This window comes from Cavia porcellus, unplaced genomic scaffold (genome assembly GCF_034190915.1).
Source record: "Cavia porcellus strain 051 isolate PalLab524CR breed Dunkin Hartley unplaced genomic scaffold, mCavPor4.1 scaffold_61, whole genome shotgun sequence".
Lineage (NCBI taxonomy): Eukaryota > Metazoa > Chordata > Mammalia > Rodentia > Caviidae > Cavia > Cavia porcellus.
The window spans coordinates 644,393-716,481 of NW_026947544.1; the positions used below are offsets into that span (position 1 = coordinate 644,393).

The following is a 72,089-nucleotide window of genomic DNA, read 5'->3' on the forward strand; positions in this document are numbered from 1 at the left end:
AGTAAAGCTTTATTCTTGTTTGTATAATCCAGAAGAAAAAACAGATAAATTCATTATATTCACTCATGACTGCTTTGGATAATCAATTTTACAGATGCCTGCTGTAACTTTTTCTTCCTCAGGTCTTAGGACACTCTGGGAAGCACATACCAACTCATTTATTTGAATTGAACAATTTAGCCTCCCTATTTTGACAGAAAGTAGTTCTGATAAGGCTGAGAGCTTTGAGGAAAACTGATTTGCTGACTAAATTAGAGAATGGAAATTTCCTACCTAATAAGAAAGCCTTATGCAACAGCATCTTAAGGAAAATGAAAGGGTTTTGCCCCAGGCCAGATACTGTAGCCAGTAAAGCCAAGGAGCTTCTATCTCCCCCCACCCTTAGGAATTCCTCTGGTGCCAAACTAAGACCAATGGGCTACCTGTGCATCCCTAATGCCCCCTTGGGTTCCACCCCAAGCCGAGGCTACTTATGTGCCTCACTCCTCGAGTTCCATGGAGAGATCACAGGCCCCAGGGTAGAGATGCCATGCCTCAGGGGGTCAGGGGTGTCTCTCCCCGCATTCCCAAAATAAAGGTTATTTATATTTTATACTTCTTTTCAGCCACTGCCAGTCCTCCTCCTCCTTCCCTTTTACAGTTCTATCAGAAAACTTATGTAATGCAAAACTTTGCTTTTAAATGCAGTACAAAGAAAGGTTTACTAGGGGCTGGGGGTTTAGCTCAGTGGCATAAGCACCTGCCTTGCAAGCAGACAGTTGTGAGTTCAATCCCCAGTACCAATAAAAATGAAAAAGAAAAAAAAAAAGAAAGAAAGAAAAGAAAGGTTTACTGTAACTCACCAGTGTTCTCAATCAGGGGCTTTTTGGATTAAAGCAGAGCCAATTAAGAAAGAAAATAAGAGCTAAAATTAGCACTCATTCCACAGTCCTGTTTTGGTTAATTTTAGTTTGAGAATTTGAGAAAGTGAAGAAATACAGTGGTGGATAATAAATTGTTTTGAAAATCAGCATTTCTATTTCTTTCCAAAGCTGGGCATGGAACCCAGAGCTCAGGGTTTATTAAACACAAGTGCTTTATGTGATAACTTGGACCCTGGAATAAAATCCAAGGCAGCAATTAAAATTTAGAGCACAAAGACTTTATTTTAGGCCAGGCCTGGTGACTCAGCCTCCAGGAGCCAATATGGAGGCTGTGCTCTTCACAGCTAAAGGGCAGGGCTTTTATCTTGTAAAACCACAAATAGCTGCTGGTCTCACAATGCAAGGAGGGGGATGGGAGTTTGTGGTGCACTACAGAACAGGAACAGGGCAATTACATTTCTTGGTAAGAAGCAAGGTTCAGGTTTCCCTGCAAACAAGCAAGTCTACCCTTCAAACAAGCTTAGCTTAGGAAGACATCCTGTTTTCCTCAGCAGAGAATAGAGAAGTCTAGCAGTAATTAACATCCCCTGTTGGGTTATTTTAGCACTACATCTATTATTTGTAGAGGGCAACAATGGTTAACATATCAATTAGGTAAGATTTTACAATTCTTTACAGAGGAGAGTAACTTTTTCTTCATCAGGTCTTAGGACACTCTGGAGTGTCAATTAGGTGACTCAGAGGGAGAAGGAAAACACATATATTGTAAGGGCACATAACAGATATTTTGATATGATACAAATATAACAAAGCTATTTTCCTAGAGTACAATACTTTACCACTGGGCCACATCCCTGCCCCTCCAGGATTCCCATTCACAAGACTGAGGAACGGCTTTGAGGACTCTCACCAGGGAGCAGTAAGTCAGGACTGGTCTCCTGGGGAGCTTTTCCAATGCTGCAGAGGTTTTTTTTTTTTTTTTTTTTGTTACTGTTGTTGTTGTTGGGATGAAACTCAGAGCCTTGAGCACTGTGCAACCATTGGCCACTGAGCCACACCCTAGTCCTTAGAGAAAAATTTTTTGGGTATCACAACAGGGATGTACTACTGACATCTAGTGGGAAGAGGTCAGGCATGCTGCCCAACATCTCCCAGTGACTAGGACAGTCTTCCCTCCAAGAGGAATGATCACCACCTTGTGTCCACTGCACAAAGGTTTGAAGGGGCAAAGCTTAGTGGCAATGATGTATGAGAAATATAATTTCCAACCTGCTAGTTGGTGCTGAATTTGGGTCCCTTGAAATCAAAGTATGAATTCCAAGGAAGTTCAAAGTAGGAAAGATTTGTGGGATAACGCTCCAGAGAGACAGCAAGATTCTCAAAAGTGGTTGCCCCAAGGTCACTCTCTCAAAAATGTTTTATAGTGCAAAATCATGAGGTGGGTACAAAACCACTAGGCAAGTGCAACATTGGTCAAACTGAAGTCAACCAGTAAGATTATAAGAATAGCCTCTTAGCTGATATTCCAAGGAAATGAATATGCCAGTGAATATTCCAGTGCAGAAGCAGGTAACAGAGCAAGGATACCTGGAAAGAACTAAGGCATTTTGTGGATGGGGTGAGTTCAAACACTCTGGTCACCCTCCACATGGCTGGGTCTGTTTGGACTTCATGGGACCAGTTACAGCAGAATTCCAGGTTACTCCTTATCCTTCTGGGAGGCATGTGGGTCTGGTCCCTGCATCTTTATCTTGAGGCCTGGTCTTCTAGATGAGCCTCCATCCACAAGTATGATGGCTATATTCTTTGCTAACTTTCTTGACAGCCCAACCCCTCTTTGACTGGATAATTTAGCTTTCCATATATTAGGATGCTTGCCTGTGCATGTGAGGTGTCACAGACATAAACACACAAAAATCTAGTGCCAGAGTTAGAGATAACATACTTATACATAAATAAATCTAAAAGGGAAAAATGCAAAATTTCATCAATCTCATTAGGTTTAATTGCATTCAATTTTTGAAATAAAACTGATTGAAGCCCAGGTAACTGAACTCCAACCACTGAGTTGAGTCCCTGTCTTTCTGTTTCTTAAATTTTATTTTGAGACAGAGTCTCATTAAGTTTCCCACACTAGCCTGGACCTTGTGTTGCTCCTGCCTAGGCCTCAAGAGGACCTGCAGTTACAGGAAACCCAACACGTTTTGAAAAAAAATTTTTTTTAAATTTCCAATATTTTTGTGTGTTTTTTTTCCAGATGAGCAATTTTAATGCAGGAACTCAATACCTAATTGTGACAAATAGACCAACTAGAGTGCAATTCAAAAACAACAAAAAATTCTGATATAAAGTAAACCTTTGTAAATGGTTTTTGTTAGGTCTGAGAAGAGGAGGAAGGGTTGGAAGGAGGAATGGAAGGAGTGGAGTAGAGTGGAGTGGAAGGGGTGGTGTGGAAGTGGAGTGGACGGCTGTGGAAGGAGTGGGCAGTGGTGCTGCAAAGATAAGAAATATAAAATACAAGTAACCTTTATTTCGGGAATGTGGGGGGGAGACCCCCTCCAGCCCCCGGGGCGCAACATCTCCACCCCAGGGCTGGCGGTCTCTCTCTGGAACACTCTCACACACGTGCAGTGAGGCCCATAAGTAGCCTCTGTCTGGGGTGGACCCCAAGGGGCATTAGGGATGCCCAGGTAGCCCATTGGCACACATTTGGTGCCAGAGGAGGTTCTTAGGGATGGGGCTATAGGGCTACAGGTAAATCTCTAAGGGGCAGGGGAGGCAGGAGCTCCTTAATTTGGCTGAGACTTTTCGATGGTTAAAGTGTCTGGTCTGGGCCAGCAACTCTTTCAGTTTTAGTATAAGTCTGCAGAGGGTTCCTCACAACATGATAGAAATACACATTTAAAAAAAAATGGCATCTTCTCCAAGTGAGACTACATAGAGCATGCTTAAATTAATGCTTTTATATTTTATTTTATTTTATTTTATTTTATGTTACTCCAAAAGAGTTAGAATTATCCCAAAAATATTTTCTTTTTTTTCAGAACGGAACAATTTAAGCAACAGTGTTTCACAACAAGATAACCCGACATAACGGTGGCTACCATAGCGTCTCTTTCCTTGAAATATTTGAGTATACCTTCATACACTATAGTATCAAACATAACAAGACAGTATTAAACAACTCAAGAGAATGAAAGTATTCAGAGCCAAGTAAGAGAAAAAAATGATGGTTACTATATTATCTCCTTGTCTATAAAATTTTTGTTTATACTAGTACATATAATAAAATCCAATAAGATGCAACATGATAAAACTGATTGAGACAGAAGAACAAAAGCTTGGTAGGACTTCAAAACAAGATGGTATTAAATCAACACTAACTATTATAATGTCTTGTTTTCTTCAAAATAGGTGTTCATACTATCACAGACAATAAAATCAAACATCCCAGAATAAAACTATTCCAATTAATGAGTGAAAACATTATCAGGTTTCAAAGTAGTATGCTAACCAAGTCCTGTACCACTGAGCTACAACCTGGCTCTATACCTAAATTTTTAAAAACTCTTCATTAGTGAAAGGGTTTTGGCCCAGATAGGACACTGTAGCCAGGAAAGCCACAACCAGAAGCAGGAAGCCCCATCTCCTCTGCCCCTAGGAAGTTACTTGTGATGCCATCTTCCCGCCCCTGGAAATTTACATATGGCGCCAAACCTAGGATTAATGGGCTACCTGTGCATCTCTAATGCCCACCTTAGGTTCCACCCCAAACCGAGGCTATTTACAGGCCCCCACGCCTCCTGTCCGCCAGAGAGATCGCCGGACGCCAGCGGTGGGGGTGCCGGTCATCTCTCTCCATGTTCTCAGAATAAAGGCCGCTTTTTATTTTATACTTCTCATCTTTTGGAAATATTTTTTATCTTTTGGAAATAACCCTAGCAATTAGTATATGTTTATGATATCTAATGAGTATATTCATCATGGGATACTGGTACAGATATGTATCACATCTTGATAGTTTTGGATTCCTTCTCCCCTCCACTCTTCCCATCTGCACCATCTCCAGGCCTTCTTTTCATCTCCACAAGGTTTACTTTCCATCACAGTTCTGTTTTGAAATGGTCTCTAGACTCATGGGCAGAGAGAATCTCTTCTCCTAGGAAGGCTGTGTGCCCTTTTCTGGCTGCTGTGGTCCTAAAGCATTTTGACCAGCAGCTTTTCAAAACTGGGTTAATAGTCACTGGTGACACTAAAGGCTTCTGAATAATTTCCAGGTGAAGGAAGTAATAACATTGTGACAGTTAAATAAAGCAAAATGAAAAAAAAATTGGCATTGTCAGTTTTAGAATGATTCTTCGGCAGAGAGAAAAGATCCTCTAAACGGTTTACAGGTTTTCTAAATTTCAATATTAATGACATGAATTTAACATATATTTATAATCCTGTTCTTTTGGAAAAGCAAGGGAGGCATTTGTCTGTGACCCTAAGGGTTTCTTGCTTAGAAAAACCCAAGGCTCCAAAAGCAGCACAACAATACAGAAATGTAATACAAGATGGCAGTGTTGCTATTCTCAAGTTCCTCACAGTCAAAAATATACCCATGTGACCCCTATGAGACACACACACACACACACACACACACACACACACACACTCACACACACACACACACACACACACACACACACACACGGAATAACAGCCTCTATACAGGGGGAAAATTAAGTAGAAGAAATAAAAAATCTGTATTGATGATAAGGCACAGATATTTAAATCAGAATCCACTATAATTTGAATAAGCAGCTCTTTTCCCCATACAGTTTATTTAAAAACAATTCACAAATATTCATCTTTTTCTAATTCTTTGAAGCAGCATCACTTAGGTATACCATGTATATTACTTCTGACAAGGAGGAGAAAGGAAAAAGTAGCCAATGAATTTGTATGCGATCAGTTAATTATAGATTAACTTACATTTCTTTTTTTCTTTAAATAACAAATTATATAGCTGAACCTAAATCTAATAGTTCTTACATTGGTAGCTATTACACAGAATGTAAATGACAGCATGTCATCTCTCTGCTACATAAAAATCCTCCAAGTGAGAAAGCATTATGATTTTTTGTACATATACATTCTATAATTCACTGCAGAAATACTGGGTATACTCTGTTAAAGATAATTTGAAGCATTTATATATATGAAATCAGGAAGATCTACATTCTCCAAATTGTGTACACTTTACATATTTAAAACAAAGAATATCTCAGGATTTTATTGAGTCATTTTCTCTCTTAAAACCCTATAAATCCACCCACCTAGCTCTCAAAAACAGAGTGAGGCAAAGCAGGCCACAATGATATGTGTGCCTATAATCCCAGTTACTTGGGAGGCTGAAGCAAAATGCTGTGGTTTGGAAACCAGACTGGTCAACTTAGTGAGAACCTGCCTCAAAACAAAGCCAAGGAGAGAAAGAGTATGAAATTACCTAATCTAGCTATATTAGATATAATAGGTGCTCATTAAACCTACAATAATATGATTGGTTGATTTAATCATTATTTCTTATTGACTAGGATTCTCTTTTTTGAATTCTTAAATAAAAAGGCTGATTCCCAGGAAATCACAAAGCTTCTAGCTCCTGGACTTCCTCTGTCCATACCAAAGGAGGTCTGCATCCATCACAGGGTATAGACAGTTCTAACTTTTAGCTTTTCCTCTTTCTATTTTTTTTTACCATTTTGTGCCCATTATGTCTTCCTACCTAATGAGATTTTATATATTATTATCACCTATCAATATAAAAGAAAGGAGCTATGATTTCAGCTTATTTATCAATCCAAAGCTCAAAGCTGGCGATGTGACTTACCCATGGGGCAAGTTTGCTCAGGATTTTGGAAGAGGCTTGCCTGCTCCAGTAGGCGATCCACTGGCTGATATTGCATGTTTCTCTTGCACATTCTTTTTCTGGTCGGAGGAGACAAAGAACCCACTAGCTCTGCAGAGAAGTTTGATGGGCACAGATAGTTGAGGTTCTCCATCTAAAGGAACATTTGCAGGGATGTGCAGAGCCCAGCTCAGCCACCTACTTCAGCAATCAGCCCAGACCCAGGAAGAAGCAACATAGAATCTACTTCTATTCCATTTCAGCTTGTCCTGTCCTACTCAGGATTTTGAATCTCTATCTTCTCACCATCCCTCTGAGAGCATTCTTGATTTCTTGGGACAGGGGTGGTACTGGGTTTGAGCTCCTTATTTATTTCATGAGTTCAGGATGTGGTTCCTGTATGAAGTTCCAGAGCTTGATCTGTTCTAGTTACTATATCATCACCTTCACCACCACCTCCATCATCACCTGAATCATCCTCATCACCATTCTTTCAGGTTAAGTGCACCCTTCTTGCAAATTTCTTCCCAATATCTGCCACCAGCTCTGGGGACCACACATGTATCATACTTTCCCTGGTGACAGTGCTGCAGATATTGATATAGGTGAATGAAATTCTCAGCCTACTAGATGTCCAGTATGAGTTAATGTTCTAACATTGAAGGATGAATTTTAGAAATGAGGATTAAGAGCAGAATATATATAGTGGGAGGAGCAAAGTTTCTGTCTCAAGAAAGAAGGGGTCCTGAGTGGGTTACCAAAGAACTTGTCTTTTTTTATTTTAAAAAAAAATGTAAGATATCAGAGGACATAACAAAAGAAGTCTGAACAGAACAATTTAAGCAACACTGTGTTTCACAGCAAGGCAAACTGACATAACAGTAACTACCATAATGTCTCTTTCCTTGAAATATTTGAGTATACCTCCATACACTATAGTATCAAACATACCAAGACAGTATAAAACCATTCAAGAGAATAAAAGTATGACAGGGTATCCAGAATCAATTAACAGAAAATGAATAATGTTTACTGTATTATCTCATTGTTTATAAAAGTTTTGTTTATACTATCACATATAATAAAATCCAATAAGATACAACATGATGAAACCAATGGAGACAGAAGAACAAAAGCTTGCTGGGAATTCAAAACAAGATGAAATTAAATCAGCACTAGCTATTCTAATGTATCATTTTCATCAAAATAACTGTTCACACCATAACAGACAATAAAATCAAACAATCCAGAATAAAACTATTCCAACTAATGAATGAAAACATAATAAGGCTTCAAAGCAATATATTGGGGAATCATAATCATCTCATACTTTTACATATTCTTACCATTTCTTACACAAGGAAAACTATTTAGTGTCTATACATGTGATTGATTTATTTCATTTATAAGTATGGTCTCAGCTGCATCCGTTTATTCACAAATATTTCAATGTGATTATTCTTTATCGCTGAGTAGTACTCCATTATCTAAAATACCACAACTTTTTAATCCATTCATCAGTTGATGGACACTTAGGTTGTTTCCAAGATCTGGCTATTACAAATTGTGCTGCTATAAACATAGGTGCCATATATCATTGTGGTATGAAGCTTTCATTTCTTCTGGGAATATGCCTAGAAGTGCAATAGCTGGAAAAAATTGGGGCTTCCAATCCGAGATTTTGAGAAATCTCAATAATGACCTCCACAATATTTACACTCCCACCAACAGTCCAGATTTCCCTTTTCCCCAGAGCATCTCCAGCATTTGTTGTTGTTGGTTTTCTTGATCCTGGCCATTCTTTCCGGAGTGAGATGGAATCTCAGTGTGGTTTTAATTTGCATTTCTCTAATGACTAATGATGATGAACATTTATTCATATATTTATTTGCCATTTGCATTTCTTCATCTGAGAAGTGTATGTTCACCTCAGATGCCCATTTTTGAATTGGATTTTTTGAATTTGGGTTCTGATTTTATTTAATTCTTTATATGTTTTAGACAGAAGTCCTTTGTCTGAGGGACATTTCACTAAGATTTTTTCCCAGTTTGTGGTTTTCTTTTCACTATGCTGGAGATTTCTTTTGTCGTACAGAAACTTTTTACTAAGATGTGATCCTAGATATTGATTCTAGAAAGTATTTCCCATGCAGTTGTATTCCTGTTCATAAATTCTCTTCCTACCTCTATGTCTTCAAGATTTTTACCCAATTTGTCTTCCAACAGATTGTGTTTCTGTTTTAATATTCACATTTTTGATCCATTTAGATTTTAATTTAGTATATGATGATAGTCATAGGTCTAATTTTAGTTTTCATCATACGGAGAGCCAGTTTTTCCAACACCATTTATTAAACAGACTGTCATTCTTCCAGTAAACATGTTTGGCCCCTTTATCAAACATAAGGTGGTTGAGTTTGTTTGTAGCTGTGAGTTTGTTTGTAGCATTGTATCTTCTAATCTATTCCATTGATCTTTGGCTCTTTTTTTATTCCAGTACCATGTTAATTTTACTACAATTGCTTTGCAGTATAACTTCAAGTCAGGGGTTGTGATGCCTTCTGCTTTGCCTTTACTGGTTATAACTGTCTTTGCTATTCTAGGTCTCTTCTCACTCCAGATGAATTTTAGGAGTGATTTATCTACATATATGAGGTGTGTTGATGGTATTTTTATTGGGATTTCCATGAATCTGTATAACAGTTTTGGGAGAATGAGCATTTTCAAAATATTTATTCTTCTTTCTATGAGGAAGGGATGTCTTTCCATTTTCTGAGATCTTCTTTTATTTCTTTTTTCAGTGTATTATAATTTTCTCTATATAGATCTTTCACTTCTTTCATGAGAATAATTCCTAAATATTTCATTTTGGGGTTGCTAGTGTGAAGGATGTGGCTTCTCTTATTTCTCTCTCTGTTAATTCCTTGTTACTATATAGAAATGCTATTGATCTTTGAGTATGAATTTTGTATCTAGCTACATTGTTGAATTTATTTATTATATCTAGGAGTCTTTCAATGGAGTTTTGAGGGTCTTCTATATAGGATATCATGTCATCTGCAAATAAGGATAATTTAACTTCTTCTTTTCCTATCTTTACCCCTTTTATTTCTCTCTCTCTCTCTCTCTCTCTCTCTCTCTCTCTCTCTCTCTCTCTCTCTCTCTCTCTCCCTTGTGTAATTGCTTTGGCTAGTATTTCCAGTACTATAATGAATAGGAGTGGTGATAAGGGACATCCTTGTCTTTTGCCACATTTTAAAGTAAAGGCCTTCAGTTTTTGGCCATTTTATATGATAGTGGCTGTTGGTCTGTCATAGATGGCCTTTATTATATTGAGGTAAAGATGAATTTCCAATTTTCTGTAAGGTTCTTATCATGAATGAATTTTGCATCTTATCAAAAGCTTTTTCTGCATCTATAGAAATGATTGTGTGATTCTTACTTCTGGCTTTATTGATATGGTGGATTACATGTATTGATTTACGTATGTTGAACCATTCCTGCATGCCTGGGATGAATCCCACTTGTTCATGGTTTGTCTTCTTGATGATTTGCTGCATCCCATTTGCCAATATTTTATTGAGGATTTTTGCATCTGTGTTCATTAGGGAGATTGGTGTGTAGTTCTCTTTTTTAGTTGTGTCTTTCTCAGGTTTCGGTACTAGATTTACATTTGCTTTCAGGAATGACTTAGGCAGGATTGCTTCCATTTCAATTTCACTGAAGAGTCTGAGGCATTAGATCTTCTTTGTATTTCTTGTAGAATTCCACAGTGAATCCATCTGGGCCTGGGCTCTTCTTTGTAGTAAGGACTTAATTACATTTTCAATTTCATTTAATAGAAATTGGCTTATTCAGCAACCTTATATCTTCTTGACCCAGCTTTTGTACCTCCTGTGTTTCTAGGAATCTGTCTATTTTTTCTGTGTTATCACACCTATGGTAGAGGTTTTCAAAATAGATGTTAGAGTAGAGGTTTTCAAAATAGATGTTAATGATCTTCTGTATTTCCACAGTCTGTAATGATTTCAACTTTTTCATTCCTTATTGCATGAATTTGTGCTTTTTCTTCCCTTTTTAAAAATGTTTGGCTAGTGGTTTATCAATTTTATTTATTCTTTCAAACAACCAACTCTTTAATTCATTGATTCTTTGGGTTGTTTTCATAATCTCTATTGCATTAATTTCTGCTCTGATTTTTATAATTTCATCCTTTCTTTTGGCTTTGGGCTTGACTTGCTCTTCTTTTCCTACATGTTTGAGGTGTAGCATCAGGCTATTTATTTGTATTTGTTCTGTTTTCCTGATGAGGGAACTCAGTGCAATTAATTTCCCTCTGAGGACTGCTTTCATTGCATTACACAGATTGCAGTAAGTTGTATTTGAATTTTGTTTGCTTGTAGGTATTGTTTAATATCTTCCATAATTTCCCCTTCAGTTACTCAATGAAAAATTCGCCCATCAGTTACCCACTGATTGGTCAAGAGTGTATTATTCAGTTTCTATGTGTTTGTGGAAGTTTTGCAATATATTTTATCATTAATATCTAGTTTCATGGTGTTGTGATCTGCTAACATGCATGGGAAAATTTCAACTTTTTGCATTTATTTAAATATGTTCTGTGGGCTAGTATATGGTCCATTTTAGAGAATGCCCCATGTAGTGCTGAGAAGAATGTGTATTCTGATGTTGTTGGATGGAACACTCTGTATACATCTATCAAGTCCATTTGTTCACAGGTGTGATTCAGTTCTGTTACTTCTTTGCTGAATTTTCTGTCTGGTTGATCTGTCCCTTGGTGTCAATGGTGTGTTAGGGTCTCCTGTTATAATTGTGTTATTACTAATTTGGTTTTTCATTTCTATTAGTACTTGCTTTATATAACTGGGTGCTCTAGAATTTTGTGCACATGTATTTAAGACAGTTATGTCTTCCTCTTGAAGGTTTCCCCTAACCAGTATGTAATGAATTTCTTTATCTCTTCTGACCATTCTTGGTTTTTAGTTCATATTGTCTACAAACAGAACAGCTACCCCTGATATTTTGGGTTCTTGTTGCATGAAGTATTGTTTTCCATTTTTTGACTTTCAGTCTCTGAGTATCATTTTGGGTTAGATGGGTTTCTTGTATACAGCATATCATTGGATTTTGTTTCTTGATCCATTTTGCCAGTCTGTTTCTTTTAATTGGTGCATTGAGACCATTTACAGTAATGGTTATAACTGTTGTAAGTTGGTTTATTGTTGACATGTTATGATTCTGCTGTTGCATCTTTATTTTTCTGTTCTGTTTAATTGTCTGCTTTGCTTAGTGGTTTTTTCATAAGTGTATCTAAAGTGTCTTTCAATATTCTTTGCAGGGGTGGCTTGGTGATCGTGAAGTTCTTCAGCTCTCTTTTTCATGGGAGTATCTTATTTCTCCATTCCTTTTGACAGTTTTTCAGGGTACATCAGTCTAGGTTGGAAATCATTTTCCTTTAGGATCTGGAATATTTCTTCACTCCATGCGCTTCTTGACTTTATTGTTCGTGCTGAGAAGTCTGCTGTGATTCTGATAGGTTTTCCTCTATAGGTGATCTGTCTTTTCTTTCTGACAGCTTTTAATATTCTGTTATTATGTTGGATTACTGGGATGGTGATTATTATATGTCTGGGTGTACTTTTATTTAGATTATGGCTATTTGGAGTTCTATATGCTTCACTGATCCTATAATCATGATTCCCCATTATATTGCTTGTATGCCTTATAATGTTTTCACTCATTATTTGGAATTGTTTTATTCTGGGTTATTTGATTTTATTATCTGTGATGATAGGAACAGTTATTTTGAAAAAAAAACAAGACATTTTAATAGTGAGTGCTGATTTAATATCATCTTGTTTGAAGTCCCACCAAACTTTTCTTCTTCTGTCTCTATCAGTTTTATCATCATGTATGTTATTGGATTTTACTAGATGTGATAAGATAAACAAAATTTTTGTGGACAAAGAGATAACATAATAAGCACTGATCATTTTCTGGTAGTTGGATCTGAATGCATGGTAATACTTTCAAAGCTTAAATGCTTTTACACTTTTTATATGATTGAAACTATAATGTATGAAGGTACACTCAAATATTTCAAGGAAAGAGACACTAGAGTAGCTACTGTTATGTCAGGTTGTCTTCCGGGGAAACGCTATGTTGCTTAAATTGTTCTGATCTGAACTGTTTTGTCATGCAATTTTTAAAAAATATTTTTAAATAAAAATTACTGTAAAAACAAACAAACAAAAAAAACACTGTACAAAATAGTCATGAAGTCCTGGCTCATGACATAAGCCATCAGCATCCTAGAAACCCATGATCAGCAGGTTTTCTCAAACTTCAAATGTATCTGGTTGGAAGAGAAAACCTTAGGAAGGGGATCCAAATCCCCATTCTTCTCAATGCCCCAGACATGTCTTCAAGATATGAAACATTTTGTCTCTACAACTCATGAAGGGATCCCAATGGCATATGCCCAGATATTCTTAAAAGACATGTGAAATGACACAACTTATAGATCAGCAGGTTTTATGCATCAGGCTTAAGGCATATGCCCCTCTTTTTTATTGGCTCCCCTTGCCCAGGCCTCTCCATTTCCCTTGGGATGAGATATAAGGCCCAGAGGCAAGGGTGTGGCTGTGCTTCCTAGGCTGTGTCGTGGGATTTCTAAGTGCCATGTGAACAAGTTCCAAGGGCACTGGATCATATGGACAGGATGAGGAATTACTGCAAGGACCTGAGTTAATGGGGATATATAGGGAGTTGAGTGGCTATGGGGGACACAAAGTATGAGGCCCTAGGCTGTAGCCTGCAGCATCTGCACCTGCATCCACTTGAACACTTTTGACAGTGGCTTGCTGCTCAATTGTATGTTCTGTAATGGACTCAGCTGTGTGCTTTTGCTTTCCTTTTCTCATGGAGGAGAGAACATTACATTTTTCTGTGGCAGGAGTGTCTTACCTAGGAGATAGGTGGTCCACTTGATAGGCTAGGAGCCAAGAATTCCCCTCAAGAGCCCATGAAATTTGAAGCAGACTGACATGACATTGAGATTTTTCATTTCCATCTCTCTTTGGGAAAGCTTTCTCTACTACTTGGTAGGAATTTCTGTTGCTTTGTGAGGTAAAACTGCACATGGCATAAGGGAAATCTCTCCTTTCCTCGCCCTGCTTGAAACCACACCACAGGTCAGCTGGCTTGCTTAACCCAGTAGAACACAGAGAAAGGGACAGCAACATTTTCTCACTGCTTGAATTTCAGAAGACCCAGGTTAGAGTAACACTATGAAACTGAAAGGGAAGTATGCTGTCGTGGGACAACAGCAAGGCTGGTCAAACCACAGCTTACTCAAAACCTTAGAAAATCTGAAAGTGAAGAAAAGACAATTGGCCTCTTCACAGTGGAACAGAGTGGCTTCTGAAGTGGAGCTTTGTGGAAACAACAATTACATGAGAAGACTGAAATCCTAAAATTTAGTTGAAATTTCCATTGTCGAGGCCAGCAAGACATTGACTGCATGCCTGAAAATGGGATTGAATGAGAAACAGGTTAGCATAGATCAAAGTGAATCAGAAACTTTGTAGGGAGAAAGATATCTGCCCAGGAGCTCAGAGTAGTCACAGAGTATTTGGTCTCATGGTGGTGAAAACTTCCCCTCACAGGAAATACTTTCCAGCAGTATGCTTGACTGGAAAGATAAAACATAAAACATTCCCAAGGTTTGGTAGAAAGCTGTTTAGCACAATGCCTCACTTAGATGAACAATGTCAGTATCTGGAAGCCTTTTAACTTTTAATAGGAGAAAATTAATCCTCATCTATTACATCACCTTGATTGATTCCTTGAAAGCTGTAGAAGTCCCCAAAATATGAGAATGTGGACTTGTCATTCTCACTAAGTTACAGGTAGAAAACCAGAAGCAATTCACAAAACCAACCAACCAACAAAGTCCCAAAAGTGAAAACAAAAAGCTTTCACTGCTTTTCTAACCACACATGTAATTAATATATGGGAAAGATTTTATTCTGAGCTCTGACATCCCCAGACTTTCTATCTCAGGGATTGTCAAAACAATATTCAAAAGAACATGTGAAATAATATTCTAACTGGTGGTTCCATGACAGAATAGAAATATTCTAGGCTTGTTACCTGGTACAATCCACAAAAGTGCTGTGTAAGCAAATGGGTACAAAGGTATTTGTGTGGTTGTATTCTGTGCTGTTCTGTCTTCCAATGGGGTTACTCGACTGATCTCCTGCCTTGTGCTCCACGGCTAAGGCAGGGGACTACTCATGTGACAACAAACATGACAATTTCACTTCAATATTCTGTTCAAATCATCATGAAATTTTAATTTCCCTTTCATCCTCCAAGATTTTTACATCAGATTGACTGGCTTTCCATCTTTAATATATTCTTTCCATTCCTCCTGTTGTTTAGTTCTGTTCTGAATCCTAACATCCAATCTCCTGCATATGTCTATTCATATTCCTGTGTTAATCATGCTTCAAAACACGCTCACAGGTAATTGCTTGTTTAAGGATGGCTGCCCTTGAAGTTCAACTTCATCCACAGTCTCTGATTTCAAATCCCTTGTGCTTGCATAGGGTGTACTGCTGAGAACTTTCACAGACAGTTTTTCTGCTGCTTGGCAATGAGGCCAGCAAGGATTTACTGAAGATGTTAGGGAAGAGGACTCAACAAAATGCCAGAAATCTCAACTGGAAAACAAATCCTCAAAGGAAGATCATGGGATATCTCATGTCCCATTGGCACTGCATCCATGGACAGATTTGCAGGCATTTCCATCTACAAACGTTAAGGAATAATATGCTAGACAAAAAAACTGTTGGACTCCAGGTCTCTAAAAATCCACCCCTTTCAAATCATGCCCTGTAAGTTTCTGTGTGCAAGCCCTATGCACAGTCTGTCCCAGATCATTGCCTCCACTGTAGTACCACTTGGCTCTGAAAGCCAGAAACCACTGGAGAAATCTGTAAGTGAAGAAGAATCCACACACAGCATAAATATTTGGAGTGCCTGCTTCATCTTTTCCTGTTTCTTTTGATTCACATTTCTCATAGCGCAATTTAGAGGATGTCTGAAGCTATGACATCACAACCCTGCACACTCTAGCCTTGATGTCCTGCCTCAATACAGAAGTCATCACCATCTTAGAGAGCCCATGATAAGCAGGTTTTCAGAAACTTCAAATGTAGGAGAAAACGTTAGAAAAGGGATCCAAATCCCACTTCCTCTCAATGCCCCAGGTATGTCTTGGTGATATGAAATAATTTGTCCCCCAAACTCATGAAGGGATGCCTATGGCCTATGTCCAGATATTCTTAGAATCCCTGTTAAATGACAAATGATAATTCAGCAGAACATGGCACCAGTCTTTAGGCATATGGCCCTTTTGGCCTTAGCTCCCCTTTCCCAGGAAATTTATGTCTGTAGGGATGGGATACAAGCCCCAAAGACAAGGGTGTGGCTGTCTTTCCTAAGATGTGTCATGAGTTGAATAAGCTGCTGGTGAGCAAGGTCCAAGGACGCTGGTCATGTGGCCACAATGAATACTGTGTGCAGTGACTTGAGTTAATGGGGACATAGAAGGGAGATGAGTAAATACGGGGGACACATTGTATTAGGCGCTAGGTTGAAGCCTGCAGTTTTTGAACTCACAACAATTTTAACACATTTGACACTGGCAGCTGGGCCACTGTGTGCTCTTAAATTGGACTCAGCTGTGCATTTCTGCTTTCCTTTTCTCATGGGGGAGAGAACATAGCAACATTTTTCAGGGGCAGGAGTGTCTTATCTAGGACATAGATGATTCAAGTGATAGGTTAGACAACAAAAATTCATCAAGAGCCCCTTGGATTTGAAGAAAACGGACACAACCTTGAGATTTTCATGTCCATCTCTCTTTGGGAAAGCTTTTCTCTACTATTTGGTAGGAATTTCTGTTACTTTGTGAGGTAAAACTAAACATGGCATAATCCTGCATGAAAATCCTTTCATCACCCTGCTTGAAACTACACTGTAGGTCAGAACACTGAGAAGGTGACAGTAACATTTTCTAACAGCTAGAATTTTAGAAGACCCAGGTTAGATTAACACTATGAAATTAAAAGGGAAGTGTGCTGTCTCTGGACAACAGCAAGGCTGGTCAAACCCAAGGTTACACAAAACCATAGAAAAGTGGAAAATGAGGAAAACACAATGGGCCTCTCCACAGTGCAATAGGGTAGCTCCTAAAGTGGAGCTGTGTAAACAGCAATTATATGGGAGGATTGATCTCATAAAATGGAGTTAAAATTTCCATTGTTTAACGCAGATAGACATTGACTGCAGGCCTTGTAGATGGGATTAAGCAACAGCTCACACAGACCACAGGGAACCACAAACTTGTAGGGAGGAAGATATTTGCCCAAAGTTGTCACAAAAAGTAATTGGTATCAAGTTGCCGAAAAAATTCTTCCCAGAAAGCACCTTCCTTCAGGCCACTAATTGGAAAGATAAAAGTTAAAACATTCCCAGGTTTGGAAGAAATGTGTTTAGCACAGTGCCACACTTAGATGAACAGTCTCAGCATCTGACAGTCAATCAAGATTCTAATAGGAGAAAATCATTTATCATGTATTACTTCACCTTTATTGATTCCTTGAAAGCTGTAGACGTCCCCCCAAAATGGCAGTGTGGACTTGTCTGTCTCACTAAGTTAATGGTTGGAAACCAGAAGCAATTCGCAAAGCCAGCCAACCAACAAAGTCCCAAAAGTGAAAACCAAAGGGTTTCACAGGTTTTCTAACCACATATGGAATTATTATGTGGGAAAGTTTTTTTCAAGCTTTTGACTTTCCCAAACCCTCTAATCAGGGACTGTAAAAACAATAATCAAAACACCATGTGAAATAATATTCTGACTTTTGGCTCAGTGACAGAATAGAAATGTTGTATGCTTGTTATCTTGTACAATCCCCAAAAGTGCTGTCTAAACAAATGGATATATAGGTTTTTGTGTGGTTAAATTCTGCGCTCTTCTGTCTTCCAATAGGGATACTGGATGATCTCCTGCCTCGTGCTCCACTGGCCATGGTGGGAGACTACACATGGGACAACAAACTTGACAATTTCACTTCAATACTCTGATCAAATCATCATGAACTTTTAATTTCCCTTTCATCCTCCAAGATTTTTACATCGGATTGACTGGCTCTCCATCTTTAATATGTTCTTTCCTTATTCATTCCTTTCCTCCATGTTGTTTAGTTCTGTTCTGAATCCTGACATCCAATCTCCTGCATATGTCTACTCATATTCCTGTAGTAATCATGTTTCAAAACATGCTCACAGGTAATTGCTTGTTTAAGGATGGCTGCCCTTGAAGTTCAACTTCATCCACAGTCTCTGATTTCAAATCCTTTGTGCTTGAAGACGGTGTGCTGCTGAGAAGTTTCACAGCCAGTGTTATTACTGTGTGGGAATGAGGCCAGCAAGGCTTCACTGAAAGGGTTAGCGGAGAGCACAAAGCAAAGTGCTAGAAATCTCAAGTGGAAAACAAAAACCTCAAGGGAAGTCATGGGATATCAGATGTCCCATTACCACTGTACCCATGGGCAGATTTGAAGGCTTACCCATCTACAAACATTGAGCAATTTTCAAAAATTGTTGGATACCAAGCCTCTGAAAATTTGTAAGATCACCATGACGAAGAAGGCCCCAAGGATTCAGCTCTTATGAAAAAATCAAGGGGTTTTTATTGTCTGTGCATGCGAGGGACCCTCAGATCGCACTCTGGTGGGAAAGGGGAGCGGGAGAGTGCTGAGTAGGGAAGTGCAGGATATATAAAGCTGAAAGCCGCAAAGCAAGCATCGGTTACAGAAGCAGATGGCATTGGTTAATAGGGGTTGTGTCGTTTGCTTACTGGTGGGTGAGCTATCTGCTGCAGGTGGCTTGATGTTTTTGAAAACTCATATCCTGTTTGGCAGGGTAGATAGTTCATGGTGCTCTTATTTTTGGGGACGTCGGATCACAACTTCCCTACCAGGTCAGAACATCTGGTTGTTCTGTCCGAGTGACAAGGCAAGAGGGGTTTCCTGAATGTTTTAACTCTTCAAATTCACCCTTTTCAAATCATGGCATGCAAGGTGCTGTGTGCAACTAAGATCTCCATGGCAACATCCAGCATTCTGACTCAGGTCTCCTCCTGCAAACATGTTTCCTTGCACCAGGGGTCTAGCTCACAGTGCTGCTCAGCCAATCACTGCCCAGTATCCAAGTATCATTGCCTGGCAACCACAAGCCTCCTGATTTGTGTCCACAGTTGGGACCAAACTCTGCAGCTTTCCACCCCAAACAACCACAGACATGCCAAAAATGCAGTATTTTCCTCAGATGGCCAATGTGGTCTCCAAATTTTCTTTCCAGTTGTCCTGGTCCAAAGAATTCCTGGCTTCAGTGCCATGTGACTATTCCATTTTGCTGTGATAGCCACTGCATTAATTGAAGCAACGAACGAACCCAAAACTGAATGCTCAGATGGATATCAGCCATACAAGTAGATGTCCAGTCTAAAATGAAACCTGTTGTCTGCTCCAACAGTAGCAATCACAGGGACCTACTTAAGCATTGTACTTTTCTCAAGGCAGGACAGAAAAGAGTCCTTGGAATGTGAAGCCAGTGTCTGATCCAGAAAAACTGAACATATATATATATATACTTTTCTCAATAATTAGATGGGGTCACAGAAGCCCATACTATCTGTCCATGAGGAATAGCTGCTACAATATTCTTAGCCAAGAAAGCCTTTCAAATATCATTGAGACAAAAGCTCTCAATTCTTACTCCACACCAAGTTAAGGACCTCATAGAACAAAAAAGACATTTGTGTATGACTAGAGAATTAATAATATAGAAAGATTCTTAAAATCCCAAAAGTCTTTCTGAGTTTGTTCTAAACCTAATGACCCTCCAGCAATCTAATCACCATTTTGTGCATGAATGAGAACATAACATAGTACAAAACTATACCAGCTACCCTCAGCTGAAGGAAAAGTCATTGACAGGGATATCTAGCACATGGTTCACTTATGGCAGTATTTGCAAAAAGGATGTAACTAGGTAGAGAAGTTAAGCTATAGTGATCCCTACCCAGATTATAGAAGCAAGAGGTCTCTGCAATGGACTGCATGTAGACATCACCCCAATTGCCTCTTTCACATATAGGTGGGATTATGTGGGTGTTGACTGCATCTAGGTGTGTAGATATAGATAAAAGTTTTGTGAATACTAAATTGATCCAAAGGTCGGTCTTGCACAGTTTTGGGTGTGAATAATTTAATGGCCAGCTCTGGAAGTGGTGGCACATCAAAAAGGTAAACTTATTGGAATAAACAGGAAAGGGAGGTTTAGTGTTATTGCTGCTGTTGCTACTTCCAGCCTGCCATGCCATGTACACTTTCTGTTTTGCCATGCCCCTCTGCCCAGTCACCATACCTTAGAGCCGGTCAACAATGGACTAAAACCTCTACAAAATGCAAAGTGGAGTAAAATTTCCTTTCCTCCTCTAATTTTCAGGAGTTAGACATGTTTTCCCCACAATGAGGAAAGTAAGTAAGACAGATTTTGGTACCAGATGAGTAGGACCCTTGCTATGCCACTGACAGTATGATTCAGATGTCTTTGGAGATAGTTCATGAGAAATGAATGGAAAGTCTTGAAGATGACAGATACAAAAGCTGCCCTGGAATGCTACAGTCAAACTTGATATGAGATCTGACCACAGGTCAGAAGACCAGAGTGGTGATAAGGAGAAATGTCCACACTCAGGAGGCTTCAGTTAGGAATTTGGACTGCAATGGCACTTTGGTGTAGGCTTGTGTGCTATGCTTTGGCAGAGAACTGGTCTACATTTGGCCTATGTCCAAAAGCACTGTAGCTCACTGAGATGAATTACAGTGGAGGAGCTATTCTAGAAGGAAAAACTTCAAGGGAGCCGAACGTTTAGATGATGACATGGTTGCAATAAAAAAACAAAACACAGTAAAATAAAAAATAAACATAAAGATAAAGGTTTTTAGACAGCTTGACTTTGAGGATCAAGAGCAAGCAGCCTGGCACAATGATTTGAAGTGTTGAGTTTGACCTGAAAGCAGCATTCAGCAGAGTTGTACCTTACAGAGCTGAACCTAAAGGCAATGTGTTTGATGAAATGATTGGCAACAAAATGGTCAGACCAGTAAAGCCTTAATTTGGGAACATAATTTGCTCAGAGATAGACTTTTAATTCAAAATGCTTATTTATCTAATTGAATTTCCTCACCAGAAATAGTGAAACTTGTTATTGTTTCTGACATAAAAATAAAAGAAAAAAAGAAAATTTAAAAGTCAGAATTATAATGGATATGAATTACATTGAGATGCTATGCAAAAGCCTAATGCATGGACAGAGGGATTTTGCAATAGAGTTATCTGCTAATATTACCCACAGATAATTCTGGAAATCCACTGAGGTAGATTTTTTCCACATTATCCAGCTCTGCCCAGTGTCTCCAAGTTTCTTTTTGCAACTTCATTAGATCTTAGATTGGTATATTTTTGATACTCATTTATTCCAATACTATGTATCTGTCCCTAGAATAATGATATATTATATTGATTATTTTCATTGTATAATATCTTCATGACTAGCAGAATGATTTCTTTTTCACCTGTACTTCTCTGTCGAAAGTGGTTAGCAGTCATCATGAGACAGGAGATTAGGACTCAGTGTGGGTTTGTAATCTTCCAAGTTATGAGACTCCAAGTACATGCACAGAACACAGAATTCATTCCTAATTTCTCCTAAGTAAGAAGAAGAAGCAACCTGAGCATTCAAGATTATAAGCAACCCTGATGTGATTTATACAGGTCTAACACTCTGTTCATTGACATGCTCAATGAACCTCAGCAGAAAGTAGTTTTCTTTGAGCTTCTTTGAAATGGTGACAGGAGGTTAAGTCCATGCTCAGGAAATTTCAGTTAGGAGTTAGTAATGCACTGGCACTTTGATACACAGGTGGGTGCTGTGTTTGGAAGGAACTTGGACCAGACACTGGATTCATATTCCAAAGATTCTTTTTGTGTCTGCATTGAGGAAAGTACAAGGCCTACATAGGTCCCTGTGATTGCTACTGTTGGAGCAACAGCAGATTTCATTTTAAAGATTGGACATCCTCTTGCACGGGTTTTCCTGCAAAGATCAGAATGAGTTTTGGAACTGATGAAAGGATTTCTTAAATGTGGGAATCCTAGGTTGGTGATGACCATGTATATCCAGAAACATAAAAAGGAGCCTGCTCCACATACTGACACTCACAATGGAAGTTTCAATATTTCAGCCAGTTACTTTGAGCCTACATGGCTTTTCTAAATTTCCTCTAAGCCCAGGGATAGCACTACCTCTCCTCAGCCCAGAAATGCACAGAGCGTGTCAATGGTGGGCCAGTAAATCATAGAGTCCTTGCTACAAGTAAGGTGACATCAAACCAGTTTCATTTCCAGGGAACGACACAATGAACTAAAGACTGGCAAAGGTGATGAAGCAAGTGTGGAGACCATGTTATTTGTTTATCTTTCTGCTCTACTGTTGTCCACCATTAAAGGGTTCTTCTCCAGCTATTTACAGTGAGACATTGATTTGAAGCAAATAGAGACCTCTGTCTTATGTGGGAGTCCCATACCTTCTAAGAAAAATATGTTGAAAAAAAATTTTTTCTCTTGTTTTATAAAATAAATGGCCTCCTTTGGCTTGGTCACTCATGAGAGAATGAACCTAACTGTAGGATTGTGACAGACCTGTAACATTCAAATAGTTAGAGTAGTCTCACATTATGTATGCCCATCTCAAAATGTACTGAAATTTAATGCTTGTACTGTAAGACATAAGATCCCACTACGTAAATGCTGAATGGCAAATAACATGGCAAGAGTCTTTAAGATACAACAAATGCGTATGCCAGGATACAGTACTGTCCTTGAGAGCAATGCTGTGGGTGGCAAGAACTTCGCAATCAATCAGGAGTGTTGAAAATGCCAGTGTTTATTTTCATTAAGGGACAGTATCAAAAGGAGGCAGAAGTGAGTCAAAATGAGGCACTAGTATTTTTATAAGTGTTTGTTTTTCTGTAGACAGGATTTTGTAGAAAAGGTAATGATTTAAAGGATGTATCCTTCAGGGTATTTAGCTCTTTGCAGAGTTTCTGGGAGTAAATTTATTGTGTTTGAAAATACTCTCAAGATTTAAAAATTAGAGAGAAACTGGAAGCCTTTGAAGGCTGTGGTTTCAAATTTTACACTGGAGAGAAAGAACAAGCAAAGAAAAACCTAAACCTATTTCATACCGAAAGGTGTGATCTATATAACTGGTAAGAATAAAGAGGTTGAATTTCTCACTCCAAATAGATGTGTACTATATTTGCTTTGTTCACCTTAATTTGTTCTTAACTTTCCTTGTAAATTCTGAATGATTCAGTTCCTAATGTTTTAAAATGTCCTTGCAGCAGATGGGCTAAATACCATCATAACATAAATAAGTGACTAGTAAATAGACCATTAGGATGACACTTTCTGAGCTCTTGTTGCTCAAATAGTGCAAAGAAGGAGTCATTAACATCAACACCAGTGCAAACTCTGCATATTATATTTCTTCAAATATGGCACTTGGAAGAAGAAAGAAGGAATGAAAAAGGAAGAAAGGAAGGAAATAACAAAGGAAGGAAGAAAAAGAAAAATAATTGAAAGAAAAATAAATATTTATTTTCATTGAAGGATACAACCACAAAGGATTACTCAGGAATAGCCGTGGTGTAGCAAATGTACTTAGAAACTTATCAAGACTGCAATAATGTCACCTGAGTCAACTCTACCAAAAATTAAAGCACAGCAACAAGACTTACAGAATAGATCTCATAAAGGATTACCTAAAAGAACTGTCCTTTTTGTGGTGGGGCCATTGGATATCATCTGATTTTGGCTGTCCTCTGGGTTCAACATCACAATTTTCAAGTGAGCGCTCGCTCAGGTTCAAGCATTTGGCTCTTTTTACTTATTTGCTAGAGTTGCTTTTGATAGATGCTGCATCATTTAGCAAATAAACACACAGACGCCATGTCACCAAAATATATCAAGACTGAGTGATGGAACACAAGGAACTTAAAACAGTTTCCTTAAAATTAGGATTGTAAAGCCATAATATTTCTCCAGTTTCCTCAGCAATTCAAGGCTGACAGGGCCACTTAGTGACACAGGAAGACAACTGTGTGATAATTCAAAAAATAAAAGAAACCAAGAATTAACATACAAGGTGTGGATGTTGCCTTCAAGGCATGGCCTTGGGTTTGATCTCCAGGATAAGAAAACAAGGACAACAACAATAAAGAATTTTGATGATGACAGTACTTCAGGTGGACTATGAACAAGGAATTTACCATTATTGTGTTTTTCCCTGGAGTTCTGGGGATTGAATTTAAGATCTTCTTGGAAGATATATCCCTAGTTTTTAAAAATGTATTTTCAACTGGGATTAAGGTAAGTCCCTAAATTCTCTATGCTGGATTCAAACTTTCATTCTCCTTCCCCAGCCTTCCAGAATGCTATGGTGACAGGCATGTGATCTTATGTTTGGATTATTGTTTCTGATATATGAGTAATAAAACAAGCTCAGAGCAGCCAAATAACTAGCCTAAAGTCATAGTCATTCAATAGAATGAAATGATTATTTTGTGAATGCACACTCAAACTTGCTCTTTTTTTGAACTAAAACACAAAAGACTTTTTGTTTTCCAAAAAGGGGAACTAAATATGATCTTGGCATGAACAATGAAGCACATTTCTCCAAATTTTTGTGTACTACAAAAAATAAGTGATCAGCCTTGCAAAACTATTTCAAATTTTTGTTTATGATTTTAAAATCTTGATAATTAGAAATGGATTGCAGGAGCTGAGGAAGATCTTAATAACGAAAAGTATACAAAACTTCGTGAATGTTGCATCATTTTAACTTATTTAATCAAAGCTTCCAAGTTCAAGCTGCATTGTAAGCTTCAGCAAAATACTCTAAATTTCTGATGCTTGCAAAAAAAATACCCCGATATACCAAGATCATTTTGAAATCTCCTCTTCACAACCCAAATATTTCCTCCTGTGATTTGCCTATCATATTCTCTGTAAGATCCATTTACCATATAAGGTGGCATCCTCATGAGTTTTCCCCAACTGTCTCACTTTGTGGGGTTTTACTCTATAAGAGAGCCTAAAAAGACAGCATCCTTGGCAACCCCTCAGGACCCTTTTTCCCTCTCTCCTAGACAGAAGCTTTTGTCTCTTAATAAACATATTCTGCTATTAAAACAAACAAAAAGAAGAACAAAGACAAAACAAAACAGCAATATAAGGTGGTCTCTGTGAATACCATGATGTCTACTTGTTGGAGATGAATTTATCAAAGCAGTTACTAGAAAAGAACTAACCTTTGGAAAGTAATCTGAAGATGCAACTTCTTAAACTGAATAAAAATACCACAATCTACATATCCCATCAGGTCAATACAAACAAACAAACAAGCAGATTCAAAGTGGCAAAAACTCAAAGTAATCAATCATAAGGCATATTGTAATGAACCTTGAAGGTCTATAAACAGAAGATCCTGGAGACTAAACTCCTCATAAAGAAATTCTCACAAATTTTTACATAGAATTTTTCAGGTTCTGTCCTAGATACCCAAACTCCCAAATGAGTGTGTGGCACAAGTTAAGTAAAGAGACAGTATGATTTTTAGGGCTCCAGGAGGGTCAAAACACTTTAAGCTCGAGGATTTGAGGATAAAGACAAAGGATACTCTGGATCAGTGCACTTATATTAGGATCAATACAAAGGGTGGAGAGACTGTGGGAAGTGCAGGCAATGAGCAGGACCTTGGGAGTCACTTCAAGGATGTCTCTAAGTCATGAATCAAGTCAACTCAGTAACACTGTCTTATCATGAAGACATGGTAGAAGTGAGACTGTAGGAGTAATCTTTGCAGCTGCAGTCTCTACCTTGTTAATTGGGTTGGAGCCAGAGTGTCCACAGTTGTGGCCTTATCCTGTCCTTTGAGGTATCTCTGGCCTCACAGGCCACTACAGGCTTCCGCCAGGACCAGTGATTCACAGAGGTTCACTTACTATGAATCAGCTCCCATTGCCAGGCAAGCGGCTAAGGCCTAGGACAGACTCACAGATAAATATAGAAAGCCAATTAGTAAAATTTAAAACCTGCTCAGAGCCGCTTTGTAATGGTTTCCAACAGTAAGTATCAACAGAAAAGACAGATGCAAGAGATGGTTTGAAGAGGTCATTTCCTAAGCTGATAGAAGGAAAAGAAAATCAATCAAGTTTAATATATGCAACAAAACAATGTTCTGACAATGAGAAAATGAAGATAACTCTAGGTAACGCAACAGAATTCATCGCCAGGTAGGAGGATTGCTACATCACAATAACAGAACATTGGACTGTTATGCCAACTCACATAATGAAGAGAAAACAGGCAGAGGTAGAACTTCATCTAAAGAGGTGACAAGAACTGATTTTATTAGATGTGATGATATGAACAGCTACACTGAAGAAAAGGACTCATCATGGTAGCCACTGATGACTCCCCATCATTTTGTTTTGCAGTCTAATAATGCTTATATTTCTGGTTTTGATTGATTTTAGTTTGTGTGTAATTATTAGATTTCAGTATGTATGAAGATATGAACAGCTATTTTCAAGAAGCAAAGGAATATGCTAGCTATTATTGATCGCCTAATGTCTGGTTTTACTTTTTTTTTTTTTCTAATCAGTATGGGGGATGGAACTTATGACCACCTGCTAGCAAGGCAGTTACTTATGCTGCTGAGCTAAATCCCCAGCCCCTAATGTCTGGTTTTAAAGGCCCACAAGGCTCTCAATTTTTGTTCTGATTGATTTTATACTGTTTCGGTTTGTATTAACTTTCTCTTTGTGATGGTATGGACAACAATGTCGAAGAAAACAAGAGATATTATCGTAGCTACAGTTGATTTCCTGTTGTCTTGTTCTGAAATCCTGAAAATACCACTGTTTTGATCTGATCAACTTTGTTCTGTTCTGTGTTTCATTGTTTCATTCTCTTTAAAAGAAAATAGGCAGATGCATTAGCATTTTAATAGAGAAAACAGATATAACTTGAGATATAAAAATGTATAAGAAATGACAAGATTGGTTTAGGATGGTGAGCTACAGAGTCAGATGAGGAAGCCTGCAGAGGGTGCCTGCATGCTGGAGGCTGAAGAATTCAATCCAAGGTCTGAAGTTTACCCTAGTGTCTCAGTGCAAGTCTGCACCAGCAGGCTGATGGGTCTGTGACAGAAGGCTGAAAGATCTACAATACAAGGCAGAAGGATCTATGCCAGAAAGACAAAGTCCAGACCAAGGGTAAATACTGGAGCTTCTCCAAAGAAAGCAATGCATTCCTCCTTTCCTTTTATAAACTTCTAAATGTCTCAAGCGGAAACAACCACTACAGCAGAGGTAATCGTACAGATAAATGCAATAGACCAGCTTAAATTTGACCTTGCCTTAGGAAGATTGTTTTGGATTGACCAGAGGTACAAAGAAATCAAATAGTCTTAAAAAGAGAGTGAGAGAAGGGATCCAGGTCCTAGGTGAAGTCACAGAGATGACTGAGCATAAAATGCAGTGATGATTTTTTCAGGATGAGAAGGTCCCCTGGGAAAGAATGTATGGGGGCAGAGGGAGGATGGACAAGGAAGTTTATCTATTTCAGGATATTTTAACTGGATACTTAAGTCTGGGTGACTTAAAAGGCACAACATTACTCATGGCTTCCTCACTGCATCACATGGCAGAAGGAAAATCTGACAAATTCATGTCTACAAGGCCATGTGAGAAAGAGAGGGCCTGTGTGTTTGTGTGTGCATTTTACCTGTGAGCTGCACTCCTTCCCCTTTTTCCTACCTCAGTCTTTGATCACCTGGAATTACAGCCATGAGTCACCCTGCTCCTTCCTCCTCCTCCTCTCACTAGTGATGGCAATCCATTTACCCAGTTGACGTTCAACTTCATGATGGAAAATTTTCTGGTGTCCACGGACCTCTTCATTCACAGTTTGTATCGCATTATGCAATATCATTGCCATTGCCTTCCTACCAAGCAATATTCTAATCCTTTAATGCTCAACTTTATCTTTTTTCTTTAAAAAGAAAACAATTATTATCGTTATCATTATGACTAATTATGTTTTGATTTTTTTTTCCCCTTGCAGCAGTCAAAATCAGGAGCTCCGGCTTCCCAGGCCTTGCTGTGAGGCTTAGGTATATCCGGGATTCCTTTCTTTATGATTGGTATTTGTAATTTTCTGACTTATTTTGGGCATAGGAGGTTCTTGTCGGATTTTGCAGAAGGCGAAATTAAGGTGTCGGTTCCTAGGGAAGGATTCAAAGCGGAACCCTGGAATAGAAATTTAGCAGCCTTGGTCAGTGAAAGGACATTCACTGTTACATACTCTGCAGTTGACAACTCGCAGTTGGTTGTAACCTTTGGCACTGTCTGCCAATTTTTGTTTTCTCCAGTGTGAGACTCTCTGCCTGGCTCCGATAACCCCGCATAATTCACAGCCAACAACCTGCTGTGAGGCGGGTCTGTACTGCTTCAGACCCAGTCATGGCTGTGCCAACTAACACTCATCCTCATCTAGGGGCTCCTGGCCCCAGGGACACAGAGGCACCTCCGACCCGGAAGTGGCTGTGCGCAGATGACATCTCGCGAGACCTGTGAAGGCGCGTGGCCCGCCTCCCTATGAGCCTTGCTGGACGTTTGGTTCCTGCCCTGAGCTCTTCAAGCGCCATCTTGCTCCCTTGGCTAGGGCGCCCGGCTTGGAGTTGCTGTGTGTCTAAGGAAACGACTCAGCTGCACTTTCCCAGAGAAGGGTAGGTGAAGGCTGCAGCTTTTGGCCCCCAGGCTGCGGAGAGGAGGAAGCAGGAGAGTGGCTCTGGGGGTCTCCTTGGCTCTTGGGCGGGTGCCCGAGGAGCTGTGGTTGGTTCACAAGCGAGCAGCCTTTTGAGGCGGCCGGGAGCCTTAGGAGGGCCTGGAGCCCTGCCTGGCCGGGATGTCAGGCCACACCGTGCTGAGACAGCACTTCGGGTAGTGGGAGGTGAAGGGGATTCTGAAACCTAGTTTTGCCTTATCTGGTGTTCAGCAGTCTGACTTAGGGACGGCATAAGCGCAGGGACTGGAACAGCCCACGCCCCAGTCCCCACCCGCTCCGCTGCATTGGCACTCCCACCAACCCAGCTGGTGCCTCAGCCTGGGCCTCTTGCCTGCTGGCTCCTTCGCATAGTTTTCTTCGTATTTGTTTAGTGGCTTTTGCCCTGGGTATAAGCTTACCAATCGCATTTTTCTCTTCTAATTCTGAGAGGCCCTCACTACCTAGCTACTGGGACTGGGCGGAAAAAGTTACATCCTTCTGCCTCAGCCTCTCAGGTCCTGCAATTTTGGACTGCACTGCTGTTCCAGGCTAAATAACCCCAACGTTAAACTCCATTCCTTCCCACTTATAGGGATTTACAAGTTCGATCTGTCTCCAAGACTGTGCCAGTTCCAATGTTCTGCTTAGTTTCCTAGCAGGCCTCATTAAAGCTCTGGCAGTGTTTCTCCTCACAGTTTTCCTGGGAGAATCTGTTTGGGCTTCACTTCTCCTCAGGACTAACCTTCTTTGAGCTTTTCCTGTTAGACATCACTCTCTTTTCAGGTTTGTTTCCCTCACTGTTAGGAAAAGTAAGGAAAGCAGTGTATTTGTTCCTGGCCTTGCTGGCTTCATCTAGTTAACACATCTGTGCCTGTCTGTAGCATCTTCCATGAGAGACACACCTGTTTGTCCCCTAAGACAAGAAGCTTAATCTACTTTAAGATGCCTCTAGGGGAGTTTCTCCAGAGTGTGACATTACAGACAGTGTTTTGAATCCTTTTCCTCTCAGAAACATCCTAAGGCCTAGCATGTGTCAAATGTCACGGTCGAACCCAAATGCCTTCTATGAGAGAAAACCCTGTGAGTCAAACACTGTCCTTTAGAAACAGCTTCTCAACATGGGAAGTGGGGGTGAAGGGTCAGTTTTAGGGATTGGGTTTGGGGTTTTTTGTTTTGTTTTCCTTTGTTTAACTAAGTCATGCTGTGCAGCCTAGACTGGTCTCAAACTCATGATTGTCCTCCAGTTGGTGCTTAATCCTAGGGATTGAACCCAGAGTCTTTGTAGTTAGCTAAGCTACAGTCCTTTTCATGCATTCATTTGTACGTTCATTTATTTGTTTGTATATATTAATACAGAGTCTCATTAAAGTGCTAAGTAAGTTCCCCACCCAGAATCCTCCTGCCTCATCCTGTCACGCTGCCAACAGCAGCTTTTATGTCAGACTTCTCCCCCATTCTCCCTTCACATGAGTGCTTACCTCCATGTCCTCTAAGACCAGACATCAGGCAAGAGTTGTTTGGATACTCTGCCCTGAGAAATCTACCAGTCTGTCTCACCATTTCCCCCTCTGATTCTTTTAGGCCCTGTCAGTTCTAACAACTGTTACCAGAGACTCCTCACCACTTATATCTGGGGCCTATCTCTTATTATAAAAAGTCAGTGCTGAAAGGGGTTTGGTATCATTGATCAGAGAAGCCTGATCACTCTTTGACATCTGGATGGTGTCGGCTTACTGTTTGGGTCTTAATCTATCCTGTCTCAGTACTTTAGCATGTTGTTTACTCCCTTTTCTTTAAAGTAGGTGTGCTGTGTGCCTCACTGCTGGTGCTCCCTTTTCCTCACAGATGTCCAGCTTACTGCTGTCCAAGAAACGTAAAGTATCTGGACCTGATTCAGCAGCACTGGATTCTCCGCCCCCTATGTTGGATGAGTCCTCAGGACCAATGACTGTGAGTGTCTTCCTGGAGACTGCCAGGTGGGAGGGTAGAGTGGGTTTCTTATAAAAATCCCTCTGTTGAAGCCCCTATTATGTCTTTCTGAACCTGGTTCTCCCCCCCCCCCCCCTTTGGTTTTGTCTGTTTCTCTCCCTAGGCAATACCAAAAAATAGTGACACAACCATAGATGAAGCTCTTTACTCCCGTCAGCTGTGAGTGGGGCCAGACCTGGGGATGAGAAGGAAGGAGGAAGCACAGAGTGGATAGGATGGGGTGGTTCAGGCTCTGACCCAGAAGTTTCCATCTGCAGGTATGTGTTGGGTCATGAGGCAATGAAACATCTCCAGAAATCCAGTGTGCTGATATCAGGTTTGCGGGGCCTGGGTGTGGAGATTGCTAAGAACATCATCCTTGGTGGTGTAAAGGCTGTCACACTCCACGATGAAGGCACTGCTCAGTGGTCTGACCTCTCTTCCCAGGTACCTGTCTGAGTCTCCTTGCTAAGATGCTAGCCTCCTTCATATGTGCATCTATTTCAGTCCTCTCTTGATGTGTTCTTTGTAGTACTATCTGCAAGAGGATGATATTGGTAAAAACCGAGCTGAGGTGTCACAACCCCGGCTTGCCGAACTCAACAGCTATGTACCTGTCAGCACCTACAGGGGACCCCTTGAGGAAGACTTCCTTAGTGGTTTCCAGGTACTTTGAAGCATCGCCCTGCTGGTGCCTAAATTTGTCAGGTAGTATCTGTTGGTCATGTGTTAAATGGGCTGGCCCTGTGGTCATGATTTTTGTGAGAGCCTAGGCTTAGGAATAGAATCAGGTGTGGGACTTGTCTTTGGTAGATTCATAGCCTTTCAGAAAGAAGAGTGCAGTAGTATACTTTGGTGTTGTAATTAGGAGCTCTGAAGTCTTGAACTAGATTGCCTGTGTGTTCTGTCTTTCTACATCATTGTGAAAAAGTCACTTAATCAGCTCTGCCCTTACTTTTCCCGTTTGTAGAATAGCAACAGAAATAAGGTTGACCTTAGACTTTTTGAGCAACCTGACCTTTGACTGGCAAGTGGCATGGCATTGGTGGTATAGAGGTGTCTCTTACACAGCAGAGAAGAGCTAGAGAAGAGCTTTGGATGCTGCTTTCCCTTGGCTTCAAAGTGGACCCCGGTACTAGACAGAACTCTTGTTACAGAAGTAGAAACGTGTCTTCCTGAAGCCTTCTCCATTTTGTATTGCGTTAGGACCAGGAATTAAACCCAGCACCTTGCATTTGCCAGGCAGGCACTGTACAGAGAAGTGCATCCCTGGTCCTATGTCCTGTTGAAGAATCAAGGAAATTTAAACCAACACCTCAGTTGTAGAGCAATTCAACTGTGGCTCTGTGGTAATTTTCTGGAAAGTTGGAACAAGTAGGTTCTTCATACGTAAAAGCAGACTTTGGCTGGAACAAAGTATTTCTATTAGTTTATTTCTTGGAGAACAATTGGGTTGTAGACAGGCAGCTGAATTAATTAACCCATCTTCAGATTCTGTACTTCATTACCTCCTTATCCTTCTTAAGTATTGGAGATTGTTTTTTGTTTGTTTGGTCTTTGTTTTCTTCCTTTTTTTTTTTTTTTTTTTCATTTTTTTTAAACTGAGTTTTCCTTCTGAGTCTGACACCCTGGGAATTTTTAAATGTTTGTGAAAGAGGGCTGACTTATCACTGCTAGGATCTTCATTTCTTCATTCTGTCCTGGTGCCATCCCTCTCAGATTTTTCTGTTTCCTGTCCCCGTTCCCTTTGTGCCAGGTCACTCTAATGCCACTTCCTGTTTGCAGGTGGTGGTCCTTGCGAACACTCCTTTGCAGTGCCAGCTCCAGGTGGCTGAAGTGTGTCACAGTCGTGGAATCAAGCTGGTGGTAGCAGATACTCGGGGCCTATTTGGGTGAGTGAATCCCTCTTCTGTCCTCCTAAGACTTGCCACACCCAGCCTAAGAGTCATACCACTCTTAGGCAACCAGATTGACAGATTTCTGTGTTCACTTTCTCTGCACTGGTGTGAACACCCTTTGCCACCCACCACTCATATCTCAGTTTGTTAGGCAAGCATTGGCTATATTTTGAAACCTGTGAGTGCCTGTGTACGTGGTCTTTCCCATCAGTTCTGTTGCCTCCCTGTATAGGCAGCTCTTCTGTGACTTTGGGGAGGAAATGCTTCTCAGGGATTCCACTGGGGAGCAACCACTAAGTGCGATGGTGTCTATGGTCACCAAGGTAAGCAGACCAGTGGTTGTAATAAATAGATGGGCAACAACTATCCTTGCCTCTTCCCTTCTGACAGTCTTACCTGATCTGTAAAACTCACCCCTTTTCCCACTAGGGCAACCCTGGAATTGTCACCTGTCTGGATGAAGCGCAGCACGGATTTGAGAGTGGCGATTTTGTCTCCTTCTCAGAAGTTCAGGGCATGAAGGAACTCAATGGCAGAGAGCCCCTAGAGATCCAAGTGCTAGGTATACCAAGGCTGGGTTTGATGAGAAATGGCTGCCTAGAGCAGGTGGAAAGTTGCCCTTAGCTGTGGGGCAGTCCTAGAGGACAAGAAATGATACATTTCTCTAGTCTGAAGCAAATTGGAAGCCAGAAGGGAGCCATGGTGTGTCTGGAACCTTTATGGAGGTTCAGTAGAGGCAGAGCCATGGGATCCCACTGATGAAAGTGTTGCAGGTAGAATTCTGTAGTGTAGTCTTTTCTGTTTGCTTATCTCAAAAAGTTGTTAATGATTACAGCTGTTTAGGTATTTGCTTTAAAATTTCTGTATCTTTACATTTCCAAAAGGATAACATTTCAGGACCTGTAGAGTGTAGTTATTTTGCTCTCTGAGTGATGGTTTACTTTCATGTGCATGCATGCTTGATAGGGGTTTTAGCATTGCTCTGTTTGCTGTTGAGTTTTGCTTTTATATGTGTCCTTTCTCAATTTGTGTTACTTGCTTTGCTGATGACAGTTATAAAAGATTTCCTGAAGAAGAGACATTGATGGCTACATGTCACAAATTCCAATGTCCCTCCTTTTTCCCTGTACACCCCAAATTACATCTGATGTAATTTTCTATCACCTTGAAGACGCTCTTTAACATTTTCTCTATTGTGCACCTGCTGCTAATTCTTTCAGCTCTTCTGAGTGTAACTTGTATTTCTGCTGGCTGCCTTTTGAAAGAATTTTTCTGAGTCTGGAATTGAGTGTTGAATGAAGAGGGCAGTAGCTTGAACCCAGGAGGTTCTCCAGGGCTGGTGGATAGCCCACAGTTGCATGTCAGGCTTGAGCTAGCTTTGGGGCAGGAGGCAGAAGAGGGATGATTTCTGATCTCACCAGTGCTTAGGAAGAGACCTCTAATGACTGATCTAGGAAAAGGTGGCTTTTCCTTGGTTTGCTGGTACTGTTGATCTTTGGCAGGTATAATGTGGGAGGGATATTACATGGAACTACAGGTTCTCCCTCCAACTCACTATTTTATTTAATCTTCCAGGTCCCTATACATTTAGTATCTGTGATACCTCCAGCTTCTCTGATTACATCTGTGGAGGCATCGTTAGTCAAGTGAAACTATCTAAGAAAATTAGTTTTGTGAGTAAAGCCAGTGGGGCAATGGGAGGATCAACTGCAGGGTGTTTTCCACATTTCTAGTTTTTGTTTTAGTTGAGATGTGTTGTTTTGTTGGTTTGGTTTTGCGTTTTTTTAACCTGTGTTGTTCCTGTCCCACTTTCTACAGAAACCCTTAGTAGCCTCACTGGCAGAGCCGGACTTTGTGATAACAGACTTTGCTAAGTATTCCCACCCTGCACACCTGCACATTGGCTTCCAAGCCCTACATGAATTCTGTGTTCAGAACAGCAGGCAACCTAGACCTCATAATAAGGTAAGGGAGTGGTTGAGACATCCAGAATTCTTGGTCTGAGACATTGTCTTCCCTGTTCATCGAGCTCTTCGTTTCTCATTACATCCCTTCCCTTCCTTCTGTAGTGTTCTAACAAGTTCTCTCTGGGTTTCTTTGGCCCACCAGGAGGATGCAGAAAAAGTGGTAGCCCTAGCACAAGCTGTGAATGCTGGAGCCTTGCCTTCTGTCCAGCAGGACATCCTGGATGAAGACCTCATTCGGAAGTTGGCCTATGTGGCTGCTGGTGATCTTGCACCAATTAATGCTTTTATTGGAGGCCTGGCTGCACAGGAGGTCATGAAGGTCAGGTTGGGTTAGGCAGGGCAAAACTTGTGTAGTCCGGGTGTCTTTCTGACTCCATCACTTGCTAATCTGTATCGGCCTTGGTTACCTGCTGACACTCTGCTTTCCCCAGGCCTGTTCAGGGAAGTTCATGCCCATCAGGCAGTGGCTGTACTTTGATGCTCTTGAGTGTCTCCCTGAAGACCAGGAAGGCTCCATGGAAGATAAATGTGTCCCCGTACGTAAGCAGGGCTGTGGAAAAGCACTATTTGGGATGTGTGTGACATCTCTGTAACCTCTTTCTTCCCATGATACAGCGCCAGAACCGTTATGATGGACAAGTAGCTGTGTTTGGCACAGACCTGCAGGAGCAGCTGGGCGAGCAGAAGTACTTTCTGGTGAATGACACACTTGGACACTCACTATCTTCATCTTCCCGGTGCATGGCTTCCACTTCCAGAATCTCTTTCTGATATTGAGAGGAACGTCTTGATCTTTAAACTCTGGTCCCATCCCCTTTCCTCTTTTTGTTGATTGAGAAGAGCCTGATACCTCCTTGGCTTTCTTGTCTGGTGCCGCCTCCTTCAGGTGACCATAGCTTTAATGGCTCTCTGACCTGACTTGCATGAGACATGAGGTCCTTTAGGCCTTTCTTACTGTCTCTAGTGGAAGTGAGGAGTGGTGGGTAATGTCACACTACCTTCATTCTCTCTGACCAGATTTCTCATTCCTGACTTCCAGGTGGGCGCAGGGGCTATTGGCTGTGAACTGCTCAAGAACTTCGCCATGATTGGACTAGGCTGTGGGGAGCATGGTGAGATCACAGTTACTGACATGGATACCATTGAGAAGTCCAATCTGAACCGACAGTTTCTATTCAGATCCTGGGATGTCACAGTGAGTGGGGCAGGGCATGGATTTGTCTCTCTTCCTTCATAAACTTCTTGTTTCAGAACTTGATGACTTAGGTATGTTTGCTTCTTCATAACTGTCTTGCACATCATTTGTAAATTTTTAAGCCTGTTTCTTACTTCTTTTAGCTCATTTGTTAGCATTCATTCAGTAGCTCAACAAAAGTGTATTGAGTACGTCTTTGGTCTTATATTTGGCCCAGCTGTTTTCCCCAACTCTTATTTCTTTGAGTTTTTTTTTTTTTTTCAACACCAGTTTACAAATATGAAACTGGACGGTTGAAACATTTCTGAGAGTCTTCTGTGAAGATAAATGTTGCTTATCTTTCTTGACTCACTTCATACTTCACATTCTGTGTGCCAGACATTTGAAGTGCCAGGTGTGTTCCCTAAAGGAAAAATGTGTGTTAAAGGGAAAATACTCAGAATCCTTTCTCGTGTCCTCTGGATGAGTCTGTATTACAGAGTCATCAAGATTATATTTATTTTAAGACTGTAAGGCTTCCTTACATGATTACTTTTTCATGTGAGTGGAATTTTCATGGCAGGAAGATTTTCTTAATTCAAAGAGAAAGTATTTTCCAAATATAGAAAATGGTGAAAGGAGAACTTGGGTTGTTTAAAGATCCAATCAAAAGGAAAATTAAGGGAGCCCTTGTATTAATCTGGATATGAAATCACAATTTCAAAGTTAAACTAAACTTTAAATGTCTGAGCTTGGTCCACTGTGTGTTTAATTTTGAACTATCAGTAGGTGTAATACATACTTGCCTGTTGTGGTTGCACTGTCATAGAAATCCCAGGACTGGTACGCCGAGGCAGAAGAATTGCCTGAAGTTCAAGGCTAGATAGTGTTGGCTACATAGTGCATTCACAACCTGCCTGAACTACATAGTGAGATTATACATTAGTTAATGAATGAATGTAGAAAACAGAACTCTTAAAATTTGTTTTGTGATGCTCAATATTCCTTGCAATCCTTTTAAGAAAACATACAGAATAAAATGGATAGATAGTGTGTCTGTATTTATGAGGCTATGTCCTTTCAAGGGTGCTTCATAAGCCTTTGAGTGCTATGTGATTCTTACAAAAATTCTGTTTTGGGATTGTTTTTCATAATATTGTTTATGGTTCATGCATTATGTGCAATGGGTTTTGAAACTGGCTACTTTGCCGATTTTCAGTTCAAATTAATATGAGAAATAATGACAGCTGTGACATAACAAACATCAAGTGAAAGTGGTAAGGACATCTGTGATAAACAGTGAACAAAAGATAGAATTAAGGTTAGCACACGATAATGAAAACAAGATATAGGACAAATGAGAGTGCCAGCTCTTTCCCTTCTAGAAATCTTCCCAAAAGAGTGAAGAGATGTCATAGTACAGTGATAAGTACATATTCCTGATTTATGACATCACAGATCAAAATAGCTAAATCTTGGAAGTAGCCCTTATGTCCATTAATCAAGAAGGAGAGAAAATATGTATATGGGTGATAGTACTCTGTTCTTCTTTTGAGAAGGATAACCTTGAGTCCTTTGTAAACAAGGTATTCATGTTGAGACTATTGTATTAGGTGCAATGAATCAAACCTACAAGCTTGGCATATTTTACTCATGAGAAATCTGAAATAATGAGAATCTAAGTTGAGAGGGAAACATCTTTCTCAAATGGAAAGGGGACAAGAGATGGAGAGGGGAGGAGCAGAATTTTGAAGGATGAAAAGAGGCTTGAGACAATGTGCTCTGTGCATATACCAGCTTGCCACAAGAAAGTTAACACACTATAGACATACGCTAAAAGAGAGGAAGAAACAACAGTGCCATAGATCATTTTCAGTGTGGAAGGGAACCAGGAGAAGTGAAGAAGGAGCAGAAGTGGACTTGAAAAGAATTAACACGTCACATAAAATGGCAACTACCCACAGTATATTTGTCCAGTATGTTTTACATGTGAACTAAAAAAAAAAGGAAGACAAAATGAGATGAGGGAAACTTGATTGGGTGGAAAGGAAAAGAAGGGGAATAGTAAATGTAAGATACGGTAAATATGGGCCTTACTCCATTAGCTGATTGTAAACATATATATTGGAAACGTGCAAATGAAAGGAAATCTTCCAAAATGAAATCAAGTGCAATAGAGGATACCTTAATGTAGATACAGAAAGCCTCTTTGGGAAATGGCATTTCTTGAAAGAACTGAAGAACATAACAATAAGAAGTCATCTGAGAGAACACTATACCAAACAAATTCAAGTAGAGCCCGGGCATAACTGTGAGGCTATAAATGGTTTACGATGAGAGAGGGAAGTTCTATGGAAGAGGCTTTTACCTCTGCAGAAGTGTGAGTCAGTGGAGGCTTTTGACAAGTGGAATGTGACTTGGGATTAGAAAGACTGTTTATCCTCATGGTAGCACATTGGTTTGTTTGATTTGGTTGAATTTATTCCAGCTCTGGGCTCCTTAAGCCGAAAACCCTAAGTGTTGGGGAGATAAATGTGTGTTACTTTCATTTAATTGGAGGCCGTTGGTTTATTTTGTATCAAACATCTGCCCCATTTGTCACACCCTCAGCCCTGTAGGGTAGGCACAGATTGTCCCTTGTGCTGAGCTGAGATTTGCTAACTCAGTGCCTATGCCTAGCCTACCATTAGATAAATTAATTCTCAGGATAGCTCTGTAAAGACGTTCTGGACTGTGTGTATGGGAAGTTGCTCTGTTTCCTTATTTCTACCCAGAAATCAAAGTCTGAGAGAGCTGCTGCGGCAGTGCGTCAAATAAACCCGCATATCAGGGTGATAAGCCACCAGAATCGTGTGGGCCCTGATACAGAACACATCTATACTGATGACTTCTTCCAAAACCTGGATGGTGTGGCCAATGCACTGGACAATGTGGATGCCCGTGAGTTTTGATGGTGGTGGGAACAGTGGCAGAATTGGGGAGGTTGTCTTCTTGCTGCGTGTCCTAATGTGTCTTTTCAGCTCTCATGTCATGCCCCTTCCCTCTCTGAAGGCATGTATGTGGACCAGCGCTGTGTATTGTATCGTAAGCCTCTGCTGGAATCAGGCACCCAGGGCACCAAAGGCAGTGTGCAGGTGGTTATTCCTTTTCTGACAGAGTCCTACAGGTCTAGCTATGACCCACCTGAGAAGTCGATCCCTATCTGCACACTGAGGAACTTCCCCAATGTCATCGAGCACACCCTGCAGGTAATCAGCCTTGGAAGGGGGGATAAAGAGCTAGGCATCTAAGCAGACCTTGTTTATCATTGAGGAACTGCAGCATCTATCACAACATGTCTATGTCCAGCCTCATTCCCTTTCTTCATACTAAGCAGCCTAGAATCTGAAAATTATTTTTTTAACTTTGCAACATTGATGTTTGAGGTATAATGAATGTAAGTCAGCATGTGTATCTGAAATGTAAAAGCATATCTCTGGGTAAAAATCTTTTTGATTTGCTAAGATTCCTCCCACTGTTTCTTAAACAAGCAAACAAACAAAAGTCATCTGTTAGCTGGGTGCAGTGTGATATCAATTGCAAGGATTATCAGTGTTTTGGAAACCTGTGGTAGGAGGACCACACATTTAAGTCCAGCGTAGGTAATCTATGAACTTGGAGGATCTTAGACTCAGAGTTCAAAACAAAACAAAAACAGAAACAAAAAGCAAAATAGGGGCCGGTGGAGCAGCCCAGTGTAACTCAGTGTGAAGATTCTGAGTTAAAACAAAACTATGTTCCCTGCATCACCGCCAATAATCACCTCAAAAAATCCAAACCCTAACTTTAAATTTAAGGGCACAGTTTAACTTCCTGTAAACTGTTTCCCAAGCTGTGTTATAACATGTTAGGACCCATGATTCTTAGGTCTCACTCTCCGGAGGCTCTGATTTGATTTGTTACTTGCTGTCACTGGCATGAATGCCCGTCCACTTGACTGTGCTACACCAGGCAGTGATAGTGGCATTGGGTAGTTAACATTTAAACTTAACTGTTTATTGGGATAGTACCCATTTGTGTAAAGCATATTCATGGTGTCCATTACATAGCACAGTGTATATCACATAGCTGGACAAAATGAATACTTCTGGAACCTGGAACCCAGAAGCTAACTGTAATTCTACTGTTCTTGCAACTCAGAAATAACCTTCTGCTTTCACTAGAATTCTCAGTTCTTTAGTGATATGTTAAAGGGATTTGAAGGAGGGAAGGAATAACTGCAGTTCCATTTCTAACCCTTTTTTTTCCAAGGTTCCAGGGTGTATGTTCATGTTAATGGATACATCCTTGTATGCATGTCGGGGTGTAGTAAGTGTGCATATAAAATTTTTTCTATGCTGTTAACCCTCTACCTGCCATGCAGGTAAGCTCAGGAGAAAAAAGTCTTAACAGATTTACCATGGATTTGTGTTTCCTATCTCTATGCGTCATGCCTTGTCTATGACAGTAGTTACTTCTTGCTGCAGTGCTACTCTAAAGAAGTACCTAACATTGAATAGGCAGTTGGAACCGCTATAAACTTTGTGAATACGTTTATGTGCAGATTCTTTGCTAGCAGTTCCAAGAGGTGGGAATACTACTTTTGCCATGTGTATTTTAAAAGCATTAGCTGGATAACACTATTGCAGACATAGACATAGGGAAGGAATTTCTGAACAGAAGTCCAGGGATTCAACAAACAGGATCATACCAAATTTAAAAGCTCCTATACAGCAGAGGACACAACCTCCAGAGTGAAGTGACAACTTAGTGAATGGGAAAAGACATATTGCCAGGTATTCCTTAGAAGACTAAGATCAAGAAAATGTAATGACCTCAAAAAAAAAAAAAAAGACCAGGATATAGACAATCAGAACATAAGTGCCTGCCTGGCAAGCGCAAGGTTGTGAGTTTGATCCCTGGTACCAAAAGAAAAAAAAAAAAAAAAAAGCAAAACATATGGGCAGTCACAATGAATACATGCTTCTTAGAAGTAGTACAAATGATCAGTAAATAATGAAACAGTACTTAGTCATCATCAGAGAAATGCAAATTAAAAGTTCACTGAGATTTGATCTGAGGTGGCTATCATCAAAACATTTATTAAATTCTAGTAAAGATTTTTCTAGAAAAAGCAACTATTTTCTTTGGTTGCAGTGGATATCAGTATGGTGAGTCAGATGTACAAAATGTAATTTTATTTTGACACAGCTATACCCATTCTAGGTTTCTTCTCCAAATAGTGAAAAACCATCCTGTTACTTAGGGATGTGAATACCCATATTTCTAGTGGTTATAGTAACTGGTATAGTAACTGGGTAGACCTTGGAACAGTTTGTGTCATAAACAGACAAGTGATAAGGAAACTGTGATATTTGTACCCAGTGCAGTAGCCTGCTGTGGTAAAGAGAGGTAAATTGTAGTTATTTGTAGTCAAAAGTAAGTTGAGAACAGAACATCAATCCAAATAAGCCAAAAACACAAGATTTAACATCCCGTGGTATCTCTTATATGACAAACACATTTATGAGTGTGTGTATATGATTACTGAATTACACAATTTTACTCAAATGTACAAAATAGAAGATAATTAAATAGGCAAAAGTTCAAATTCCTACCCCATGTTGTTTCAAAATCTATTTTAGTATAAGATAATTTGTTTCTTTTATGCCACTGATTAATATTATTTGTTGAAGAAAATATTACTAGTTTATTTGTGGAAGCATTTTTGCTGTATTTATGACACTTTGAATAATTTTTAAAATTTTTTTGATTTTTTTTTTTTTTTTTTTTTTTTTTTTTTTTTGTGAAAGAGCTAGAATTCAAACGTGCTTGACAGTTAAGCTTTCAGAGTATAAAAATAAAACAGTTTTTCACACAGTTCCAAGTTTTAGTACAGGGATTCTTACTTTTAGATGTCAAATTTTAAAAATTGGATTGAACCTTGTTTGCAGTGATACACGTATGCAAGTGTTCACACACAGATACATATTTGTGTTATGACTGCAGATCAAGGTTATTGATTTTTAAATTGGAGATGAAAAGTTGGGGAAATTTGAAGACTCAATTTTGAGAGATTTTGATTTTTCTCTCCAAGCATCAGTTCTTGTCTTACTGGTGAGCTTTGTGTCTCTGCCTTTGTCTGTCTCACTGTGTGTGTCGCTATCTGTGTCTTACACAGAGTACTTGGGACTGAACCCAGGATCTACACACTGAGCTACCTCCCCAGGCCCTTTTGTTGATTAAATATTGCCCTCCTTGGTTTGTTTGCTCTTTTTCCAGTGGGCTCGGGATGAGTTTGAAGGCCTTTTTAAACAACCAGCAGAAAATGCCAACCAGTATCTCACGTAAGTGTCTCACATACTTTCCTACCCTACCTACCTGCCAGGATAGGCTGTTTGTGTTCTTTCCCCTGAAGCGCTCAGTACCAGGCCAGGCTTTCAAGCTTTAGCAGCTTCCTGCATGCATGAGCCTCTTAGCATGTGGTGGGTGTGAGTATGGTAGGAGCAGTTTCCCATAGGACAAGAAGGCTGGACTCTAGCCTGCCTCTGAGCCTGTGAAGTAATCTAGCTGTTTACTTCCTCCAATTCCTGTTAGGGACCCCAAGTTCATGGACCGGACACTGGGGCTAGCTGGCACCCAGTGTTTGGAGGTCCTGGAAGCTGTGCAGCGCAGCCTGGTGCAGCAGCGACCACACACCTGGGTTGACTGTGTGACCTGGGCCTACCACCACTGGCACACAAAATATTCCGACGACATCCAGCAGCTGCTGCACAATTTTCCTCCCAACCAGGTATTGCACTTTTCCTCTTTTTATTATTCTGTCCTTTAGGCAAGAGTTTATTTTCAACCACTGGGAATTTTATTGATGCTTTCATCATGGCTTCTGCTACGTAGTCTTGTTGTCAGAGGCACCCTAAGATCATACTTGCTTCTTCGGCCATTGTTTTCTGCAGACATCTATTTTTATCCCGTTTCCCATTTCTCAAACTAAGGTGTTTGACTGTTCCTCTCCTATGGTGGGGGTTCAGTGGTACTGATTTGCAATGAGAGCTATACATACGAACATCAGGGCAGACAGTTTTGGACTTTAGAGTGCACTTAACTGGTGTGGATTCATGTTCCACCTCCCATTTAACATTAGGACAAGTGATGTATGTTGTTTCTGTACCACAGTAGTAATAGGTAGAGCTGGATTAGTGATGTGTTAGAGGAGTTGTATGAGGACTTGTTTGCAAACATTTATAGTCAAGTAATAAAGACACTACTGATAAAACTATAAATGTTAACTTGCTCTGTGTTTGGCACAAAGTGAATTTGGGAGGCTAAGCTGCAAATATGAAGACAGACTTCCCCAGACCTGTTCTTTCCCTCCTAGCTCACAAGTTCAGGAGCACTGTTCTGGTCTGGGCCCAAACGCTGTCCACACCCACTGACCTTTGATGTAAACAATGTAAGTCTTTTTCCTGGGGTTTCCTGGGTAGGTGAGAACTGAGTGAAGACCCCCATGCCCCAGGTGGATATTCTCAGTTTTCCATGTCCTGCCTTCTTCCAGTCTCTGCACCTGGACTATGTGATGGCTGCTGCCAACCTGTTTGCCCAGATGTATGGACTGACAGGGTCTCAGGACCGATCTTCCCTAGTCACACTTCTGCAGTCCCTTCCGGTCCCCAGATTTACTCCCAAGTCGGGTGTGAAGATCCATGATTCTGACGAGGAGCTGCAGGACAGCAGTGCTTCTTTTGGTGAGGGCATTTGACTGTTTGGTCAGGAGTCACTGCTCTGCCTGTCGTCTGCCCAGCCAGGCTTCCACTTTCATTAGTCTGCTGCTGGCCAGCCTGTGTGACCGCAGGCCTGTGTGCCTGACGTTCACCTGCACACCATGCTTTGAGCCTCTGCCGTCTTCCATGTCAAATGTGAGAGTGAGTGAGACAAATACTGTCACTTGTTTCTTGTTTCTTCTGTAGATAAAAGGATAATTGTAAATCCCTTTTCCTGTGTTTTCCTGATTTCTCTCCTTTTGTCTGTTTCTTTAAGATATGTTTAGCTGATGGAAAGAGAAGTATAGTTTCTGAGTGTGGTCTTTCCCTCTGCTACTTTGCCTTTTCTGTCTCCCCATTTCTCCCCTTTCTCCACCCTGGTATCTCCTCAGACTTTCTCTGGCTTGCAATTTCCCTCTGGTTAGGTGTCTCATGTTCTATATGTTTCTTCATGTGGGGTGTTCTCTCTGTCTCTTTTTGATTTTCTTGTTCTCGAGTATTTGTATTTCCTACCTTAAGGTATTTTGTTTTCAATAGTGATTTCATCATGTTATGCTATGTATGTCTTCAGGTGTCTCCATTTCATAACATGTGTCATCCTTCACACATATCGGTATCTTTTCACCTGTCCACTTCTGTCCTTTTCTTCTAAATTTGAATCCAGGTATCATATTGTGTAATTTTTTTCCGGTGAATTTTCCTGCAGTTCCTGTCAATATTTACTTCTCCGCTAGCGTCTCAGTCTTATGTTTACTGCCTTGTCCTCTCGTTCTTGTGTCATGAAATTATTCTTCTTTTTCTCCTTGCCAGTCTTTTTAAGTTTTATTTGTTTGTGTATATTGTGGCACTGAGGATGAACCCCAGGACTTTGTAGATGCTGGAGAAGTCCTCTGCCACTCAGTGCATCCCTATTCCTCATTGTCTTCTGTATCTCCTTTCTTTCTGTTCTTTAAAATTGTGGTCAGAACACTTCATATTTGCCATCTTGGCTGCAGCTCTGTGTTCTGTTCAGTAATACTGTTGATTGATATTGTTATGCAGTCTTTGTCTTTCTCATCTGCACACGTATACATGTGGACTGGAGTGTGGCTTGGTGGTTGCGCTTACCTAGCATGCTTGACCTCTATGTCCCAAGTCCAACATAACAAAACAATAGGGAAATACTGCTCATTTAATACATTCTCCCCATCTTTCTCTCACCACGATCTCTGGAAGCTATCATCTACTTTTCGTGAGTTTGGTTATTCCATGACGTATATGTGGAAAAAAACACTGTTTACATTTTTGCATTTGTGTTATTTCTCATAGCATATTGTCCTCATTTGTATGTGGATACACAGACACACCCACACAGCTCAGTCCCTGCAAGGTTCATATTTTATGACATATTTTACTGTATTTTTCATTTAAGGCTAATGACACTGCATTGTGTGTGTATGGTATGCTTTATCTATTTATTTGTTGATGAATGTTTCAATTGCTTCTGCCTACGGGTTACTGTGCATACAATATGTTGATTCGTAATATTTTCACCTGTTTTGTCAGTATCCTCAGAGTTAGTGTCCCTGTATTCCTCACTCCTAGATACCATGTGCTTTTCCATAGATCTTCTGCAACTCATTCCTGTGATGCCAGTCTTCTTGATATCCTTTTTGATTGTGGAACTTTCTGCTGCACTGTGCACTCTTGATTTTTATCTCAGACTCTTGCTTTTACTTTGGGATTAGCAAAGCTAGTGGTGTTCTTTCTTGTCTTGTAGATGACAGCCACCTGCAGGAAGTGAAGGGGAAACTTCCCAGTCCAGCCAGTCTCTCAGGGTTCAAGATGCATCCCATTGACTTTGAGAAGGTGCTGGATATGGGTGGTGGCATGAGGTGCATGGGTGGATTGACAGCAGTTTAATCTATGGCCTTTGTCAGGCTTACAGGTCTTCCATGGAGTCTATTCATTTTGTATATTTTGGGCAGATTGACAGTGTGCATGGATTACTTATGGGTCCCCAGGAAGTAAAGAAAGTTTTCTTAAGTGGACCCTCTGTGCATTAGTATTACTTCCTCCTGCTCCCAACAGGATGATGACAGCAACTTCCATATGGATTTCATCGTAGCTGCATCCAACCTTCGAGCTGAGAACTATGACATTTCTCCTGCAGACCGTCATAAGGTGATGTTAGTCACAATCCTACCTTCCACCTTTCCCCAAGCTTCAGTTCCCGCATTTGGCTTCTTCTGCATGCCCTCCCTACTTTAACAATGATCATTCCTGTTCATTTCCTAAATTTCAGAGCAAGATGATTGCAGGAAAGATCATCCCAGCCATTGCGACTACAACAGCAGCTGTCGTTGGCCTTGTGTGTCTGGAGCTGTACAAAGTGGTACAGGGACACCAAAAGCTTCAGTCCTATAGGAACAGTTTCATCAACTTGGCACTACCTCTCTTCATCTTCTCTGAGCCCCTTGCACCACCCCGTCACCAGGTGGGGGATCTGCGTAGTTGGAAACTTGATATTAGCCATATGTGAGCCCATGTGCCTGGATATCATTCGATGGAAAACCCTCCCCAGTCCTCCTCATAGCAGATATGACTTTCGGTAGTATAGTATCTGTACATTTGTGTATTCTTGTTGTTCTGTATCCTTTCTTGTTCTTTGTGTGGAGCTGGGCGTAGTAGAAGTCCAGGCAACATGTTCACAAGGAACGAGAGGGCCAGTGTACGTAAGAGACTAAAACATAAGAGACTAAATGGAAGAGCAATGTGGAAGAGAAGTGAGTGGAAGTTTCCATTTCCCATAATTGTGTGGTCTGGATTGCAAGTATTTCTTCTGCCTGTTCATAGCATGATATGGCCATCAGGGTTTTGAACAGCAGAGGCCTGCACATTGTCTGAACTTAGCACAGAGCAGTTGGTATAGCTCCTGTCCCATTCTCCTTCTTTTCATTCCTCAGTACTATCACCGAGTATGGACATTGTGGGATTGCTTTGAGGTACGGGGACGGCAGCCTAATGGTGAGGAAATGACCCTCAAGCAGTTCCTAGATTACTTTAAGGTAAGGCAGTTTTGTGCTTCACTCGGGTCACTTGGATAAGGCAGTTGTACAGATAACTACATGTTGATCTCATTTATGTTTAGTGTTGTTCCCTTTCTCATTCTTTGCAGACAGAGCATAGATTGGAGGTGACTATGCTGTCACAGGGTGTGTCTATGCTCTATTCCTTCTTTATGCCGGGAGCCAAGCTTAAGAAACGGTTGGAACAGCCGTGAGTTGGTGGCTTTGTGGGTAGGAGGGGCTTCCTATGGGATGCTCAACTTGTAGTTTCATCATTGCAAGCTCACTGCCCTTCCCTTCTATGCTGTGACTTGTCCCTTTGTTGCTTTGAGCTCTTGTAACTCTGCTTCTTGCCCCAGTCTGACAGAGATTGTGAGCTGTGTTTCAAAACGAAAACTGGGCCAACATGTTCGCACCCTGGTGTTGGAGCTATGTTGCAGCGATGTGAATGGAGACGATGTTGAAGTGCCTTATGTACGCTACATCATCCGCTGACCCCAGGATACCCTTTTTACCCTCTCCTCTTTCATTTCAGTTTCCTTCCATATCGCTTCTAATTGTTATAAAACCTAAGCCTACCTAGGCATTTTAGTCCTGCTTGTTTTTAAATATGTTTTGGACTGCTTCTTTCTACTTTGTTTGAAGTTGAAATTTATAATAAAGAGTTGCCCAGGTGTGGTGTGCTCTTGTTTGGAAAAGACCTAGTACTCTGTACTCTCTACGAAGTGAAATCTTATAGTCCAAAGGACCTAGCCTCAACCCACCTGCATGGAAATTACTCCAAACCTAAAGTCATAAGACAATGACAGTTAAATGTAACTGTTGTCATATATTTAGGCTATACTAACTTATCTATCTTCTTTTTTTCTTTGCTTAGAGCATATCTACTGTTGCCCACATAATCAAAAATCTATGCTAAGGTATTTCCCACCAGTTATATTTGTACTTATCAACTATATAAATTTTGAAAGACAGTGGTTCTCCCTACGTGATTTGTTTGGATCTGAACAATGCATCTAGTTAACTTTTATAATGTGGGTTATGTCTCAAATGTTTTGTTTTGCTGAGATTGCTCATGTGTCAAGGAAGGAGACAAAAGATAGGAGGAATAAATGTCTTTCATGTCTGTGAAGTGTTTTTTACTTGGCACATTCCCTTGCATAAACTGTTTTTAACGGAGAACATACTTGAGCTTTAAATCTCTCACTGTCATGACATGCTTGTTTGCGTCTCAGCACTATTGATGAGATCGAACATTGACCAAGCCTTTACAAGCCTGGTTCTGTGGTGTAAGGAATATACAGAGCTTTGCTGGAATGAGCTGTACCATCTTTAAATGTGATTTATATTACAAGAAACAATTTTCTCAAAGAACTTGCAGAAAATCAAGTGCCTTTCAGGCTCCACCCAGCCTGACAGTCTCAAACCCAAGACTGTCTGATACCTCCTTCAGATCCTTAGGCCTCCATTGTTCTGTTCTGATTTGCTTAGTTATGTCCTCTTTGGTCTTAATCTCTTTACAATTACCAACAAAAAACAACCAAAAAACCCCACAATTGTGTGAATGGGATGCCAGAACCAGTTGAATTCACAGCCAAAGTCTACAATAACTTTTAGTGAAAATCTAACACCCATCCTCCTCAGACTCTTAAAAGAAACTAAGATGGCAAGAGTACACCCAAAATCATTCTTGGCTAACATTTTCATGACTTCTAAAATAACCAGAACAGTACTACCAGTAAAATGGTCTAGTGCACATAGCCGCAAACATTCTTAATAAGATCATGACAAAAATATTTCAAGAGCATTCTGTATGTGTTTAAGTGTACAAGAAAGATAACATACTACTAAGTTTTTGAGTGTATCAAACAATGTTTTGTACTGTCATTGTTTGATTTTCCACATTTTGTGCTTTGATTTTTGTAATTTGAACAATTTCTAATATAACAATATGTCTACTTTCTTAATAGTGATTTCTTAATATTACATTTTTTTGATTTTGCATTATTTCTACCATTTTTCTGCTGTAATTTTTTCTCTCAGTAATAACAGTAATAGTAATAATTGTATTAATAATACCCCCACAACAAAAACACTTTTGAATTACGTGACTAAGCAGATTTCACTGCAGGCCTGAAATATGGGGTGATAAAAGCAAATCAATTTAAGTAAAGGCAAATCAACAAAAACAAAGGCAAAAATTATGCAATCATGTTAGTAGATGCAGACAAAGCCCTTGACAATATCCAACATGCATTCATGGGCAAGCACTACAAAGGGGTATTTTTAAAGATACTATCTCAACTGTAAAGTACACATGGGTGATTAACTTACAACAGCATGTTCCATAGATAAAGCTGAAAGTGCTGTTACATTAGGAAGAAAGCCTGCTTACAATCATAGTCCCTTTTTTTTTGTCACTCTTGTTTATTGAAGACATTTAAAACTTAACTGGGTCAATTAGGTAAGAGAAATAAAAGGATATATATCAGAAAGCATTAAGTCAAAGTATTACTTCCAGGTAACATGATGCTTTACTTACATGATGATCTCAAAGTAACTGCTAATCTCTGCAAGTTAGTAAACAAATTAGGAGTGTAGAGATTCAGCTCAGTGTCTAAGGGCTTGTCTAATCTGTAAGCCTGAGGTCATGATTTCAAGAAAAAACAAGCTAAAACAAAATCTGCAATGTAGCAAAAGTACAAAAAAAAACATAAAACTAATAAAATCTACACACTAAAAATGAACTTTCCAAAAATTAATTTAGAAAAATTCAGAGTAACATTAAAAATAAATATTACTGGGTGAGAATAGTAAATTAGGAGAAAAACTTCTGCATTGAAAGTATAAAAAAGAAAAATGGTATGAGCATCAAAAACTACAGAAATATTCCTTATCTCTGGACAAGCAAAATAAACACAACACAGGCATACCTGCACACTTGATAGATAGATTTAATGCAATCTCCATAAAAATCAAACTTCCAAGAGCATTTCTGGCAGCCCTAGGGAAACATCCCTCAATGAAATAACATTTCATATGAAATAAGAAGAGTCCAAGACTAACAAATGCTGCTTTTTGTGATCACAAACCCAGGCTTCAAGTAATTCTGTAAAGTTTGGTGCTCCAAACAGCACAATCCTGATACAAGACAGATACAGATTAATGTTATTCAACAGAAGAGACAGGAAAAAATTACACAGACATATCATCTCTGTCAAAGGGCACAAAACCATATACTGGATGAAATATAGCCTCTTTAGTAAGTGATGCTAGGAAAAATGGATATTTATATGCAGACTATTCAGTCATGATTATTTCATATTTTAGAGTAAAGTGAATTAGAAATGTATTACAGGCATAAATGTGAAAACAAATATTTAATTTGCTGGAACATTATATAGGAAAAACTCGTGAAGACACAGGTGTGGGTTAGGGCACCTTCCAAAGAACACAAATGGTGCAAGAAATAATACCAAGCAAATAGTATCGCATCAAATTAAACAGCTTTGCCCAATAAAAGCTTAATTTATTAACTGAATGAAAGAAACGCAGCCTATAGGATGGAAAATATTGTCTGTAATTCCTTGGCCAAAGGAATAACATTTAAAATATTTAAAGAACTGAAAAAAAAATATGCTCCCAAAAATAAATTGACACCACCAGAAAATGTGTAAAGAAAATGAATAAAACATTTTCAGGAAAATACTTATGATTGATAAATATGTGGGAAAATATTCAATATGACTGACCACAGGAGAAATGCAAATTAAAGCTCTTTGGGATACCACCATATTTCAGAAGAAATGACTGAGATCATGAAACCTAAGAAATATTTGTCTCTTCCATTGAATGTATGATGTGCATTGTATTAATTATTACATAAAAGGTAATTATGCAAATTTGATTATTTCTTATTGTCCTCTCATATTTTATGAAATTCCAATTTTTGTAAAATACAATATATGAGAATGGCTTTCTATTTTCAGCCAAATGGCAGTGAAACATAATTACTGCTGTTTAGAATTAGAATGGAGTTTATTAACAGTATTCTAGATTTTGACAATGCTAATATGTATGAAATAATAAATGATATTTTAATTTTATTTTCACTGATGAGATGTATGTGGATTAGCTTTTATCTATTATTTGCCATATGTATAGCTTTTTGTAAAGGGTCTGCCAATGTATTTATTCTATTTTTAATCAGGTTGTTAGGCATTGTGTTGAATTTTGAGAGCTCTTTGCATATTTTGAAAACATTTCAATTGTTTTTATTATTTTTTGTTTACTCTAAGTCTTTACAATATTACATATAATCACTTATGGTGGACAAACTGGTGTTAGTGGTTAAGAATACACTGCAGTTTAACTCAATTTTCATGGCAGTGCCTCAAATTGATATAATATTTGGTGATGAGCACATGGGAAAATTAGCCATCTAGTAATTCTGAAATGTGTCATAATCTATATATATCATGCTGTGCAAAACAGTATAAATGCCAGCATAAAATATAAGAGAATCTTATTCCTCCTGCACAGGATCTCACACACCATCTTGGTAATATCTGGCAACACTCCTCCCCTTTTGCTTCAGTAATTTCAACTGTTGAACATAACATATACATCAGAATGTGTCACCGTTTACTTCCTGTGTTGTCTTTCTTTAAATTTTGCCATACAATTTGATCTGTAAGTGATCAAAGTTTGTAGTTTGAAAAGCTTTTTTATTATGCATGTATGTTGCATTTTCCTTTGTATAAAAATTGTTATGGACTATATCTACATGTTTCAAAATTACACACCCACTAATAGGTTAAGATTTTGGAAGAGAAATGAGGAAATGAGCATAAAGAAATAATGTAGTCAGACAGATAAATAAATACCAGTAGTAAGTCTCTATGTGAATGGTTTTAAGTCATCAATAAAAATGTTTACATTCCATAATTGAAATGGTTTTATTCTGTGTTGTTTGATTTTATTGTCTGTGATAATATGAAGAACTATCTTGACGAAAATAAGATATCGTACTAGCTAGTGCTGATCTAATATCATCTTGTTTGTTGAAGTCCCATCAAGCTTTTTTTTTTAACTTTTTAAAAAATTTTATTTAAGGAGAAAAAAAAAGCAGAGAAAGGGTACAAGTTATACAGATTTACAGAAAAAATAAACAGTAGGAAATCACTAGTTAATGGTTACATATTGTCATCTTAGAAATAATTGTTCAAGTCACAAAATTAAAGCTTGTAAAGTGGACATTCCAACAGTGAGACTGCAAACAGTTCTGTTCAATGATCCAACAAAACTCAGTGATATCATTATCTATCTTATACACTTATATATACACGCACTTATATCATTTAGAGCACTTTCTTTTCCTCTCTTTTGTACAATGACAATTACCCATTTTGGGTTTTGTTGCTCCCACACTTCTTATTACTTTTTTGGAAGGGAGTAGAACCAAATGTGACATAACAGAACAGAGTCAATCATATCAAAAGGGTGGACATAATAGATAATGTAAAAGCATAATACAAGGTGATCAACAATGGTTACCATAATGCCTCCCACTATCTCTAATAGAATTGCCTATATCATCAGTTATAATAAAATTAAACAAAACAGTAAAGAACAAAACTGACAAAAGCAAAACATTGGAGACATTATAGGTCTTCAAAAGTAGGTAATAGTCAACTAGAATGGGCGTTATAATGAATCTCACTATCTTCACAGCTGTTGCTTAAACTTTCAAACCTGGTACTATCAAGCAAAACAGAATAGGGGGACATCAGTCAAAAACAAGATGGTGAGAGTAATACAGGGCTTTAAATCAAGATAATGGAAAGTCAAAGTGGGTTACTATAATCATGCTATTTTTTATTTATTTTTCCCTTAATTAAAAGCATAAAAATAAAAAAGTAAATAATGAAGTGGAGATTGAGATAAAAGAGGGCATAACAGCAAAACAGCACAGATCAAAACATAACCATTTAAGCAAGATAGTGTTTCACCACAAAACAATCCTGACATAATAGTAGTTACCATATTGTCTCTTTCCTTGAAATCTTTGAGTATAACTTCGGATACTGTAGCATCAAATATATCAAAACAATGTAAAACCATTTAAGAGAATGACAGCATTACAGGGTATTTAGAATCAACCAACAGAAAATGAACAATGGTTTCTGTATAATCTCCTTGTCTTTAAAAGTTTTTGCTTATACTATCATACATAATAAAATCCAATAAGATACAACCTGTTTAGACTAGTGAAGACAGAAGAACAAAAGCTTGATGAGACTTCAAAACAAGATGATATTAAATCAGTATTACCTATTAAGATGTCATTTTCTCCAAAATAGCTGTTCCTATCATGCAAACTTCTCTGCCTCATTTCTGTTGAGCTCTTTTTCTTTCATTAGTTGTCAGTTTGTCTTCTTCATTTTGTTTTCTGCTCCATTCATTGTGGCCTCTCTGCCACTATTTCTGGATTCTTTGTATTTTTCTTTTTTAGAATATCCTGTAGTATTCTCTGTAGAGTTGAATTGGTGGTTGCGTATTCCCCTAGTTCCTCTTTATCCGGGAAGCACCTTGTTTTTCCATCAATTTCCAGGGATAGTTGTGCAGGATATATCAATCTTGGCTGGAGATTATTATCTTTCAAAGCTTGAATTATTTCCCCCCACGCTCTTCATGATTTGATGGTTTGTGCAGAGAAATCTGCTGTAATTCGGATGGGTGTTCCCTTGTAAGTGGTCTGTTTCTTGTCTCTGACAGCTTTTAATATTCTGTTCTTGTATTGAATTTCTGGAATTTTAATTATTATATGCCTGGGTGTTGCTGCGTTTGGGTTGCAGGTGGCTGGGGTCCTGTATGCTTCATACAACTGAGTATCTTTACCTTTTGTTAAATTAGGAAAATTCTCCTGGATTATTTCTGTGAGTAGCTTTTGTAGTTCATTTGTTTGTGTCCCTACTTCTTCTTTTATGTTCTTAATTCTTAAGTTATGGTTCCTCTTATCATCTTCTAGTCTTTGTATTATTGCTGTTTGTTTCTTTGTTACTTTTAAGAAGTTTTTTATTTCATTCTCCCATATTACAAATCTGCCCTCCAGTTCAGATAATCTATCCTTAGTTTCTTTCAAGCTGTTATGCCAGTTTTCGATAGAGTTTTTAGTTTCCTGGTAATCTCTTTGAACCTGCTTCACGTATTCTATGCTTTTTCTATTTTCTCCATCAAACAATTCTCCCCTCTTTTTCTGATCTTCCATTCCACCATCTGTTTTTTCTTGGGTGGTGCTTAGCATTTCTCTAACTACTCTGCTTATTTCTAGCTTCAGGTCATTAATAACTTCATTCCTGAACTGATCTATGAGGCTCTCTAGATGGTGCTTTATGTCTATTGGTACGGTGTCCGCTATTGCCTGTTTCTCAGGATTGGAGGCCGAAGGGCCTTTCTTGTTGCTCCCTCTTTCCATATTCTTTGTTCCTTATATATGCAAGTGTATATAGGAGGCCCAGCTTCCTTTCCTGTCAGCCACAGTCTGATTTAATTGCACCGGCTAGGTGTTCCTGCCCACCGCAGCACACCAGGAAGTTGCAGATCAGGCAGCCTACGTGGGGCCCGCCCCCTCCAGGTCACCTTTAGGCTCTGGGATCTGGGCTGTGCCAGCCCACTGGGTCTCAGCCAACAGCGTCACGTAGGCTAGGCACTTCTCACCAATTCCGCTTGAGAGGGGGATACGTGGCTGAAGTCGCCACAGCGCCCTGCTCCCGCAAGTCTGCCCAGTCCCAGAATGTCCTCTGATGGAGTCTTGCAAACCGCGGGCAGAGTGTCAGTTTTTCTCACTCCCCTCACCGCAAGTCACTGCACAGCTGCCCGCCCGTCCCGCTCTCAACTCCGTTCACCGACTCCTGCTCTCAGAGCTTCCACGCGTCTCCCTCCCTGCCGAGCCGATGTAGATGCAGCCGCCGCTCAGCAGGAAACCCAAATCACGGCTTCCAATGCTGCGGGCTCCAGCCTCCACACTGAGGCTCCTCTGTTCCTGTTATAGCACCAGGACCGCACTCCAAGTTGGTTTCTCTCAGCCCAGTCTGCCCCTGGGTCAGCAGGGCATATCTCCACCTGCTCACGTCTCCTTACTCCGCACCATTCCTGAATTCCAAGCTGGTTCAGAGAGCCTCCATAGCTGCTGCTATCTGTACGCCATGTTCTCCTGGAAGTCCCATCAAGCTTTTGTTCTTCTGTCCCCATTGGTTTTATCATGTTGTATCTTATTGGATTTTATTATATGTGATAGCACAAATAAAAACTTTAATATACAAGGAGATAATATAGAAACCATTGTTCATTTTCTGTTAGTTGGTTCTAATTATCCTGTAATATGTTCATTCTCTTGAATGGTTTTACACTGTCATATGTTTGATGCTATAGTATACTAAGTTATTCTCAAATATTTCAAGGAAAGGGACACTATGGTAACTACTGCTATGTTGTGGTGAAAGACTATGTTGCATAAATTGCTCTGTTCTGACCTATGCTGTTGAGTTGTTATGTGCTCTTTGATCTCAATCCCCTTTTAATCTATCTGTCTATCTATCTATCTATCTATCTATCTATCTATCTATCTATCTAACTATCTATCATCTATCTAAGGGAATAAGTAAATAAAAATTCGCAGGATATATTATAATAACCATTTTTATTTCCTCTTAACTTGATTTGAAGCCCTGGATTGCTCTCACTATCTTGTTTTGACTGATTTTACTCTATTCTGTTTTGTTTGACAGTATCAAGCTTAAGGGTATAGGCAACTACTTTGAAAAGAGTAAGGTTTACTGGGATGGTCATTCTGTTTTGCCTATTGTCTTCTTTTGAAGTCCTGTAATGTCTCCAATGTTTTGGTGTTATTGGTTGTTTTCTTTACTGTTTTGTTCAATTGCATTATAACTGATGATACAGGCAATTCTTTTTAAGATAGCAAAAGGCATTATGGTAACCATTGTTGATTACCTTGCATTATCTTTACATCATGTACTTGGCCATCATTTGTTTTGACTGACTCTGTTTTGTTTTTTCATATTTGGTTTTATTCTCTTCAAAAAACATAATAACTGTGGGAGTAATGAAACCCAAAATATGTAATTGTTATTGTAAAAACAAGAGGAAAAGAAATGCTCTAAAATACATAACTGTATATATATTTAAGTGTGTAAGATAGATAACAATAAGTTTTTGTTGGATCATTGAGCAGAACTGTTTGGAGTCTCACTGTTTGAATATCCACTTTGTATGCTTTAATTTTGTAACTTGAACAACTATTTCTAAGATGACAATATGTAATCTATTAACTAGTGATTTTTTACTGTTTACTTTTTGAAATTCTCTATTACTTATACTTTTTTTGTTTTGTTTATTTTGTTTTATTCTTTAAATAAATTTGTTTTAAAAAAAGACAGGATGGCTGAGTGAGTGAAGCAAAAGCTCAGTGAAAAAATAGATCAAGAAAAGCACCCAAATGATCAGCAGCATACCAGAAATGAATTAAATTCACAAAGTATTTGGCAGATTAAAAATTATAAATGGATAGCCATATTTCATTGAATGGAAACCTGGAATGAAGCATGAAGGGATATCTGAAATTCATTCAGTCTGTTTCACACCAGAACTGATGAGAAAACACAACAAAGATCACCACATATTAACTAATGAGCAATATGGCCATTAGTAACAGCAAATACAAATTTAACGTGTCAAATGTCACATGTCACACTTCATAAAACAAACACTTTGGTACATGAAAATTAGAGTAGAAAATATATGAAGGCACTGGGATACTCCATAATCTACTGTCACACACACCTGATAATCTAGAGAAAGAAACAACAAACAAAGGTTACAAGATGAAACAAACTTTTGAACAAAGAACTTCATAAATGTACACACTATTCCATCCAACAAGACATACACATTATTTTGAGCATCAAACAGAAATTTCTCCAAAACAAACTAACATTATCCCATAAATATGCATAACTAAAAGCACTGAAATGCCCTCTTGTTGCCCATTCAGTCAGATCAAAGTGCAAAATAACTGGAAATCAAAGGCAAAGGAATTCATATAACCTATGCTGACTTACAGGAACCTATCAAAAACATCTTGAAAATAAGGGAGTCTCTCCCAGTGTAGTAAATGGTTAGAGCACATAAGATTATATAGTAATTACATTGTCTTGAAGTTGGGATGGTTTTATTCTATTTGTTTGCTCTTACTATGTATGATAGTACAAACAGCCAATTTGAAGAAAATAAGATATTATAATAGCCATTGATGATTTAATGTCATCTTGCTTTGAAGTCTTGTCTTCTATTTCCTTTGGTTCTATCATGTTGTGTTTTATTGTATATTAATACTGTGACAGTATAAACAAATTTTATGGAAAATAAGATATAGTAGCCATTGTTCATTTTCTGTTATTTCATTCTGAATGCCCTTAATACTTTCATTCTTTTGAATGGTTTTATACTATTTTGTTATGTCTGATATAATTGTATGTGCAGGTACGCTCAACTATTTCAAAGAAAGAGACATTATGGCAGCTACTATTAATATCCACGTGTCTTGATATGAAGTGCTGTGTTGCTTAATTTTTCTATTCTGATCTGCTTGTTCTGTTTTCTTTTATTCTCAAAATAAGATTAAAAAGAAAAATAAGGGAGCTTGTTACAAAATTGAAGAAGAAATTAATCAGTTCTTATACTCCTGAGATAAAGACAGTACATACCACCACAGGACCCATGAGACATAATGAAATCCATCCAACAGGGAGCTTTAAATTGGAGAATTTTCACAATAGAAAAGCAATGAACTCAAGTAATGTAAGGGGGGACATCAATGTTCTGGGGAAAGAGTAAAAGGACACACCCTAAGTTAAAAATGAGGAAAGAAATAGTCATAATTCAGAGCAGAAGCTCATCAAACTGAACCAAAAATTCAAGAACTCAACAACATACAGAGTTGATTCTTTCAAAGTTAAAGAAAAGGAAGTCTTTACCAGTCTCTCCAAAATAAGGAAGGAAATGTTCTGACTTCAAATAGATACAACTGAAAACAAGCAAAATCATTTTAGATTCACCTGAAGTGCAATTACCTTGGAAATACATGCTCTTAAAAGAAATTCAGAATTCAGAAGAAAGCCATGCAATATCTAATCCAATAGAAGAACAAGTAAATATGCTGAATTCAGAAAACCACTCACTAGCTAGTGTCATTGAATATTGAAGTGGTAATTTTAAGAACCTAAAAACTTAGAAAAAATTCAGATGCTGAAAAATTGTACCACCCATTTGACAAGAATTTGAGAGAATATAAAGATGTCAACATGTTCAATGAAATGCAAACTGGAGTAGTATCCAGATAACCTGTCCTAAAATAATATTTTAGCTGTTTCCTGAATTAGAAAGTGCCTCAAACAAAAAACAGAATAATAGCCAATAATTTTCAAGAGTTTTACAAGCTAATCAACATAGACAAAAGTCCATAACAAGGTTAACACAAAATGTTTCACAAGTTATCACAAAGATCATGAAACATGAGCACAAAGAATTCAATCCCAGTTGTTAAGTGATTGTTTCGATATTAAGGACAATTCATGGAATGCATCAGATAAACAAATCTAGGACAAAGTAATATAATTACTCATAGTTGAAGAAAAAGAATTTTTCAAAATTCAAATTCCACTCAGAATAAACACTCACAATTAATAAAATATATCCATTTATAATTAATAAAATATATAGAGAATGTTTATCTCAATTTAATGAAAGACATACATGGCCCAATAATCAATATTTCATCAAAAGAAAAGAAAGTAAAACATTTCCCTTGAAAATGAGGAAAAACTCAAGGTAACTGCTATCAAGAATACTACTCAAAAGAGTTTTGAAAACATTAGCCAAAGAGCTGGGAAATAGAAAGAAAAAAATCATATAGACAGGAAAATTTAAAATGAAGACAAAAGAGAAAAGTGAACAGAGAAACGGCAGCACTTGTTCCTATGTAGGCAACACCAATTTGGTTAAAGTGATTATAATTCCAAAATCATTTAATGTTATCACAATCAACATGTCACTAGTTTACTCATAGTACTGTAGAAACAGTGCTACAATCCATATGGAAAAAGCAGATATCTGAGAAACAATACAATTCTTGATGACAAGGACAAGGAAGAGAACACCACAATCCTGAACTTCAATTTATATCACAAACCTGAAGTGATTAAAAAATAAATTAAGTAAAATGCAAGATGTTATCTTACAAAAGTACTTGTAGATCAACAAATTTAAATAGGCAATGCTGAAATAATGTCTGGCTCACCCATACTGTCACACATGACAAAACAGCCATCTCTTTCAAAGTTTGGTAGCATGGCAACACAGTTGGAAAATCCATGTTCTATGAAAAGAAACCCTTATGGTCTCTCCAGTTTCTTAGTCTTAATGTCCTGCTGTATATTCTGTAGCATACTGATGGGCTCTTTCTGAATTCTAATGCTTTCACTGGAACATAAAAAATAAAGATCTTACATCTTACTAGAAACACTCACACCAGCAAGAAAGAAACATTAAAAAAAAAAAAAAGGAACACACATGTTTTAATACAGCTCTATTTTGTGTCTCAAGAAATTATTGTGTGTGAATTCTTTTTTAAAAATTTTATTTAAAGAAAGACTAAACAAAACAGAAAATGGGTAGAAACAATACATACTATTAAAGAAAAAAATAAACAGTAAGAAATCACTAGTTGATGACTACAGGTTGTCCTCTTACAAAGAGGACAATATCAGGAATATCAGGAGCATATAAGTGGGGCATATAAAGTGGAGCATATAAAGTACAGATTCAAACAGTGAGCCTGCAACCAGTTCTGTTCAACTATCAACAAAAACTTAGAAATACGGTTATCAATCCTATACCCTTAAACATACTTCCATTTATTCATATCTTCAATTATGTTGAGATTGAACAAACCCAAGCAGGCTAATATCACTCTGAACAAAGAATAATACTATTGCTGTGTTTCACATTATAACACACCAGGATCAGCACTGCGTACTTTAGTGTCTCTTTTTCTTCAAAGTTGCTGTTCATTTCATCATGTGTCATATGATTAGTTCTCATAAACTTTTTATGAATTCTACACATGCATGAGTCTTAACATGTATTTCTATCCTTTCTATGTTAGAGGGAGAAACAAAACAAAGCAAGACAAAACAAACATATTCCTATAAACACATGAAATGAAAAAGACATATAAGACCATTGTACAAGGAGTTCTACCACAGTTCCTGTGTTGTCTCTTGTTATCTTCAATAGAATTGGCTACATCATAGCCAAATTGAATATATCAGTGCATAACAGTATTAATAAAAACAGAACTTTGTATGTATTATAATACTTCAAATGCAGCTAGTTATCAAACCAGAATGTGTATCATACAGTCTTGTCATCTGCAGTGTAGTTGCCTATACGCTCAGACTTGATACTATCAATCATATCAGTTTTGAATAAAATCTATCAATACCAACAGCAATCAAACAAACCAGATTTAAGTAAGAGCAGACCTGATAAATCAGTGTAAATCATACAGGGCTCCAGATTAAGATAACAGGAAATTAAAGGTGACTATTGTGCTATATTTGGATATTTTGGGGATGGCTGTCTGTGCCCTCAAATCTAATGCAAGTAGACAAACTGGGACAGAATAAAATCCATCTAAGCAGAGTGGTGTGAGTAATGTGGGTTTTAAATCCTGATACACTATTAACAATATCTTCTGCCACCTTTTTTAGGGCTCTCTTTCCCTTTTCACTTCCCCAGGGTACACTGTGCATTTTTGGGTCTGACCAAGACCTTTGGTTTTAAATTAGGGAAGAGGGCAACTTGCTGTTTATCTAAGTGGTTCCAAACCTTCTCTTTCTAGGACTTGATCTCTAATTGTATTCCTTTAAGTATTAAAACCTGTACTTCCAACCTATCCATAAATACTGGTCTAGTTACCCCTATTACTTTCTGATTCTCAGTCATATACAGCATTGTTTTCTCATATTTGATTTTCAGTCCATGTACTCTTTTTCACATTAATTATATTTCCTTTAAATAGCATCTCAGTGGACCCTACCTCCTTATCTACTCCACATGTAGTTTTTATTTTTAATTTAGTGTATCAAGGCCATCTACATTAGAGATTATTTCCAATCTTCCGTGCCTCATTTCTGTTATGCTCTTTTTTTTTTGCCATCAGCTGTCTGCTTATCTTCTTCATTCTGTTTTCTGCTCCATTCATTGAGGCCTCTCTGCCACTGTTGCTGGAGTCCTAGTACTTTCCTCTCTCTCTAGAATGCCCTGGAGTATTCTCTGTAGAGTTGGGTTGGTGGTTTTGAATTTCTCAAGTTCCTCTTTGTTTTGGAAGCATCTTGTGTCTCCATTAATTTCTAGAGACAGTGTAGCAGGGTATATTAATCTGGGGTGGAGGTTATTTTCTTTCAGGGCTTGGAATATTTTGCTCCAGATTCTTCTTGAATTGATGGTTTGTGTTGAGAAGTCTACCATTATTCTGATGAGCCATCCTATAGGTTATCTGTTTTTTATCTCTAACAGCTTTTAATATTCTGCTCTTATATTGAATTTCTGGAACCTTGATTATTATATGCCTAGGTGTAGCTCTGTTTTGGTTGTAGGCCCTGGAGTTCTGTATACCTCATATATCCGAATATCATTTCCTTTTCCTATGTTTGGGAAGTTTTCCTTAATTATTTCTGTGAATAGACTTTCTAATTCCTTTGTTTGTACCCTTGCTTCTTCATTCACATTCTTTATTCTCAAGTTATAGGTCCTCTTGTCATCTTCGGGCCTTTGTATTGTTCTTGCTTGTTTCACTGTTATTTTAAAAATATTTTACTTCATATTCCCACATTGCAAAACTGTCCTCCAGTTTGGATAATCTATCCTTAGTTTCTTTCAAGCACATTTGCCATCTTTCCATAGAGTTTTTAATTTTCTGGTAATCTCTTTGAATCTGCTTCATGTATTTTCTGTTTTCTTTATATTCTTCATCAAAGAGTTCTCTCCCTCATTTGAGTTTCTCCCATTTTCCATTTGTGTCTTCTTGAAGGGTGCTTATCATCTCTTTTATCAATCTTCTTATATCTTGCCTTACTTGCTAAATATTTCACGTTTGTACTCATCTATGAGGTCCCAAAGATATCTGTTTATGTCCAGTGTTGCTGTATCTGCTATTTCCCATTTGCTGTTCTCATTCTCATTTGTATTTACCTGTGCCAGGTCAGTGTTCTCAGGGTTGTGATGTGGGCAATTTTCTTGTTGATTCCTCTTCCCATCTTTTTTGCTTCTTCCAGGAGGCCCTAGTTTCTTTTTTTTGTTGGTTATAATTCTTTTGAAGTACACTGGCTAGGTGACCCTTCCCAATGCAATGTACAAGTGAGTTGCAAAGAGTGGCATATGCTGGCCCCTCTCCTCCAGATCAGTCAAGCTGCTGAGGCCTGCACAGTATTTCTGGGTGCTTCCTCCCCTCTGGGCCAGTCAAACTTCTGAGGCCTTCACTTCATTACTGTGTGCTGTTGGCATAGGGAATTGATTTCAGATAACCTATAGGGTCTCACTCAGGTCATGTGACCTAGGACTAGCTCACTCCACCAATCCTTTTTGGGAAGGGAACAACTGACTGAAGTCACTGCTGCCCCTTTTACTTGCCAATTCTGCCCAGTCCCAGAATGTCATCCACTGGAGCCCCCTTTTCTGTGGAATGGCTCCACTCCCATCACTCACCACAGGACAATGCAGGCTCCACACTAGCTCAGCTCTTCATTCCGCTGGCTAACTCCCAACCTCAATGTGACTGTGCCTTTCATGGGGAACTAGTGGGACTTGGATGGCTCGGCAGTTCACCGAATGTGGCTGGAGCACTAAACTTTTATCTGTTCCAATAATAGCACCAGGACTGTATGTTTGATTGTTTCTTCTCACCTTAGTTTTTTCTTGGGGTGAAAGAATTCATTTCCCTCTGTGCAGGGCTCCCCACACTGTTTTATTTTGAATTCTAAGTTGACTATCTCAGGGAGCCTCTGTAGCAGTTGTTATCTATCCATCATCTTTGCTGCAACTCCCAAAAAGTGAGTTCTTGGGGACTTCCCAACTCTTAGAAAATGTGATTCCTTCTGAAGAAAGCCCACAGGCCCAAACCTGAGCACCATATCAGCCCTGAGCCTCAGGCCACTGCCAGGCCACATCTATTCTGCATAAACTCTTATTGATGTATCAAGATGACATAAACAATATCAAGATGCAGTTGTATACATGTAATAACTATATTCAAGGAAATCAAATATTGTGTTCTGAAAACATGTACTTAAGATGTTTAAAAATTGAAAAAAAAATATTTTACAGAAGTGCTTGAATGGCTTTCTTTAGTTAAATGCTTCTCTCCAGTAGCTTTCATTTAAAGTACACAGGATGACTTATCCCTGCTACATGAAAGTCTTTCATGTTTAAGTTATATAGGACCAAAATTTAGTTGAAAACTCAGCTAGCCATTAATGACAAGGCATTGTTTGACTCCATACCAAAATTACAAGGCACAAAGCACTTCAAATGTTGGTTACATGTGGTGTAAGTTGCAAGGACTATACAAGAATGCATTATTAATTATTTTTAATTAGATAGGAATTTACTGTGGTACATCTACATACTTGACATAGGACATTTTTCAGCATGGAGAAATTGAAAGCACTTAGCCTGTTTTCCTTTTCTCGCTGTATCTCATGAGTGAGTGTATTGCAAAGCAGTTGTCACAGTGGATCCTTCTTCCACTTCTCCAAGATGTAAAAGTGCATAACACCTTTCAGGTTCCTTAGCTCATCAGCAGATGCAAGTTTTGAGTGTCACTGTTCACTTTTGGGCTGGTCTTCCATATATCAGGACGAGTTTCAAGTCTTAGTGTCAGGAATGGGGGCAATAGGTCATGTAGATATGAAGGTCTTGTAAGACCTAGGAGCCAGTAGCAGTGGTGCAGAAGCAGGCGGGAAAAGTGACTGAGAAGGAAAGAAGAGGCAGTGTAAGAATTTCATGGTCACAAGCTGTGGACCCACATAGTCAAAAAATAACTCTAGATTTTTAAGTGCCATCTTTATTTTCTGCTTATTGCAACAAATAATGTTTAGCTCACCTTTGATGAATGAGAAAGCTTCACAAGATAAATTTGGGAAGCGATAGATGAGGACAAGAAGCTTCCCACCCTTATCTTCTCTAACAGCACTTCACTGATGGGAAGTTTGCCCTTGGGTTGGAGACTGTCTTGTATTTGTCACCTACTTTAGGAAAAGACACACATACATACTGAGTAGGGCAGAAGGAAGAAGATATATAGCTGGTGCTTCACCAGAATTGACAGCAAGGTTTGAATGGACATTGCATATCTTGGAGATGCATGCATGCACAAAAGGGTGGTTTATGTTGAAGAAACAATGAGATAGGAGAATTTTAAAATGCAGTTTTTTCACCTGGGGCCCAGGATCTGGCTGTCTGTGGGTCTTGTAAGTCCAGCAGAGGCCTAGAACTCTCCTGTTCACTTGGGGGCCAGGCTCCTCCAGCTCCCTGTTGGTCTGGTAAGACCAGCAGAGGCAAGGAACTCCGCCTCAGCCCAACAAACTGTTTTCTTTGCCTGGGGCCCAGGATCCAGTTTCCTGTCAAAATCAGTGAGTAAGGAGGGAGCATGGACCTCTGTCCCAGCCTGGCTGACCTTTCTCCCTCACTTGGAACAAAACTTGAAGTGCAAAAATATAGGAACATGACCAAAAAAAAAAAAAAAAAAGACAAAAATGCAGTCTCAGACATCCAGCCCATCCCAAGAAAGCCTAGGAGCCATGTGTATAGAAAAAATATATGCCACATACCTAAAATACCTGAAATAATAGTAACTGAAATAAAGAAGCAACTCTGGGAAGCCTGAAAGGAAATCAAACTAGAAATAATCTCTCAGGTAAAAGAAGAAATGATAAAAGAAATGAAGGAGATGCTGCACATACTAAAAAAGACACAAAAACGTGAGGAGATAAACAAAAAGATAGAATCCCTGGATGAACAGTATAAGAAACAAACAGAATATATAAAGCAGATGCAAAGAGATATACAGGAAATCAAAAACTCCATCGAAAGTTATAAAAACCACCTCAATGAATGTGAAGATAGAATTTCAGACCTTGAAGACAAGATTGCAGCCAGAACAGGAAAGGAAAGATCTTTTAAAAATAACAAGAAATAACAGGAAATAAAAAACCAACACCTGCAAGATGACACAAAAAGGAACAACGTAAGTTTAGGGATTAAATGAAAAAGAAGGGAACAACATAAAGGATGTTAAGAGGATATGTAGAGAAGTAACAGCTGAAAGTTTCCCAAACATGAGACTGGAAACCAGTATCAAGATCAGTGAAGCATATAGAACTCCAAATAGCCATAACCAAAATAAAACTCACCCAGACACATAGTAATGACCATACCAGAAATTGAACAAAAGAATAGACTATTAAAAGTTGTAAGAGAGAAAAGACAGATCACTTATAAAGGAAAACCTATCAGAATCACAGAACACTTCTCAGAACAAACAATAAAGTCAAGAAGAACATAGAGTGAAGTATTTAAGATCCTAAAGGAAAATGATTTCGAATCTAGGCTGATGTATCCTGTAAAACTGTCCTTCAAAATGGATGGAGAAATAAGATACTTCCATAACAAAGAACAGCTGAAAAACTACATGATCACCAAGCCAACCCTGCAGAGAATACTGAAAGACAGCCTAGATGCATCTAGGGAAAAAACCACTAAACAAAGCAGAAAATTAAACAGAACTGAAAGACAAAGATGCAACAGCAGAAAGATAACATGTCAACAATAAACCAATGTATAACAGTATTAACCATTAATGTAAATGGTCTCAATGAACCAGACTTGCAGAATGGAACACAAAACAAAATCCAACCATATTCTGTCTACAAGAAACCCATCTAACCCAAAAGGATACCCACAGATTAAAAGTCAAAGGATGGAAAACGATACTTCATGCAACAGGAACCTAAAAAAATGTGGGCTGTCTATTCTGTTTGCAGACAATGTGAACTTCAAGCCAATAATGATCAGAAGGATAAAGAAGGTTACTACATACTGGTTAGGGGAAAACTCCAAGAAGAAGAGATAACTATCTTAAATATATATGCACCAAATTCCAGATCACCCAGTTATATAAAACAAGTATTAACAGAAATTAAAAACCAAGTTAACAGTGACACAATTCTAACAGGAGATCTTAACACACCAGTGACACCAATGGATAGATCAACCAGACAGAAAATCAGCAAAGAAATAAAAGAACTGAATCACACCTGTGAACAATGGACTTAATAGACATATACAGAGTATTCCACCCAACAACAACAGAATACACATTCTTCTAAGCAGTACATGGGACATTCTCTAAAATAGACCATATGTTAACTCACAGAACATATTTAAATTAATGCAAAAGAGTTGAAATCATCCCTTGCATGCTATCAGACCATATGCTATGAAATTAGAAATTAATGATAAAAGATACTACAAAATTCCCACAAACACATGGAAACTAAATAACACATTCTTGAGTAATCAGTGGGTAACAGAGGAAATCAAGAAGAAATTAAACACTACCTAAAAGAAAATGAAAACACAAATACAACTTACTGGAATCTGTGGAATTCAATGAAAGCTGTCCTCAGAGGAAAATTTATAGCACTGAATTCACACATCAGGAAAATAGACCGAATACAAATAAATAACCTGATGTTACACCTCAAACATCTAGAAAAAGAAGAGCAAGTCAAGCCCAAAGCCAAAAGAAGAGAAGGAATTATCAAAATCAGTGCAGAAATCAATGTAATAGAGACTAAAAAAGAATCCAAAAATTCAATGAAGCAAAGAGTTGGTTCTTTGAAAGGATAAATAAAATTGATAAGCCCCTATTCAACCTTATTAATAAAAGGAAAGAAAGAGCTCAAATTCATGCAATAAGGAATGAAAGAGGAGAAATCACTAAAGACCCTATAGAAATAAAGAAAATCATCAACACCTATTTCAAAAACTTCTACTCTCAAAGGTTTAATAACACAGAGGAAATGGACAGATTCCTAGAAGCATACGAAGTACCAAAGCTAAGTTATGAAGATGTAGAATTACTGAATAACTGAATTTCTATTAAAGAAAGTGAAAATGTAATTAAATCTTTTCTACAAAGAAGAGTCCAGGCCCAGGCAGATTCAATGCAGAATTCTACAAGAAATACAAAGAAGACCTAATGTCAACTCTCCTCAAACTCTTTAATGAAATTGAAAGGAAAGCAATCCTTCCTAAATCATTCCTGGAAGCAAATATTACTCTACACCAAAACCTGAGGAAGACCCAATGAAAAACAAGAACTACAGACCAATCTCCCTAATGAACAGAGATGCAAAAATCCTCAATAAAATATTGGCAAATAGGATGCAGCAAATCATCAAGATCATACACCATGACCAAGTGGGATTCATCCCAGGCATGCAGGGATGGTTCAACGTACATAAATCAATAAATGTAATACACCATATCAATAGAGCCAAAATAAGAACCACATGATCATTTCTATAGATGCAGAAAAAGCTTTTGATAAGATCCAACATTCATTCATGATAAGAACCCTGCACAAAATTGGAATAGATTGTCTTTACCTCAATATAAAAAGGCCATCTATGACAAACCAACAGCCATTATCATACTAAATGACCAAAAATTGAAGGCCTTTACTTTAAAATCAGGCACAAGACAAGGATGTCCCTTATCACCACTCGTATTTAATATAGTACTGGAAATACTAGCCAGAGCAATTAGACAAGAGAGAGAAATAAATGGCATAAAAATAGGAAAAGAAGAAGTTAAGCTCTCATTATTTGCAGATGACATGATACTCTATAAAGAAGATCCCAAAAACTCCATTGAAAGACTGCTAGATATAATAACTAAATTTAGTAATGTAGCTGGCTATAAAATCAATACTCAAAAGTCAATAGCATTCCTATACACTAACAAGAAATTCACAGAAAGAGAAATAAAAGAAGCCACACCCTTCATACTAACAACCAAAAAAATGAAATATCTAGGAATTACTCTCACGAAAGAAGTAAAAGACCTGTACAAGGAAAATTGTATTACAATGAAAAATGAAATTGAAGATGATCTCAGAAAATGGAAAAACATCCCTTGCTCATGGATAGGAAGAAAAAACATTGTGAAAATGGCCATTCTCCCAAAACTTTTATACAGATTCAATGCAATCCTGATAAAAATACCATCAGCATACCTCATAGAACTCAAAAATTCACTCCTAAAATTCATCTGGAGTGAGAAGAGACCTAGAATAGCAAGGACAGTTCTAAGCAGCAAAGGCAAGGCAGGAGGTATCACAACCCCTGGCTTGAAGTTATACTACAAAGCAACAGTAGTAAAATCAACTTGGTACTGGAACCAAAATAGACCTGAAGATTAGAGGAATAGATTAGAAGATACAACCACAACTACAAATACACTCAACGACCTTATCTTCAATAAAGGTGCCAAACAGTTTCACTGGGAGTATGACAGTCTCTTTAATAAATGGTGCTGGAAAAACTGGCTCTCCATATGTCTAAAACTAAAACTAGACCCATGCCTATCACCATGTACTAAAAATCTAAATGGGTCAAAGATCTAAATATTAAAAAAGAAACACTAAATCTATTGGAAGATAAATTCGGTGAAAACCTTGAAGATATAAGAGTAGATAGAGAATTCATAAACAGGACTCAAACCTCATGGGGAATACTTCCTAGAATCAATAACTAGGATCACCTCTTATTAAAAAGTTTCTGCATGTCAAAAGAAGTCTCCAGTGTGGTGAGAAGAAAACCCACAAACTGGGAAAAAATCTTAGTGAACTGCCCCTCAGACAAAGGACTTCTGTCTAAAACATATAAAGAATTAAAAAAAAAAAAAAAACCAGACGCCCAGAATTCAAAAATCCAATCCAAAAATGGGTATCTGAGGTGAATTAACTATTCTCAGATGAAGAAATACAAATGGCAAATAAATATATGAAAAAATGTTCATCATCATTGATCATTAGAGAAATGCAAATCAAAACCATGCAGAGATTGCATCTCACTCCTGAAAAAATGGCCAAGATCAGGAAAATCAACAACAACAAATGCTGGAGAGTCTGTGGAGAAAAAGGAACTCTTCTGTACTGTTGGTGGGAGGGTACACTAGTGCAACCATTGTGGAGGTCAGTCTGGAGATTTCTCAGAAAACTAGGACTGGAAGCCCCGTATGACTCAGCTATACCACTTCTAGACATATTCCCAGAAGAACTGAAAGCATCGTACCACAGTGATATATGAGCACCCATGTTTATAGCAGCACAATTTGTAATAGCCACATCTTGGAAACAACCGAAGTGTCCATCAACTGAAGAATGGATAAAAAGTCGTGGTTTTTTTATACAATGGAGTACTACTCAGCTATAAAGAATGACTGCATTGAAACATTTATAAATAAATGGACGCAGCTTGAGACCATACTCATAAGTGAAATAAATCAAACTCACATGCATAAATACCAAATCGTTTCCCTAGTGTATGAAATGATAAGAATACATAGAAGTATGTGGTAATCATGATTCCCAATTATATTGGTTTGAAGCTATATAATGTTTTCACTCATTAACTGCAATGGTTTTAACCTTGGGTTGTTCGATTTTAGTATCTATGATAGCACAAATAGCTATTTTGAAGAAAGCAGCACAACATAAAAGCTAGTGCTGATTTAATATTGCCTTGTTTTGAAGTCCCATCAAGCTGTAGTACATCTGTTTCCACTGGTTTTAACATGTTGTATCTTACTATATTTCACTATATGCTATAGTATAAACAAATCTCTTTATAGGCAAAGAGATAATATAGAAATCATTGTTTTCTAGTAGCAGGTTCTAAATACCTTGTAATTCTTGCATTCTCTTGAAAGACTTCACACTGTCTCGATATGCATGATATTATAGCACAAAAAGTTACACTCAAATAATTTAAGGAAAGAGGCACTATGGTGACTACTATTATGTTAGATTATCTGGTGGTGAAACACAATTGATGCTTGAATTGCTCGGTTCTGCCCCTTATTGTTGTATTACAATGTCCTCTCATCTCAATCTTCCCCCTATTTTTAAATTAATCTATTTCTCTCATTTTTTTAATTAAGGGAAAATTAAATTAAAGAATAACGGGACATCCTTTTTTTTTTTTTTTTTTTGAAGTCCTGTAAGGTCCTTAGTGTAGATTTTATTGTTTTGTTCTGTATTGTTTTGATCAATTGTATTATACCTGATGATATAGACAACTCAGTTAAACAATAGCAAGAGGCACAATGGTAACCACTTTTGATCACCTGGTATTCTATTTTTGCATCACGTGCTGTGCACACCCTTCTGTTCTGACTCTGTTTTTCTTAGTCACATTTGTTTTTATAATCTTCAAAATGTAGTAAGAACCGTGAGAGTAATAAAACCCTAAAAGTCTAATTGTTACTGTAAAAAAGAGAGGAAAGTAAGGTGGACTAAGGTATATAACCACAGGTATGTTCGAGAGTGTAGGATGGAAAACCATATAACCGAGCTTTTGTTGGATCATTGAATGGAATTGTCTCCAATTTCACTTTGTGAATGTTCACTTTATATGCTTTAATTTAGTGATATGGACAACTGTTTCTGGGAAGATAATATGTATCCTGTTAACTGATGATTTCGTACTGTACACATTTTTTTCTAGAAATATTGTATTCTTTGTACCCTTTTACAGCATTTTTATTTTATGTCCTTTTTTTCTTCTCTCTTTAAATAAAAAAAATTTCTTAAAAAATGCATAGGGATTATCCACTGAAAGATGAAAGGCAAACACTGTTTTACCTGGAAATGGACAGAGTTTCATCAACACTATGCTGATGAAATGAACAGCCCAGAGTTAACTGAACTCAGCTTTGACTGATGGGGGAATGATTGGGTAGTTTGTGAGACTGAAGTGTTGCCCACTGTGCAAAGCAGGATGCATACTGAGCATTTTAGAGGGAGAAAGCCTCTGGGTATGGTGGCACATTGTGTAAGCTAAGGCAGGCCACATACAATTTTTAATGTCTCCCATTCAATTAGGCAAATTACTGAGATTTTGTGTCAATATTTTAAATATTCTTTTTTAAATACTGAGGATTTTTCTTTAAAAAATTTCTGTTCTTTATTGTACCTCTGAAAGATTTAGAGGGAGAACATGAAAGAAGTTAAAGGCAAGGAGGAAGGAAGAGAGAGACAGAAACTACGGGAGAGATAGAAATATTGAAAGAGAGAGAGAGAGAGAAGAGGCTTAAAATATCATGAGGATATTGATTGCCAACCGTTTGTCCGAGCTAGATTGTTGCCTATATATGAAATTGGGGAGTGAAGTGGAGAAGTGGGTTTGAGGCCTCTACATCCACCCCCCATCCCGGCTGCACTTGGAGAACTGCGGAGCTTCCATTGGGTGGGCTGGCCCATGCTATCCCCGGAGCCCAGCATGTTTGGGCCTCCTGCACCTAACCATCAGAGTGCAAAGGAGGGGCTGGGCGGATCTGGGGTGCCTGCATCAGCCTCCCCGTGTGTCTGGAGGACTGTGGATATCTCAGCAAGCAGCGAAGAATCGCAGGTGCCAGAGGCACCGTGGCCTGTGGTGAGTGCTCAGCACACTCTACCCAAATCCCAGACTGTTGGGGACCCTCCAGGCTTCCAGGTGCAGTGAAGTGGAGAAGTGGGTTTGAAGCCTCTACAGCCCCCTCCCCATCCCGGCTGCACTTGGAGAACTGCTGAGATTCCAACGGGTGGGTGGGCACATGCTATCCCAGAGCCCAGCCTGTTTGGGCCTCCCAGACCTAGCCATCGGTGTGCAGAGGAGGGGCTGGGCTGATCTGGGGCATCTGCATTGGCCTCACCATGTGTCTGGAGGGCTGTGGATGTCTCAGCAGGAGGTGGAGCATCACCGGTTCCAGAGGCGCTGCAGCCTTTGGTGAGTGCTCAGCACACTCTGCCCAGTGCCCAGACAGTTTGGGTCCCTCCAGGCTTCTGGGTACAGTGAAGTGCATAAGTGGGTTTGAGGTGCCTACATCTGCCTCCACATCCTGGCTGCGATTGGAAAACTGTGGAGCTTCTAACGGTCAGGTGGGCACACAGTGTTCCTGAGGCCCAGCTTGTCTGGAACTGCGGAGTTCTGAGAAGGCAGAAGAGGGCCATTGGTTCTGCAGGCCCAGTGGCTTGGCGTAGA

The 72,089-nt window shown here is 38.8% G+C and overlaps 1 protein-coding gene across 1 annotated transcript; it reads left to right on the forward strand.

Annotated features, from left to right (window-relative positions):
* Positions 1–28,660: 28,660 nt before the first annotated feature.
* LOC134475101 (ubiquitin-like modifier-activating enzyme 1) lies at positions 28,661–47,258 on the forward strand. Its single transcript, XM_063244464.1, has 26 exons — positions 28,661–28,771; positions 30,655–30,759; positions 30,902–30,957; positions 31,056–31,224; positions 31,310–31,444; positions 32,563–32,669; positions 32,908–32,998; positions 33,105–33,237; positions 34,251–34,348; positions 34,494–34,640; positions 34,785–34,961; positions 35,074–35,178; positions 35,258–35,338; positions 35,682–35,837; positions 38,591–38,756; positions 38,868–39,064; positions 42,117–42,181; positions 42,432–42,627; positions 43,213–43,287; positions 43,390–43,579; positions 45,354–45,442; positions 45,665–45,757; positions 45,879–46,070; positions 46,540–46,641; positions 46,752–46,852; positions 47,001–47,258. Exons 2-26 carry the CDS (start codon positions 30,655–30,657, stop codon positions 47,134–47,136), a joined length of 3,162 nt encoding a protein of 1,053 aa, XP_063100534.1. The 5' UTR covers positions 28,661–28,771; the 3' UTR covers positions 47,137–47,258.
* The last annotated feature ends 24,831 nt before the right edge of the window (positions 47,259–72,089 follow it).

Coding starts and splice junctions, on each gene's coding strand:
- LOC134475101 (XM_063244464.1), top strand. CDS start 30,655: ATGTCCAGCTTACTGCTGTCCAAGAAACGTAAAGTATCTGGACCTGAT. Junction 30,760..30,901: donor AGTCCTCAGGACCAATGACT/GTGAGTGTCTTC, acceptor TTCTCTCCCTAG/GCAATACCAAAAAATAGTGA. Junction 32,670..32,907: donor GATACTCGGGGCCTATTTGG/GTGAGTGAATCC, acceptor CTCCCTGTATAG/GCAGCTCTTCTGTGACTTTG.